Source organism: Molossus molossus, unplaced genomic scaffold (genome assembly GCF_014108415.1).
Source record: "Molossus molossus isolate mMolMol1 unplaced genomic scaffold, mMolMol1.p scaffold_m16_p_23, whole genome shotgun sequence".
Taxonomy (NCBI): Eukaryota; Metazoa; Chordata; class Mammalia; order Chiroptera; family Molossidae; genus Molossus; species Molossus molossus.
This window is the reverse complement of record NW_023425359.1, coordinates 4,134,179-4,206,267: the sequence shown is the minus strand read 5'-3', so window position 1 is coordinate 4,206,267 and position 72,089 is coordinate 4,134,179.

Here is a 72,089-nt window from a genome sequence, read left to right as displayed (position 1 = left end):
GTAGGGCTCTTAGCTGGTTAACTGTGGAAGACGCATGAGAGAGAAGATCTCTTTGGAGTCGGTTTAAGGGAAAATGGGAAGAGAGACACCAGCCCAGTGAATACAAACAGCTCCTCTGGTTGGGCTGCTAACTAGAGCAAAGAAATTAGACTATAGCCTTTGGGGAAGTGAATCAGACAAAGGTTTTGTTTGTTTTTTTCTTTCTGTTTCTTTTACATAAGAAGATAGACTTAGTAAATATTAATGTAAGAGAGAGAATAGAGACTTCCTAAAGGATGTCCTGGAATAGGTGAGTGGAAATGAAGTGGTGTGGGCAACTGGGGGGCGTGGCTTATTGCTTTGGGTCCAGGGATCTTAATCTGTACACTCCTGTGTGCGTGTGTGCGTGTGTGTGCATGCACGTGCGCACACGCTTGGCTTGTGCAGTCCATGGATCTCATGTAGCTCCATAAATGCCTCTGGACTCTTTATCATGAATAATTTCTAATGCATATAATACATTCCCATAGGATTATAAAAACATTATATGACTATATAATTATAGTCATCAAAATGTTTAAAAATTGCAATATATTATTATTTATTAGTTCATTAAGATAAAACAATATAATACAGACAAATTAAACTTATACTTATTATGTTAATGCCATGTCAATATGAAGATTACTGTTGCTTAGTTTGAAAGATGGGTAAATAACTTTGCTTGATAGTGATAGGGTTAAAAGACATTCTAATTGTCTCAGTCTGTTTGCGTGGCTATAACGAAACACCATAGACTTAGTGAGTTACAAACAACAAAAATGTATCTCTCACAGTTTGGAGGCTGGGAAATGCAATGTCAAGGCCCAGGCGAGCCCGTGTCAAGTGAGAATCCCCTTCCTTGTTGATGGACAGCCTATTTTTCTCTGTGATCTTTTATGGCAGAAGGGGCAGGGATTTTTGTGGGGTCTTTTTTCCAAAAGCACTAATGTCATTCATAAGGGCCCCGTACTCATGACCTGAGCATCTTCCACAGGCCCCACATCCAAACATTATCATACTGGGATTCTGTTTGACATAGGCATTTTGGAGACACAATAATGATGTTTAATACAATAAATGTTGTATGCAATAATGATGATGATGACAATAATGACAATGACACGATGCCCTGCCCATGATGGCTGGTGTGTTGCTGGCAGCGGCATCGTGTCCTCTGCCTCTCCACAGTGACAGCATCACGGGGTGACGGTGGGGTCTGTTGCTGCCCCATCAGACAAAGAGCCTGGCTGCTCCTTTGCTGTGGTTTTCTGGGCCTTTCTATGAATTGTACTGATACATGGAGCCATAAATACACTGAATGCTATTTAAGAAAGCATAGGATCCCAACACAGAAAGAATATTTTCTGCATTTCCAGCTTTCTTTTTTCTTCGTGTAGTTATCTTTATCCAAAGTACAAAATTTAGAAACACTTTCTGTCAGCACCCAAGGATTAAGATTTTCCAAATTGTTCCCCCACAATGTCTTTAATCCCAAAATTTAAAATTTTGATGTACCTTAAAATTTTATGTTTCTCTTTTATCTGTGTGTGTATTACAAAGTTATTCTGTTTTAAGAAAAATTGTCCTACTTTCAAGTTTGTTCTTAGCCAAGTTTTAAAATAAACTCTTGGGAGCTAAAGTCTAGATAAAAATACATGCTCATCAGTTGAATACATACACAATCATATTAATCTATTATTGAATCATACATTTAATAACATATTAAAGCCTCTTCACTCCATGCTTATTTAGTAAATATACTGGAAACTGGTGGTTTTAGAAAGAATTTTAAAAATCACTCTTTTAGAACATTACACTAAAATAAAAATGGCATTTTTCTGGTGCTGTATAGATTATAATTTTCTTATTTTGTTTTAAAAGTAGACAGGCTTGTGCTATCAAGATAAATATGCAATAAAAGAAAAACACATAGGTTTTTGAAGATCATAGGGGTTGAAACTCTTACCTTTTCAATCATTTTTTGTTTTCATAACTGCAGTGACAGAAAGTCAAAAGACGGGTTAAGTAAATTTCAAAGTAGTTCATATACACCCACATGGATTAATTAATGGAATGCTTCTGTTTACATATTTAGATTAAATATCGGATGGTCCACAGACAGAGGCCACCAGCTACTGTTTTCAGTCAAAGCAGTTGCACTTCACGAAACAGCACAAGCCACTTGTATAGCAATATCGATTTAGTTCTGATTGGCTTAGCATAGTTTAAGGAAATGCATACAATATATTTTAAAATAAAGGATCACTGCGTAAAATAAGTTTATAAGTCTGAAATTATTCAGCATTACACACATGTTCTAGGCAATTGTGTTATCTTCCTATTAAGATCTAATCTTAATTTAATTGATGTATTTTCCCTTATTACAGTTTTTTTTTTTTTTTAATATATGTTTACTGGGAACCTACAATATGTTGGACTGTACTAAGAACTCATGGAAAATACAATTTAGTAAGTAAGTAAAATATGATCAAGTAAGCAAGAAATGAGTACATAGTTTCCAGTTGTGAACAGTACCAGAAGAAACCTACACCAGGCTCTGAAAACAAAGGAGACCTCTCCTGGTTACAAACTTCAAGGGGGCAGGTTAAACATGTAAAGAGGTGGAAGACAGATCTGGGACCTCTAGGCCATGGCATGTTGCTGGATTTGATCTTGACTGGCAGGCACCGAAGGGTGAGGTCCAGGCCACGCTGCCAAGTGACCAAAGCAACAGCTAAACGCCATCCAGACCAGTTTCCCATGCTATTGATGAAACCTACAGAGATGTGATGCTCATTTCAGGGCAAGGAACCTGTCTCCATCTCGAATACCCAGAAATCAGGGGAAATTATGAGACACACAAAGAAACAGTAAAACCCAACTGATGGCCAAAAGAAGAAAGTCGTGTGACGCAAACCCGACATGGTGCAGCTGGACGGGAACTATCCCCAAAGAACGTCGTCATGGTTCCGGAGGAAAAGGTGGGCGATATGCAAAACTAAAATAATGAGGTTTAACTCATAGGCAAGTAGTGGAGATGACAGGAAATAAAATAAACAGTCAAAATAATCCAAAGGAAGGCAAGTAGAGAAGGGACATCAAACAACACCTGGAAGAGACAGACAGTAGCCAGGTGTTTATACCAGACATACCAACCAGTGGTCAAATACTCCACTGAAGACAAAGACATTGTTAGATTTGGTTGCAATATGTCTATAAGAAACTGACATTAAGTATAATCCAGGTAAGCTCACAGCAGAGGGATGGACAGACATCTAACAGAGAAAACGGGTTGCCGCACTGATGTCAGGTCAGGGTCTGCAGAGCTCCGGGCAAATTCAGCAGCAAGGCAAGACTGCCCTGAATGAACACCTCACAACGGGCAGCAAGATTCACGAAGCTCAACCTGGTTGCACTGAAGTGAGAAATAAAACAAAACATCCAAAGCTCAAACCTGGAGGCGACCATGCTCTTCTCTCGGGAATTGATGGAACAAGTAGAGGAAATGAACAAGGTTGTTGGAGACCAGCACACCAGCCGTCCAAGTGACCCAGCTGAAATTCATCCCGTCGTTTATTCATAAAGGGCAGAATCAATCACTTTTTTTCTTAGTGTTCTTTATTTCAATTCAAAGACATTTTTCTGAGTTTGAAATTAATATATGTTCTTTGTAGAAAATTAGGAAAATACAAGAAATATATAAAGGAAAACATTTAAAACCTTTAGTTCTTTCTGAGAAACAATTATTACTTTTATTTTGGTATAAGTACTATTAAAGAAAAAATATTCCACGACACTTGGCACTTGGTAATGATGGTGAGGCAGCCTGTAGTCTGGCCTACCTTCATGGGTTTTACAGGCGGGTAGAGAGATTGGGCTCAACACGGCTCAGGTATGGGGGTTTATGGTCAAGGAGCAGGATGGGAGTCAGTGGGTGAAAATTACTAAGAGGAGAGACGTCAGGAATAAAGTGATTCTTGCTAAACCAACCTAACTTTTTGGGAAGTTTTTTTTTTTTTTTATCCTCACCCGAGGACATTTTTCCAATTTTTGTACAGATAGAGTGGGAGGGAGAGAGAGAGAGAGAAACATCAACGTGAAAGGGACACATCGAGTGGCTGCCACCCGCACGACCAACCAGGGCCGGGGACAAACTGCAACCGAGGTACGTGCCCTTAGCGGGAACCGAACCCGGGTCTCTCCGGACCGCAGGCCGACGCTCTAACCGCTGAGCCAAACCGGCCAGGGCGGGAAGTTTTTAATTATGAATTTATTTTCTGAATAATTATTGAGCTATGTAAATCGACATTTCATATTTGGTGAGTTGTGGTAGTTTGTGTTATTTAAATAATTGGTTCATTTGCTACGTTGTCAAATATATGCATTTGAAGATGGTCTTAGTATTGTGTTATCCTGTGGGTGTTTGCAGGGTCTGTGGTGAAATCCCATTTCCTTTCCGATACTGGTTATTTGTGTCTTCTCTCCTTATTTTGTTGTCAGTGTTGCTAAAACTTTGATCATTTCATTGATATTTTCAAAGATCCAGAAAACATATTTAAAATTGCACAAGGAACCCTGGCTGGTTTGGCTCAGCAATTAGAGTGTCGGCCAATGGACCAGAGAGGCCCTGGTTCGGTTCCCGCTAAGGGCGTGTGCCTTGGTTGCAGTTTGTCCCCGGCCCTGGTTAGGGTCATGTAGGTGGCAGCTGGTTGATGTATCTCTCTCACATTGATGTTTCTCTCTCTTCCCCCCTCCCCACTCTACCTGAAGATAAATACAAAAACAAATTGCACAAAGAAAAGGCTCCAGAAGGGCAGGGTTTCACAGCAAAGGTTCTCCCAGGGATGTGCTCTCAGAAGCCTGCGTTTCTGAAAACTGCTCACCCAGCACAGAAGAACCTCAGAGGGGTTGGCACCATGGAAGAAAAGTTGAACACAAATGTGAAATTATATCAAAGTTGCAAAAATTACCGGCTGATTTAAAAACTCGTGGGTTCCTTCAATCCAGAGACCAAGTGAGTGGCCAAACTTCATGCTTGAGTTTGAAATGGAATCAATCCATGTCAACAAAGAAAAGAATGAGTCCCAGGGGTCTCAGGCTGGATTTGGGTAGTATATTTCTCATGGGAAACAATTTTTCCAAGGTTGGAAAGCATTTCTTACGAGAGCACATTTGTTATAACGTTATACTTAATGACTATCACCACAAACCATGCAAAAAAATTAACCTGAAAAGGATAGTAAACGTAAGTGTAAGAGCTAAAACTACAGCTTTTATAGAAGAAAACATGAAAGAGTATTTCCTAATTAGGACGCACACATAAACACCAATCATAAGAACAAAAAAATGACAAATGAGGCTTTGTTAAAATTAAAATCTTATTTCTGAAAGATGCTAATTAAAATGAATGGACAGACCACAAACTAAGAGAAAACATTTGCAAAACCTATTTTCTGCCATACTTGTATGTGGGCTGTATAAGGGACTCTCACAACTCAACAAGGGACAACCCGCTTTAAAACAGGAGGAAAAGATTTGCCCTGACACTTCATTAAAACAAATGTTAAATGGCCATAAGCATAGGAAAAGGCTCTTAACATTATTAATCATCAGGAAATGCAAATTAAAACCACAATATTCTAACTCTGCATACTCAGTAAAATGGCAGAAAATACTAAGGAGACCATGTTCTGGCAAGAATGTGGAGAACAGAACCTCACGTATCGCCAGCAGGATGTGAAATGGATTAAAATCCAATTTCTTGGCAAGTTAGATGCTCACCTACCGCACTATCTAACAATCACATTTTTAGATATGATACGGGAAACCACCTGAAATAAAAGTGAGGAACTACTGGCAAAGGCGGCAGCGTGAATGCATCTCAAATGACTGATTCTCGTGGAAGAAGCCAGGAGCAAAGCACTGCATCACGGGCGATACACATATGTGACTCCTGTCCCGGGAGGGAAACCGGTTGGCGGGGGCACAGCCCGGTTTGGGAGGAGGAAGCTGATTGCCAACTGCCATGAAGGAGTTGAAGGAGCTGAGGAAATATTCTGTGTCTTGATTATTTGGGTAGTCACCTGACTGTACATATTTCTCCAAAGTCACGGAACCGTCTACTTCAATGAGTGAATTTCATCGTGTCTAAATTACACCTGAAGATAACTCACTTAAACAATCTATCCTTCTATTGCACTGCAGTCTACCTTGAAAGTAGCCACTTAAACTAGAAGCCATCCTAATTCCTGCTGTCTCGGGTTCATTTCCTAATGGTTTTGGGGGTTTGAGGGTAGGGGTTAGGGGCCAACAATGTGAGTAAAAATTTGTTGATTAGGAGGTTTTAATTAAAGTAACATTCCAAAATGCTTTCTACTTCACTGGATTGTAATCCTCATTAAGAGAAAAACTTTTTCTTATTGTTTTTGGCTTTTGGGGGGGGGGCGGGTCCTTTTTTGTGTTTCGACAGACAAATAGAGTAGCAGGTGCTTAGTGAATATTTTTTAAGTGAACAAAAAATGGGAATGAATTTAAAAATTATAATCACAGATTAACCAAGACCCTTAGAAATAAACTTCTCGAAGACGGATGCGCTAGACGTCCACTGGGACACGTTAGTGACTGGCGTGTAGTCGTTGTCAGTTGCTGGTCTGCAGGGAGGTGGCTGTCCTGTGCTCACAGACACATGCCGATGTCTGAGGGCGTCGTAGGTTGTAACAGTGACGACAGAGCGCCACTGCCACGGGGTGGACATGGGCCAGGCCTGGGCCTTCCTGCGGGGCCTGGACAGTTCCGCGCAATTAAATATCACCTTGTGTCTTACTTAATTTGAGAATGTCCTGGAAGTGAAACACTTCTTTATAAGGATCTGAGTTTAAAAATAAGGCTGCTTTTCACATAAACAGAAGAAGCTTGTGCACAGTTTACTGGACTCCGAACATGTTAAGAAGGAAAATGGAAACACGTGTCAATTAAGAGAAGAATGTCCTTTGTTTCATTAGAAATTGACTGAGAAGTCTTCACCACTTAGAGAAGTGATGTAATGCCCTGAGAGGTGTTTGACTCCCCAGGGAAACATCTCTGTAAGAGCCCGTTGACGGTTCTCTGAGCGCAAGCATCGGCGACCTCAGTGTGATTCTCTTATAGCCTTGTCCAGCATTTCCATATTGAGAACACAGTCCTATCAATTATTTTATTTTTTATACTACAATTTTGGCATTATATTGAATTTCTTAAAATTACATATATAGGTAAGTTTTATTCTGTACACATTTTCCTTCAGCCTAAGGAGCATTCCATCTGATGGAGCTGAGGACAACTTACTTGTGATCACTGTAAGTCGGATGTTTCACCTTGGTGTATATATGACACATTTCCAATCATCCCACATTTTACCCTCCTATTTTAGTTCTATCGTGCTTTTTAAATATTTTCCAGCTTTATTGAGGTATAATTGACAAACACAATTGTAAGTTATTTAAAATGTACACAATGATATATATACTTTGTGAAAAGACTCCCTCCAGCAAATTAAGGAACACATCCATCATATCACACATTTCCTTTTCCGTGTGTGAGAACATTTTAGTTTTATTCTCTTAGCAAAAAAAAAAAAAAAAAAAAATTTAATTAAACATGACAGTATTACCAACTACAGTACCCTCTCGTACATTCAGTCCTTAGACCGTATTCATCCTATAACTGTCTCCTTTAATTCAAAACCGTCTCCATCCAGATCAAACATTTTATTTGTCATATTTAACTATAAAAATGCTAAGTAGCAAGAAGACTAATTACTATGTATAATTCATATGACCTGAGAGATATAAAAATATTTCATTTTTTAAGTTCAACAGTAAAAATGTCATTTGAGCTATGGAATAAATTAAAAAATAGTAACAAAAGAAAACTATGAGCGAAAGATTGGGTGTAGATGAAATTGAATAGGTTAATATTGGCCTACTTGACAGAGATGCTAAATAATAGAGGAATACCTAAGGTAAAATTTAAACTTCCTACCATGAAATAAAAGTCCTTATTTAGTTATTTTCTTTTTCTTTCCAATAGTTTTTGTTATTTGTTATGGGCTGAACTGTATCCTTCCGAAAATTCATTCCTAACATACATACACACACACACACACACACACACACTCATCTGTGTTAGAGCCTTAGGGAAGTAATTCAAGTTAAATGAGATCTTAGGATGGGTCCCACTCCAAAAGGTCTAGTACCTTAAAGGCGGAAGAGACTTCGAAGACTGCCCTCCGCACACGGAGGATTGGCCAGGTGACGACGTCAAGGAGGCACCTGTTGGTAAGTGAGGAGCCAGTCCCCCTGGAAAACCCATTTCCCAGCCCCTTGGTCTTCCCGTGCAGCCTCCGGAGCTGCTGCGCCGCCACTAGTGGGCAGCACTCTGTTCGGGCCGCCCCCGCAGACGGTCCACTACCGGCTGCCCCGCCTCGTTTACTCCCACCAGAGCGCGTTGTCCCGGCTACCGAGCCCTGTATTCCCAGGTCTGCCCTGCACACTGGGGACTGTTGGGGTGGGGGTGGGGGATAGAGCTGTGCATTCGATGTAGAAATTCTCACTTCATGGGACTTACACTGTAGAAGTAAAGATAAAAAGAAATAGATAATTTCACAATATAACATCACTGAAATGCTAGGACAATGATGAGACAAAAAAAAGAGAGAGAGAGAGGAAAATGGCAGGAGGCCTTGGCGTATGAAGTCAGGCCGGCTGCGGAGGGCCAGCCTGGCAGAACCACGGCGGGAGGAGGAGCAGGGGTCTAGGGGCGCGGGGTGGCAGAGCGATCAGCAGCAAGTCCAAGGCCCGGCGGCGGTAATGTGCTGGGCACAGGGGGACGCACCAGAGGCTGCAGCCCTGGGCTCTGGGGACAGCTGAGAGAAACGAGAAGCCAGGTGGCAGCAGAGAACTTGGAGGCAGAGTCGGGAAGACATGGGGCCCTGATCTGACAGAGCTCTGAGGGCTACTGGGCACCAGTTTGAATAATTGAATTTAAATTGGCAAGGGGGGCATGAAAGACAAGAACCCGTGTATTATAATACAGGAAGCAGTTGTCTTTTACTTTCTCTTTTATTCTTCAACACTCGCCAGTGGGTTTCACCCCTCACACATTGCAGTTGTAGAATAAGAAGAAAATGAAACAGTATGAATTAATTAATTCCTAAAGGTATCATTAACTGTTTTCAAAGAGTCAGATAAAGTGAATTGCTCCATAAACCAATTTACTATAATCCCTCAAAATTTAGTGAGGCCAGAATAAAAAGTTTAATGAAATTAAATTCTTGTTCTATTGGGAAATTGTGGTTCTGGAATTAGTAGTTGCACATGTCAATCTGAAAAATACAGACACGTTTTTAACAGGCTTTTTTTTTTTTCTTTCTTTTCAGAAAAAGCCAATTCTATAAGGTCACTAGCAGTTTTTCAGTCGTATGAAGTAAGATCAACCGAGTCATGCCCAGCTTCAAGAAAGAAATTTGTTCTTAAAAAGTAAATGAAATAGTATTTTATTCTTCAAACAACTAGGAGGAAATATCTCTGATTCACCATAAAATAAAAATTGAGTGTGTGTGTGTGTGTTTAGGGGAATTGCTTTCATATATGAAAAGAAATGTCTGCCTTCATGTTGCCTAGAATACACCTTCTGAAATAGCAGCTAGGCAATAAAATACCATGAATCATAGTCACTTTTTAATGGTTGTATTGCATTAAGTGATTAAACAATGAAATGTCTAACTGACATAGTCACACCAATATCTCCAAAACCAAGTTCATTGCCCTTCCTTAAAAACAAACAGCAAACTTCCAATCACGGCGGTAGGTAAATGTGGTACTTGCCTCCCCCCACAACCACATCAAAATCACAACTGAACTACAGAACAACCATCATTCAGAACCACCTGACATTGAACTGAATGGAAGTCCTACAGCTTGAAATTAAAGCAGCAGCAACCTGGAGACTGGTAGGAGGGGCAGAGGTGGATGGGCTGGTCCCACACCCACGTGTGGCGGATAAAATCAGGAGGACACCTCGGCTGGGAAGGTCCTCCCTGAGGAGTGAGGGGTCCCCGTCCCACAACACGCACCCAGCTCAGGATTCCAGTGCCAGGAAGAAAATCCTCATCACTTCTGGCTGGAAAAACCAGTGGGAACTGAGGCTCAGGGAGGCTGAGGCTGCTGGAGCCCCAGGCGACTCCTCTTAAAGGGCCTGCGCACGGACACACTCCCTCTAAGCTCGGAGGGGAAGCAGCTTGAAAGGGATTAGAGACATATAGGGAAGAACAGCCTGGGGTCCAAGGCTGCCTTTGCTCCTTTGGTGAGCCACTCCAGCAACGTGGCTCACACTGTTTGCCCCACCCTGGTGATTCCCTGAGGCCCCGCCCCACCCAACTTCCGGGCCCACCCAAGCTGTTTCCAAAGCCTTTACCATTGGATTGGCCTGTCTTGGCTCCTGCTTCAGAGTTTCCTAAAATCTCTCAAACCAGCAGCATCTGGTCTCAGCGAGCCCCATACCTCTTGATAAGTGGTCCCAGGCCTGGCACTAGAAGCAGCCAGCCTTGGTTCACAACTTGGCTTTTCCTGGGCACCTTCAAGCCCAGCACAAGCAGCAGCCATCTGAAGATCACTTTGTAGCTTATGCTGGTGGCCCCAGATAGAACACAGGCAGTGACTGACCTTGCCCCAGAGCCAGCACACCGAGTGGACAGTTTCAGACCATATTGAAGCACCACCACCCAGCCACTTCCACAAGTGACACACTCAAGGAGTGGATTCAGTGGGTACCAGAGTGCTACTGAAGTAAGTCTTGCTCTGTGTGGTGGACCCTACACAGCTGATCCTCCAAGGTAGTCAGAGGTGGGTGGTCAGTGGGCACAGCCAGTCCTTGCAGCTGATCAGCTTGAGTACATTCCTCCCATTGACATTCCAATAGCAGTCACGACTCAATTACAACAGAAGGGTGTGTAGTCCACACTAGGGGTGCACCTCAAGGGCCCAGCTGGAGTGATCAGGAAGGCTGTGCCACTGGATCCTACAGGACACCTACTATAATAGGCCACCCTAGGAAGCCTAGGAGACCTAGCAACTCTACCTAATACACAGAAACAATCGCAAGGAGGCAGCCAAAATGAGGAAACCAAGAAACATGTCCCAAATGAAAGAAAAAACAAAACTCCAGGTAAAGATTTAAACAAAATGGAGATAAGTAATCAATCAGATGCAGAGTTCAAAGCACAGGTTATAAGGTTGCTCAAGGAACTTGGTGAGACATTCAAGGAACTTAGAGAGATCTCCAAGGAACTTAAGGAGACCTCCAACGAACTTAGTGAGAACATCAACAACATAAAAAAGGACCAGTCAGAAATGAAGGATGCAGTAACTGAAATAAAGAATAATTTACAGGAAATCAATAGTAAAGGAGGTAAAGCCTAGAAAAAAACCATTGATTTTGAAGATGAAACAAAAAACACTCAATCAGAACAGCAAAAAGAAAAAGGAATCCAAAAAAATGAGGATAGTATAAGGAGCCTCTGGGACAACTTCAAGCGTGCCAACATTCACATCTTGGGAATGCCAGAAGGAGAAGAGAGAGAACAAGAAATTTAAAACCTATCTGAAAAAATAATGACAGAAAATTTACCTAACTTAGTGAAGGAAACAGATACACAAGTCCAGGAAGCACAGAGAGTCCCAAACAAGATGAACCCAAAAAGGTCCACACCAAGACACATTATCATCAAAATGTCAAAGGTTAAAGACAAAGAATTCTAAAAGCAGCAAGAGAAAAGCAGTTAGTTACATACAACACAGCTCCCAGAAGACTGTCAGCTGATTTTCAAAAGAAACTTTGCAGGCCAGAAAGGAGTGGCAAGAGATATTCAAGGCGATGAAAAGCAACGACCTACAACCAAGACTACTCTATCCTGAAAAGCTATCGTTTAGAATTGATGGACATATCAAGAGTTTACCAGACAAGAAAAAGCTAAAGGAGTTCATCACCACCAAACCAGTATTATATGAAATGTTGAAGGGTCTTCTTTAAGGATAAGAAGAACTAAAATATGAAAGATAAAACGGCAAGTAATACGTATCTATCAACAATTGAATCTACAAACAAAATGATCAAGCAGAACAGAAACAGACTCATAGATACAGAGAATTTTTTGTTGGTTGCCAGATGGGTGGGGCCTGGAGGGCTGGGTGAAAAAGATGAAGGAATTAAGAAGTACAAATTGGTTGTTAGACTGATGAACCTCAAAGGGAAGGGGGGAGGGGGCGGGATGAGATAAACTGAAGAACTTCTATGCATATCTGCATAACCAATGCACACTGACAATAGTGTGAGGAAGGCAGGAGGGGGCGGGACTGGGGAGGAGGGGGGTCAATGGGGAAAAAAGGGGGGACATCTGTAATACATTCAACAATAAAGATGAGTTTTTTTTAAAAAAAGAACAACAAACAGCAAGAACAATAACAAAAAAACACCTGCTTCACTAATTTCTTTACAGCTCCTATTTAACAGGCCAAATGTCATGAGAGATACAATATCTTATTACTAACAATAGTCAATATTCTTTTTGGCTTTGCTTGATTCTGTCAAACTCTTGAATTATTTCTGCACTGTGCAATGAGCCCTGCAGGTGTTGCTCACACACGCTGACGACCATGAGTAACGCAACGTGTTTTCTCTTCCCTGTCGGCAACATCACACGCACTTTTGTTGTTTCTGATGCAAACTCTCCCTTCATTATCCAGTGGGTTTCAACAGTGTCTTCCTGCCCATCAAACCTCATGAGACCTTAGTTCAGTCCCTCGGTGTTGCCAGTGGCCAAGCAGGATCTTAAAGACCATGGTGATTGGATGCTTTTCTTCCCAGGGCTTTGTATGTTTGGGGGAAAGTTGGGCCAGTGTACCCTCCAGATAATTCTCACTGTGTTGTAATCAAATGCACACTACCCCCCTGAGGCTTAACTGGGGACCTCAGGCCCTGCTTGCACACATCAGTGCTGCCAGAATAAAGTCTTTACCATGAACATCCTCACCTTCATATCTCCAAGTGAGTCAAATGCTTCAGTCTCAAAATCTTCATCATCCGAACGTATAAACCTGAGATTCCAGGTCACTGAGATCAACTCAGACCCACAAGTGAGTGGCTCAGGATACAACAAAATTCTGAACAGTAAGACATGAGGATAGAGCTAAGGAGGGGCTACATTCAACGGGCAAAATTAGTCACCCTATGTTTTTATTTCCTAAAATGAGCTCACTACACATGAATGATACATACATTCATATCAATATTTAGTTTTTTGCAAGTCAATATATGGTTGAGGTTTAACGTGGTTTTTTTTTTTCCCAGATGATGGTGATTTGCAAATCAATTAGCAAAAATATAATTAGTAAGCTCAGAGTCAGCTGTCCCTCGATAGTTAAATCAGATTTCAGTGGTAATATCCTACCTGGCATCTGTGCAGAAATTCTTGGCATGGAAGCGAAAGCTGCCAAAGCAATCTCAGCCACTTCCCCCGTGTTCTCCGAGACCTGGCGCCGCTCTCATTTTCTGCCATCACCCCGGTGAGAAATTCAGAGAAATTGCCAGATGGCTCATCTGTGAAGCACTCTGTGTAATCAGGAAGAATTTGCAATAAAGCACGCCTTGGCAGAAACCAGTTAGCAGAACTCCTTATTGCTGCTGTAAGAAGACCCGCCGTCCTGTTCTCAAGGAGAAGACGCAGTCGCTGGACACCCAGATTTCTAGAGCTGGACACCATACGTTCCTTTGCTCTTATGGGAAACTTTACTAATTGTCCCCTTTGTGTTTGTCCTTAACATACAGAACAGAAAATCCAGTTCTAACCAAAGAAAAAAAGGTTTCAAATTACTTCTATGTTCGATATTTGATTTGGTTATGAAAAGAATCACCAGAAAATATGATAATTGAATATTCTCTACAATTTAGGGTTTAAGAACCTTAAGATAGAGACTAAGTCTTCCATATGTAATGATATACAATGTTGTAACACATTAACTATATCATTTTTGTTGGAAAGTATAAAGAGAAAAACATGAACAGTGCTGTTAAAACAGACATCTCAATTCTTAAATGAATAAACTGTTCTGCACAGATATTTACTATCATTTGTCAAATTAATCTTAATTATAAATATTAGTTTTCTTTGTATCATTTTTATATGTATGGACCCATATTTTGTCTAATTATTTACCAAGTCAAATGCAAACTCTGGAACTTGGGATCACTTCTTATTTCATATTTATCTTTGTTTCAACTCCGAACACACCCCAAGGCTGCTGTGAATTCAGTAAGAGCATCTTTATCTCCATCACCATCTTATCCCCAGACTTGGAAGATGCTTTCTCCATAATGCTCAAATCCTAAGCTTTCTTAGTAATTAATGTTTTCACTATGTCTTTCAAATCCACAGGCACCAAAAACGACTGCTTCTTTACTCTGAATTCCTTAACATAAGTGTTTATATGCTGCTCATCATTTGCTTATATTCTACCTCAAAACAATCCTTAACAATTTTTAAACACAGCACAAGACCCATGGGCTTCCCCATGCTAGTCTCACCCTTGTTTACATTTATTCTCTCACCCAAACATCCACATCAGTAACAATCCTGAAACAACTCACACTGTGGCTCGCTCTTGCTCCAAATAATTCCATTACTCTGCAGCGCCTATAGAAATAACTCCACACGTCCATGTTTTTTATTTATTTATTTATTCATTTATTTATTTATTTATTATTTTTTCAGTTTCCACCCGAGGATATTTTTCCATTTATCTTCTGATAGAGTGTGTGTGTGTGTGTGGGGTGGGGGTGGGGTGGCAAAGAAGCATCGATGTGAGAGACATATTTCTTGGCTGCCTCCTGCACGACCCTGACCAGGGCCGGGAACTGAACCACAAGCAAGGTACATGCCCTTGACCAGAATCGAACCCTTGACTCTTTGGTCCATGGGCTGGTGCTCCAACCGCTGAGCCAAACCGTCCAGGGCTTGTTACTTTTTTTTTTTTATCTCCTCCTGTAGTGTCTCTATATGTTAGTGTTCCTCAAGGCTTGTCCTCTGTTCCTGTGCTTTTATTCTAAAGACTCTTTCAGGGTCATTGAAATCATCGCCATTTCCTCTTACGTTTTGTTTTATGCATCTTCTTGTGTTTTCAGTTGCCACTTACACTCTAATGAATCCCAAGTCCAAATCTCCAACCAAAACCCTCTTGCAAGCAAGCTACAGACCTGTGTATCCACCTGCCTATGCAGGGCCTCACTTAGATGTCTCACACAGGCCTCAGATCTCAAAAACGCTTTGAATGGATTTCACTCTCTTGAAACTTTGCCCTGAAATTGGTACATCCATCACCTATTGTTCATATCACAACGAGGACGTTATTAACCTCATTCATCCTTCATCTAACTCCCTAATGCATGATCAATGAAGTGTTTGTCGTTTCTGCATGTAGTTCCACATCCTAAGCATCTACTCAGGCTGGTACAGTTCCAGCACAAGGCAGTGCTGACTCCAGCCTGCCTACTGAATCCATCGCCTGATTGGACCCCTGCAGTTTGATCCTGTCCCTGTCCATCAGTATTTTACCTGTTCACTTCCTGTAGCTCTATATACTACTCTTCAAAGGTCTCAGATCCAGGAGGGGAACTTAGTTTTTAGGATCTTCATTTTATATCAGGCCCTTCTAATTTATGCTTCCAAGTAAACTTTATCTTTCTTAGCATACTTGTTCCTTAGAATTACTGGTCTAATGTCTGTTTTCCTACCCGAATCATAAGATTCGTGAGTGAAAAACTGTGTAGGCAGAATAATAGTCTCCCCAAAATTACTCATTCAAACCTGATTTCAATGATTTATATACTGAAAGTTTGGGATTTCGAGTTGATGATACTTAGAGGAGATTTTGGGTGTGGTAAATCTATTTTGCTTGGGAAGTGATGTGGAACTTGAGGGGCCTGAGGGTAGAGGGTAGTTGGCAGAATAATGACCCCCTAAAGATGCCCACATCTTAATCCCCACAAACCTGTTCCATGACACAGCCAAAAGCCAAAGGGGTTTTGCAAATGTAATTAAAGTTATGGGCCTTACAGTAGGAGATTATCCTGGATTATCAAAGGGGGTGCAAGCACACCACATGAGCCATCAGAAGCAGAGGACATCTGCAGGACATAAATGTTCAACGCCTTTGTGCAAGGAGTTGAGAAAACCAAGAAGTGGATGCTTGGGTCATTTGGCAGGAATATGTTTGTTTTGAAAGAAACCACCAAGCTGCCTTCTAAAATGTTCCATTTTGGATTCCTACCAGCAATGAACAACAGTTCTTTCTGCTCCACGTCTTCGCTGGCGTTAGGTGTTGTCCTTGTTCCGGAGCCTGATCGTTCACATGGGTGGGTGGTGGTATCTCATGGTTTTACTGGTTTTGTACTTTAAAAACATTTGTTTAATTGATTTTAGAAAGAAGAAGGGAGAGAGAGAGAAACCGCCTCCCAAACGTGCCCAGACCTGGGGATTTAACCACTCCCCAGGTATGTGCCTCTGACCAGGAATCAAACCCGAGACCCTTTGCTGTGTAGGCTGACACTCTCACCACTGAGCCACACTGGCCAGGGCCAGCATGTAACTTTTTAATAAAAAACTGTTTAAAGGTTGTAAGTTTGTTTATAGGGCCATCACCTTTCCAACTTCTCCCCACTCCGCTTGAGCAGTTGTATGAGTACAGATTTTCCTTTAGATCTTAGAAGAACTGCTATTTTTTTCCCTTCTTCTAGAACCACGGTCAGAAGTATGATGAAAATGTATTCTCTTTTGGTTTTTTTAATCCTCACCCTGGGATATTTTTCTATTTATCTTCAGATAGAGTGGGAGGGAGGGAAGGAGAGAGAGAGACAAACATTGATGTGAAAGAGACACATTGATTGGTTGCCTTGCACAGGACCCCGGACGGAGGAACTGCAACTGAGGTACACGCCCTTCACCAGATTAGAACCCACAACACATTGGTCCAAAGGCCGACGCTCTAACTGCCAAGCCAGGGCTATTCTCTTTCTTTCATGGTCAAGTTCAAAGTGTTTGGGACTCAGAATTACGGCAGGAGATTGTTGTCATCATGATCATCCCCGTTTTTTTCATGCTTTCTCCCCAGACGCGGTGGATCCGCACTGGTCTCAGACACATTTCGACTCTGCTCTGCGAAGGCCCATCTCTCCTCGCTCCTTGGGGAGGAAATGTGACCCTTTAGACCCATTTATGTGTCTTAACTTTCATCTCATATTTTCCATGTCCCATTTCTTTAGTGTTCATCCCTTGTTTTATTCATTTTTAAATGTACCTTCCTTTTTATTTACTGAGGTTTGGTTTGTTTATTGCAAGTTGATTTTGAATTTTCAAAAATCTCCAGTTGGTTCTAATTGGTTTTATTTCATAACATACGATTGTTTTTTAATGTAAATGCATCATGTACATAATTATATAAAATCCCCCTCAACATAGCATAGTACAATTTATAATATAGTAATATAATACAATGAATTTTATTATTTTTTACAGATTTTCATTTTTGTCTAAAGAACTTGGTTTGGTTGTCTTTGTACATTCAATGTCTCGTGTGTCTGTGATGATGTGTTTCTCAGCCACACCCCCTGCACGGCCACAGAGCTGTGGGCAGGGAGCTAGAGGGGTTTCTGCATATGGTATGTATTCTGAGCACAGCATTTCTCTCTCTTTCTGAAATGTGTAATTACCTGGGAAACTGGTCAGACTCTGGTTTCAGTGCCCCATTCAGGGGGGAGGCAAAGGGCAGCCGGGCTGCGGGGCGTTCTGCTGCACCCTCCCTGGACCGCACCTCCTTGGCACACTGTGCCCGTCTTCTCTTGGATATGTTGCCTGGTCTTCCCTCAGCCTTGTTTCTGTGTTGATCTTATCCTGTCTCCTTTAGGACTTCCAGGAACTTCTCAAATGTCAACTATGTTTATGGTTCCACTTCAAATCAATGTTGTTCTGATGGAATTTTTAAATTTTTATAATATATTCTGTAATTTTATTCAAATTTGTGTTGAAGATAGTAGACACATGTATTAAAATATTCCCCTTCCAGCAAATAATATTAGATTAATTGGAAATCCACAAAGAAAAGTCACCCTGACCCCCTACCTCTTAAAATAAAATCTTCACCAGATAGACCATAAACATAATCTCCTACAGACAGATAAAACAACAAAGCCCATAAAGATAACAACAGGTTTCTTTATTTCTTTGATATAGTCCAGGTTTTCTCCAATAGAAAACATTCAGGTATTGATCATAAAGAAAAAGACTGCCTGGCTGGTGTGGCTCATCATACTGGGCGTCGTCCCGTGGACTGAGAGGTCCTGGTTAGATTCCTGGTCAGGGCACATGCCCGGATTTCCAGCTCTATCCCCAGTGGGGGGTGTGCAGGAGGCAGCCAGTTGATGTTTCTCTTTCATGTCGATGTTTCTGTCTCTCTCTCCCTTTCTCTCTCTCAACAACAACAACAACAAAAATCAATAAAAACATTTAAAAAGTAAAATAAATGATTGAGTGAAAGATAGAGTGAGAGATATTCACAATAATTTGGACAAGCAATTCATGTCAGAAAACAAAATTCTGACACTAAATTAATTTTTAATAACAATTCTTACTTCCTTTATAGTGTAGAAGATGAAATTACTAGAGCATGAAATATACTAAATAACTAAAGAGTGGCGTGCATTTCCCAAGGTGCACTTCCAAGTCAACTGAGTAGTCAGGCTGAAAATTAACTCTAACCAAATAACTCAAATGTAGAAAAATGCTCATAGTAATAGTACTTAATATTTTTAAAAGGTGAAATGTTGTCAAATTAAGAAATTGGTAAATAAATAGTGGCCATTGATAGTGGGATGGATAGCGTAGTCTCTCTAACTGATGCTTAGGAAGACTGCAAAGAAATAAAGAAAGTGTTTTAATTAAATGTTTATTTTTTAAATGAAGATATAATATGAAGCATATTCAAATATATAAGATAGTTTCAATATTTTGAAATAATTTAAGAAGATATGAAAGAGTCCAGCTGGTGTGGCTCAGTGGTTGATGATCAACCCATGCACTAAGAGGTCGCTGGTTCGATTCCTGGTCAGGGCACATGCCCAGGTTGTAGGCCCGATCCCCAGTAGGGGGCATGCAGGAGGCGGCCAATTGATGTTCTCTCTCATCAATGTTTCTATCTTTCTCTGCCTCTCCCTTCCTCTCTCTCTAAAATCAATAAAAGAATAAAAACTTTGTTAAAAAAGATATAAAAGAGAACTGTACCAACATATTTTATTGTTAGCTACATTAGTAATAACTTTTCTCTATTTGTTTCTCCTATGTAATTATTATTTTATACTTAAATTATAGTATATAGCCCGATATTTTCATTGGAAACGATAGTATCTGGAAATCATTTGATTAAGGGTAACAGTGTGTTTCCATCTGTTTTTAATTGTCAAGATATTTGCCAGGAGACCAAACAGAGAGGCTTGGTAGGTGCTATGCGGCTTCTCCAAGCTGCATATGGTTTCAGTATAAAATACACTTGGCAGTTCTGGTAAACTTTTTTAAAGCTTCATAATTTTGGTAAGCTTTTAAAAACAAATAGTTTTGTATCAAATATATACACACGATGCAGTTTAAGGCAGGACCCTCCCTGCACTGGTTTCGCCTGCAGTGTTCGTGCGATCGCTGTTCCTTCCCAAACCACGCGTGGAGGCGCTTGCTCAGGGCAGAATTTACCGGGGGCACTTTCGGAACTGATTCCAGGACCTCCTGAGCACCTGGGCTTGATAAAGGAGCTAAAAATAACTTAGAGTTGAACACGATGGAGGGGCTTAGAAGAGCTTTTTGCAGAACATATACTTGCCAGACTAAGTCTGCCCACAGGAAAGGATGGTGAGGCTCCTGCCTCCTTCATGTCAACCCAGCAAGAGCACAGCGCCAAGGTCTTCAAATCTGCGGGCCCTGGAAGACACAATAGTAGTGACTGACTCATCGGGTGGAGATAACACTGCACCTGGTGGAAGGTCACAAGTGTCTGCCCTGGGAACCACCTCCAGACTGGGGTCATTGAGGCCAAGAGAGAGTGCTGCGTTGGAGTAGTTCCTGGCAACATGGGGGAGCAAGACACTGTGGGTCATATCAAAACTTGTCTTTTAATGTCTTTAAGCGGGACAAAGAATCAACCCATCAGCAAAGCCAGGGAGGAATGCGGTCCCCAGTGATTATATGAAATACCGCAAACGAACACCCTGGAGAGAAGGGCGCCCCCCAAGGCCAGTGCTTGTGTTGTTGTTGAGAGAGGAGAGAAAGGGAGAGAGAGAAACATCGACGTGAAAGAGAAACATCAATTGGCTGCCTCCTGCCAAATCACCCATAAGCTTGATAACTCTCACTTAGTTATCCTGTTCGGGAATATTAAATTTTCCAAATCCAATTTTTGATTTGTCGATTTTTTCCCTTCAGTTCTCACTGTTTCTATTCTTTTGAAGTTAGTTATCAGGTACACATATACATATTTAGAATTGTTTTGTCTTCAACATGAATTAACACTTCATCATTTGGAAAACTTTATTTATATCCCTGGCGATGCTATTCTTGTAAAGACTATTTTTTTCTGAAATTAACATAGAAACTGGAATGTTTTAATTTTTTAATGGTATTTCTTATTTCATAATATTACTGTATCCTTATATTTAAAGTGAGTTTCTTATAGCCATCTTACAAATGGGTCTTAGGTCTTCATACAGTCTAATATTCTCTATGTTTTTAGTGCCTAGGATATTTACATGTAATAACATTACTGATATTAAAGGCTAAAATCTACCAACATGCTATTTATCTTTGTCATCCCTTATTTGTTCTTCCTCTTTTGCTAAATTTTTAGAATTATATTGAGTTTATAATTTTATTTTTATCTCTTCTTTTGGTTTATTGTTATAACTTTTGCTTGAAATTTTTAGTCACTACATATAGAAGAGGTTGACAATTTCGGCTTTGAGGTGGCAGTTTGGTTTGTAAATTAAGTTTTAATGGAACACAGGTAAACCCCTTCATTTGGGTATTGTGTACGTAATCATTATGTAATTATTGAAGGACGTTTTGTGTTACATTGTCCTAGTTGAGTGGGTAAGACAGAGAATGAATGTAAGCCTAAACATTTACGACCTAGCCCTTTAAGGGAAAGTTGGCAATAAGTTTTTCAATATGCATTCTTGATTTATCGTTCTCTTCACAACGTTCTATCCGTTCAAATGCAATGTAACAGCATGTCAGCTGTGTACTTGCTAGACTGTTCTTTGTGCTGCTTTCTCAGATATTTTCCTTCTTTATGTTCCTAACCTCACAGTGCATTGCTATTGATACAGGCATACCTTGGAGTTGTGGTTACGTTCCAGACTGTGATAAAGCAAACATGGCACAGGATATTTTTCGTTTCTCAGTTATGTGTTACCTATATTATACTCTAGTAAGTGTACAATAGGATTATGTCTAAAAAACAATGTACATACATTAATTTAAAGACACTTTATTGCTAGAAAATGCCAACCACAGTCTGAGCCTTTAGTGAGTCATGATCTTCTTGCTGGTGATGGTCAAATGCTTCCTTGTCATTCCAACTTCCTTCTCATACTTTCACTCGGAGTGGAGGCCATCTGCAGAAAGTACTTTCTTTGCTCATCCTTAAGAAACAACTTTTCACCAGTGAAAGTTTGATCGTGAGATTACAGCAATCCAGTCCCATCTTCAGGCTCCACTTCTAATCCGAGTTCTGTTGCTGTTCCGACCACATCGGCAGTTACTTCCTCCGCTGAGGTCTTCAGCCCCTCAAAGTCAGCCACAAGGGTTGGAATCAACCTCTTCCAATCACCCGTGGATGTGGACATTTTGACCTCTTCCCGTGAATCATGAATGTTAATAGCATCTAGAATGGTGCATCCCTTTCGGTTTACTTTGCCCAGATCCATCAGAAAGATCACTAACTCTTACATGACAAGACTTGAAGGTGGATGCCGAGTTAGCAGTCATGGAAACAACACTAATCTCATTGTACATGTCCACGAGAGCGCTTGGGTGCGCAGGTGCGTTGTCAGTGAGCAGTAATAATTTGAAAGGAATCTTTTTTTCTAAGCAGTAGGTCTCAACAGTGGGCTTAAAATATTCAGAACGCATGTTGTCAACAGCTGTGCTGTCATCCAGACTTTGCGGTTCCATTTATAGAGCACAGGCAGAGGAGACTGAGCATAATTCTTAAAAATTGTATTAATATATTATTATGTGAAAAAACATTCAATCTGTCTAAAATTAAAGAAAAAATGGAATCTCACAAAAGAAGACACATTTTCTTATCAAATCGACATTTTTTTGAAATGTATAACCTATTACACTTTTTTCCCTTTTTTTTTTAGTTACAGGTGATATTCAATATCATTTTATATTAGTTTCAGGGGTACAGCATAATAGTTAGACAGGTACATATTTCAAGTACTCCCCTGGTACCATACATAGTTACTAAAATATTATTGGCTATATTTCCTATGCTGAAATGTACATCCCTGTGACTATATTGTAACTACCAATTTTTACTCCTTAATACTCTCACCTTTTTCACCCAGCCCCCCAAGCTCCTCCCATCTGGCAACCATCAGTCTGTTCTCTGTCTAATCATCCATTTCTGTTTTTTTCATGCATTTTGTTCTTTACATTCCACATCTATGTGAAATCATATGATATTTGTCTTACTCTGACATATTTCACTTAACATTATATCCTCTAGGCACATCCATCTTGTTGCAAATGGTAAAATTTCATTATTATTATTTTTTTATGGTCAAGTAAAATTTCATTGTATATATGTATTATTGCTTCTTTATTCACTCAACTAATGATGGACACTTGGGTTACTTCCATATCTTGGCTATTGTAAATAACAATGCAATAAACATAGGTTTGCATAGATCTTTTTGAATTAGTGTTTTGGATTTCTTTGGATATATACCCTGCAGTGGAATTTCTGGGTCATAGGGCAGTTCTAGTTTTAATTTTTTGAGGAAACTCCATACTGTTTTCCATGATGGCTGCACTAATTTATAATCCCACCATCAGTGCATAAGGGTCCTCTTTTCTCCATATTCTTGCCAACATTTGTTTGTTGATTTATTGATGATGGCCATTCTGACAGGTGTGAGGCAATACCTTATTGTAGTTTTAATATGCATATCTCTGATGATTAGTGACAGTGAGCATCTTTTCATATGTCTGTTGGCCATCTGTGTGTCCTCTTTGGAGAACTGTCTATTCAAGTCCTCTGCCTATGTCCTTTGGTATTGAGTTGTGAGTTCTTTATAAATTTAGAATATCAAGTCCTTGTTGGTTGTATCATTTCTTCCTTTCAGTAGGTTGTATTTTTGTTTTGTTGATCATTTCCTTTGCTGTGCAAAACTTCTTAGTTTGATATAGTATGATTTGTTTATTCATTTATTTTTTGTTTCCTTTGCCCAAGGAGATGTATCAGGAGGAATATTACTAAAAGCAATAACAGACTTTATTGCCTATGTTTTTTTCCTAGAAGTTTTATGGTTGCAGGCCTTACATTTGAGTCTTTAATCCATTTTGAGTTTATTATTGTATGGTGGGAAAATGTGACTTAGTTTTATTTTATTTTATTTTTTGTATGTATCTGTCCAATATCCCCAACAGCATTGATTGAATAAACTGCTTTCACCCCATTATATGTTCTTTCCTCCATTGTCAAATATTAATTCATATAGGCATTGGTTTATTTTTGGGCTCTTTATTCTGTTCCATTGGTCTATTTGACTTTGCTTTTTTTAAAATTTTTTTTTTATGTCAGTACTGAGTTGCTTTGATTACTATAGTCTTGTACCATAGTTTGAGATCAGGTAGCATGATACAACTTTGTTCTTCTTTCTCAAGACTGCTATGGGTATGTGGAGTCTTTGTAGTTCCATATACATTTTTGGACTATTTGTTCAAGTTCTGTGAAAAACATCATTAGTATTTTGATAGGATTTGTGTTAAAGCTACAGATTGCTTTAGCTAGTATGGATATTTTAATGATGTCAATTCTTCCTATCCATTATGTCCAAATATGATTAAATTTATTACATCTTCTTCACTTTTTTTCTAATGTCTTTTAATTTTTCTAGTACAGGTCTTTTACTTCCTTAGTTAAATTTATTTCTAGGTTTTTTGGGGGGGATTTTTTGCATGCAGTTGTAAATGGGATTTTCTTAGTTTCTCTTTTTTATAATTCACTATTGGTGTATAAAAATGCAACAGATTTCTGAACATTAATTTTATAATCTGCTACTTTACTGAATTTATTTATCAGTTCCAATAGTTTTTTGGTGGAATCTTTAGGGTTCTCTATATACAGTATCATGCCACCTGCAAATAACAAAGGTTTTACTTCTTCCTTTCCAATTTGAACGCATTTAATTTCTTCTTCTTGTCTGATTGCTCTGGCTACGTCTTTCAATACTATGGTGAATACAAGCAATGGAAGTGGACATCCCTGTTTTGTTCTTGATCTTAATGAAGATGTTTTAGGTTTTCCTCATTGAGTGTGATATTAGTTTTGGGTTTGTCATGTATGGCCTTTATTATGTTGAGATATGAACCCTCTATTCCCATTTTTCTGAGAGTCTTTATCATAAATGGGTGCTGGCCCTGGCTGGTTTGGCTTAGCAGTTAGAGCATCGGCCCGTGGACCAAAGGGTCCCACATTCAGTTTCCGCTAGGGGCACGTACCTAGGTTGTGGTTTGTCCCCTGCCCCGGTTGGGGTCATGTGGGTGGCAACCACTTGATGTGTCTGTCTCATCATCGATATTTCATTCTCTCTCTTCCTTCTTCTCTCTCCCACTCTATCTGAAGATAAATGCAAAAAAATAAAATAAAAAAATAAATGGGTGCTGGACTTTCTCAAATGCTTTTTTGCATCTGTTGATGTGATCACATGGTTTTAATCTTATATTTTGCTTATGTGGTGTATCATGTTAGTCAATTTGCAGATATAAAACCAATATTGCAACAAATCCAACTTGATCATGGCGTATGATTTTTTAACGTACTACTGAATTTGGTTTGCTAATAATATTTTGTGAGGATTTTGGCATCAGGGAGATCGGTTTATAATTTTCTTTCTTCATTGTATATTTATCTGGTTTTAGAATCAGGGTAACAATGGCCTCATAAACTGTGCTTGGTAATCTTCCTTCCTCTTGAATTTTTCAGTGGTTTGAGAAGGATAATTATTTATTCTTCTTTGAACTTTTGGTAAAATTCACCTTTTAAGCTCTCTGGTATAAAACTGTGTTTGCTGGGAGGGGTGTGTGTGTGTGTGTGTGTGTGTGTGTGTGTGTTTTACTGCTTTGATTTTGTTGATGGTAATTTGCCTGTTCAAATTTTCTGTTTATGTTACTGATTCAACTTTGGAAGATAGTATGTTTCTAACAATTTATCTTTTTCTTCCAAATTGTCCAATTTGTTGGTATATAATTGAAGAATTTCTTTATAATCTTTTGTAGTTTTCTAAATTATTATTATTTTTTAATCCTCACTCAAGGATATGTTTTTATTGATTTTAGAGAGAAAGAATGGGAGATGGAGAGAGAGAGAGAGAGAGAGAGAGAAATACAGAGAGAGAGACACAGAGAAACATTGATGTGAGACAGAAACATCCATCAGTTGCACAGAGATCGAATCCACAACCTGGTTACGTGCCCTGATCAGGAATTGAACCCACATCCTTTTGGTGTAAAGGACAATGCTCCAACCACCTGCTGAGCCAAACTGGCCAGGGCAGTGCATCCACAGTTATTAGTTATCTCAGCTAGATACTATGGATATCTTGCTGCAGCTTCTACATCAACACGTGCTGCTCCGTCTTCCATTTTTATGTTATAGAGTCTACTCCTTCCCTTAACCTCAGGAACCAGTCTGCCAGCTTCCTCGTCTCTTTCAGCTTTTGCAGAACTGAAGAAGGTTATGGCATTGCTCTGGACTAGGCTTTGGCTTAAGGGAATGTGGAGGCTGCTTTGGTCTTCTACCCAAACCACTAAAACTTTCTCCATGTCAGCAATAAGCCTGTTTAACTTTCTTATCATTCGTGTGCTCACTGGCATAGCGGTTCCCTTCAAGAACTCTGCCTTTGCGTTCACTGTTTGGCTAAGGGCACAGACGCCTAGCTTGCTCTGTCTCGCCTCTCAACATGCCTTTCCTCTGAGCTTCACCATTCTGGCTTTTGATTTAAAGTGAGAGGTGTGAAACTCTTACTTTATTTTTTTGTTAATCCTCACCCAAGGATATTTTTTATTGAGTTTTTTAGATAGACTGGAAGGGAGAAAGGGAGGGAGAGAGAAAGAAACATTGACGTGAGAGACGCACATCAATATGTTGCCTCCTGCATGACCCCTACTGGGACTGGGGATCAAACCTGCAACCCAGGTACACGTCCTTGACCAGGATCAAACCCTTGACCTTTCAGTCCATGGGCTGACACTCCAACTGCTGAGCAAAACTAGCCAGGATGAAACTCTAACTTTTACTTGAATACTTAGAAGCTATTGTAAGATTATAAATTGGCTTAGTTTCCATATTTTTTGCCTCAGGGAATTGGGAGTTCTGAGGAGAGGGAGGGACACGGGAAGGCAGTCAGAACATACACAACATCTATCAACTAAGTTTGCCATCTTACATGGGCACAGTTTGCAGCACTACAAAACAATCACAATAGTAACATCAAAGATCACGATTGCAGATCGCCATAAACATGTAATAACAGCATATATGTTTGAAATATTGTATTACTAAAATACATACATGGAAACATAAAATGAGCAAATACTTTGGGAAAATGAAGCCAAAAGAATTGCTTGACCCATGATTGCCACAGACCTTCAATTTGTAAGAAACACAGTATCCGCAAAGCACAGGAAGAGAAAGTAAATGTATAGTACAGTACGTATTCACTGAAAAGAAATTCACATAGAAGTGGACCCACATATTTCAAACCCATGTTGTTCAAGGGTCAACCGTAATACCTAATATAATCAGGTAGATGTTATGTAAATAGATGTTATACTATAGAGCTTAAGGAATAATGACAAGAAAAAAAGTCTGTACATGTTCAGTGCAGACAAAACCACTATAAGCCTAATTAAATAGCATATGTCAGCAGTAACATAACATTTTCTTTTGAATATTTTCAATGCATGGTTGGTTGAATGTGTGATACAAAACCCATGAATACAGAGAGCTTACAGTATCACATTATAACTGTTGAACTATGTTATTTTGTTTTTTTAATGTGCATACTTAACCTGGTTTTTCCTCACCGTGTCTAATTTCATTTTAATGCTATTTATTAGTCTGTGGGCTCCCTCATGTTTGCAAACTTTTGCCTCTGTGTTTAACTTGCTATTGTGATTAATGTGTTGTTTGTTCTTCTTGAAGCAATTTTTGTGGGTCTAGGTCAATAGAGTTTTGTGGTTTTTTTTAATCTCAGAGCAAAATTTTAAACTTCATTGTTCAAAAAGTAGCTACTGAAGTATTTACATTAAAAGCATGTGTTTATTTTAATGGGAATATGTTATTGATTTATAGTCTTCATAGTCCTACAAAGCATGATGGATACGATACAAGACATGCTTGAACTGATGTCCATCTTTTTACCTTCCTATTGTCTGACTAACTTACGGAACAGCTTGTCCAGATGACCGTGGAGAGCTTCCCTTCTGGGGGACGGGGTGCAGGTGCAGTGTTTACGTCGGTCCCCTCCAGCCTACGCTTCTGTGCACAGCACACGTTTCTCAGACTCCCCAGCAACGCACATGTATGCACATGACTCCTCCCATTTAAATCTTCTGCATAAAGTACGACCAAAAATTTTGATAGAGACAGAGACTATATGTCCAGCTTATTCCGCTGTTTCTGATTATACTTACTGTTGTTGATATGGTTATTTTTTTCTGCAGTGATTATTATTATTTTTTATCCTCACCCAAGGATATTTTTTCTTTCTCCAGTTTTTGTTCAGATAGAGTAGGAGGGAGAGAGAGGAAGAGAGAGGGAGAGAAACATCGACGTGAAAGGGACACATCGAGTGGCTGCCACCCACAGAACCCAACCAGGGCCGGGGACAAACTGCAACAGAGGTACGTGCCCTTAGTGGGAACCGAACCCGGGTCTCTCCAGACCGCAGGCCGACGTTCTAACCACTGAGCCAAACCGGCCAGGGCTCTGCAGTGCTTATTGATCGTGACATTTTATTGATCACAGGTGAGACAATGGTTTCCTCAACACCCTGGTTCTGCCTTGCGCCTCTCAAGTCTTTCCTGACGTCTCAAACCGGAGGTTGTTCTTCAGCTTTTCACTAGTGTCTGCAAGACATTTACTGCCCTTTCATAAGTCTTTTTCTCCTTAAATAAGCGATTGCCTTATTTCTTTACCCTAAGTAAACCCTTTGCAGATTTATCATCTCACAGTGTGTAAAATAATACTTAATTCTGAACAGACTAAGAATTAAAATTTATATTTATGGTGAAACATTAATACCAGTAACTTAGAGACATTTACTCTACATATAGTAACACTTCTCCTGAATTTGTTTTATTTTTTCCACATGCCTATACAGTTGACCCCGCAACATTTATCAAAAGGACTTTCATTTCCCTACTTCCCGCTCATGTTGTCAAAAATAAAATCTAATGTCTGTGTTTGTGCAGCTGTGTTTTTGAATTCTCTAGTCTGATTTGTCTATATTTGTCCAATATCACACATACTAATTAATGCCATTGGTAATAAATTATAACACCTGGTAAAATAGGTCCCCAACTTTAAAAAACAACAACACTTCTTTAGTGTTGTTTAGGTTGAATCTGGCCCTTTAAATTTTAATAACAAAACAATATAATTAGCTTATACATTTTTTTTTTTTACAAATCCTGCTATGATTTTGATTGGGGTCATACTGAATCCATAGATCAATTTGAGGAGACTTGATATTTCTGCAATAAGTTGGACACGGAGGAGTTTTAGGGTAGTGAAAATATTCTGTATGATATTATAGTGATAGGTACAGGGCTTTCCACATATGTCCAGATGCACAGAAGGAACACGAACCATCAAGTGTGAACTGTAATGTAAACTGCGAGCTGTGGAGGATCATGACAAGGATGTGACAATGCAGGTTTACTGAGTGTAGCACAGTCCCTTGTGGTGGGGGTGCTGACAGTGAGGGAGGCTGGATGCCGGGGGAGCAGGCAAGGGCTTCCCTGTGAGCATATTCCTGAACCCGGCTGGGACTGGGCTGCGTCTGATGTTCTCGTTGGTACCAGGGGCTTCATTTTCTCCCAGGGTCCTTGTTTCCGCCTCCCCTCGTGGCTTTGTGGATTCCACGCCTGCTGCTCCACGGACGTCTGCACCTGGCCCGTGCCAGCTGCGACCCCAGGCCCGGGTGGAGGCTGGTGCTGGCAGCGGGGGGAGGAGCGGGAGCGCCGCAGTCCGCTGACCAGCTCAGTGGTCCGTGGGGCTGCGTCCTGGGGCGTTTCTGTCCCTTCTGCTGGAGTGTCACCTCTTCCAGGTCTCCATCCCCTTCGTTCATTAGTGCAGGCTAGGCCCTGTCGTGACAGCGGCCTGACGGTCACCGGGTGAGCGTGTCAGCCCCTGCGAGTCCGCGCTGTCTAACCGCCGTCCACCCTGGGTTTACGACGCGGGTCGGTAATCCGTGCTCCCTACACAGTTCTGACTTAGGAAATGAAATAATAAATGTGTCCGATGACTTCGATGTTAAATTACTGGGCACACGCTATCTGGTATTGACTGAATTAATGTTTTCATTTTACATGAATTACATTCTGAACTTAAGAAACATGCTTGTGAAAACATCTTAAGGAGAAGTCTGTTTCCGAGCACCCGGGGAGGAACACAGGCTCCGTAGGAAGCGTCTCACTCAGCAGCCAGGACCGTGCCCGGGGCTGCGGACACCCGGGCTGCGGACACCCGGGCTGCGGACACCCGGGCTGGGGACACCCGGGCTGCGGACACCCGGGCTGCGGACACCCGGGCTGGGGACACCCGGGCTGCGGACACCCGGGCTGGGGACACCCGGGCCGCGGACACCCGGGCTGGGGACACCCGGGCTGCGGACACCCGGGCTGCGGACACCCGACCCGCCGCGCCGCCCACGCCGGTGACTCGCTCGCGCCAGAAGACTGCATTTATTGATCTTTCCTAGACTAACATCCAATACTTGGGTTTTTCTATAAAAAATCCAATAACAGTGGGTTTTATACTTTTCAGATATTTTCATGTGAATTGAAGTTTTAGCGCATGGGAAGAAAAATAATCTTTTTACTCCTAACCTTGAAACAAGATAGTGAAATGTTCACGAAGACTGTTTTATTAACAAGGCATTCGTCTGAGCTGTGATATCAGCCACCTCCTGACCAAGCCGGGGAGTGACAGTCAGAGTACACAGGCTCCGGGGCCTCGCTTCCAGAACACAGAGCAAATCAATCAAACCAAATGAAGTAAAGAGAGAAACAAACTTGTTCTATTAATCGATCTGCAGGGATAATTCAATGCAGATACTTTTCTACTCTTGATTAATTCAACAGGCAAATCTTTCAGATGCATGAAAAGGATATTTAATCTCCTTTTCTAAAATATTACCTCTGTAGTCCTTTAAATAAATTTCTGACAGTTACAGCTCTGGTGTAGAGCATGTTGTCAGGAGAGCTTGTTTATAGAAGCAGTAGATGCTCTCTCAGTAATGTTGTGACAGATTGAAGAATGGCCCCGCTCCGGCAGGGGAGGCTCAGTGGACTGAGCATCGTCCCACGGACTGAGGGGTCCCGGTTCGTTTCCTGGTCAGAGCACATGCCTGGGTTCTGGGCTCCATCCCCAGTAGGGGGCGTGCAGGAGGCCACCGATAGATGTTTCTCACATCGAGGGTTCTCTCTCTCTTCCTTCCTCTCTCTCTAAAAAATCAAGAAAAACATATTTAAAAAAAGAATAGCCCCACTGCTTTTGGTTTAGGAGCAACAACACCGTTGGGAGCAGGTGCCCAGCAGCCGCTGTCCCTGCCTCTTGCCCCTGCCGTCGCTCTCAGAACCAGCCCTGGAAATCCAGGGGCTTCCCACGCAGGGGGCATGAGAGGCTCCTGCTGAGGTGCCTTTCCCAGCAGCAGAAGCACCTCCTCCCGCGGAGTGAGAAACTAGCACTGAGTGATTACAAATACTGTCCGTTCCGGGAAATGTTTCCGTGGAAGGGAGAGACCTGCCAGGAAGACCGTCACAGCGCTGTTACTGGTTTTACTTGGCCGCTAATGAGCTAACTTGGTCAGTTTTGCAGAAATAGCGAGTCTCTCCAGTACTGCTCAGTAGCACTGTACACAAAGGCAGAACACACCGTGGAAAAATGTAAGTAGGTTTCCTTTCTCTGATGCAAGAGGCAAACCTTCCACAGAGGTTCTGGGAATACGTAGGAAAGGCAGATTAAAAGCCAACCTGCCAATATTTCAAAATAGAAAGTGATAGAAAATATTGATGTTACCATGTTTCAAACGGTAAATAATGTTTCATGAAACAAAAGTTATTTCCTTCTTCTGCATTAAAATGCGTTTGCAATGCATAGTTAAATAATCCGTATTAATTAAAAGACTGACATTCTTGTGCCTTGAGCTATGCAGGCAAACTCGATCTTCTCCAAAGCTGTAGGGCCTAAAATCCCCTGGCTTATTATCAGCAGCAACAGGAATCGAATAACAATATCTAACAGTTCCTTAGTGGTTACTTTGTCCCAGAAAATGTGATGAGGGTTTTGTGGGGTTTTTTTTTACATTTTTTTTCTTTATTGATTTTAGAGAGAAAGGAAGGGAGAGGAGAGGGAAAGAGAGGTTGAGCTAGAAAAATTGATGAGAAAACATCGATTGGCCACCTCCTGCATGCCCTGCACTAGGGATTTGGCCCATAACCTAGGCAAGTGCCCTGACTGGAGATCAAACTGGCGACCTCTTGGTCTGCAGGCTGATGCTCTAACTGCTGCACCGAACCAGCCAGGGCTGTTACAGCTCTTTTAAAGTTCGTCTCTCCTCTCTCTCTCTCTCTCTCTCTCTCTCTCTCTCTTCCTCCCTCCCTCCCACTTTTTCTGAAAATAAATGGAAAAATGTCCTCAGGTGAGCACATTTTTAAAAAGATCCACCTGCAGCAATTCACATAGTTGATAGAGTCAAAATCAAAAACAGATGTGGCTAATTTCAGAACCTAGTTCTGTGTTTATGTGACATAATGAGCATGGACATTTACTCTGGTAAAATCAGATGACATCTAAAAGTCTTATGAGTCTAAAAGGGAGCAAATTATGCACAGCGGGGTTTTAGTGGTAAGTGGCTTGTTCTGTATCTCACTTACTTACAAATACTGGTTATTTTTTCCATGCATAACCACCTACAATTTGTGGTAGAATTTGTCATTTTTACTATGTGTAACTGAATCACTTTCTTTATTATGTTGTTGCTATTTGGGTGCATTTTTCTCTTCAAAGACTGTTATGGCAAAGACTTTAAGACTCATTATTTTGTTATGCGTATTGCCAAGCATAGTGCCTCACAAAGAGTGAACCCTCCATATTTATTTTACATTAATGAATAAGTAGTGGACTGTGTATTAGAGTAGTAAGTTCCTGGTCAAGATTATGGCTCAGGCATTCCAATCAACGTCCATTGATAAGAAGATTGAACATCCATCCCACTTGTATTCGATTTGAAAATGTTTGTGTGCACAAAACAGTTGAAGATCTCGACAATGACCTATAGGTACAATGGGAAAACACTACCTTATTTTTTAAGTTAAGAGAGGGTTCATTGTTTGTGGAAGTGTAAGCCAATTACTTAAGCTTAAGGATTTTCTCACTCTCCAGTGAAAACGTTAGTCTGATATGAAGAACTGGGTAACAAATTTTCTAATACTACACTTTCACTTTTTTTAAAAAAAATCCTCACCTGAGGACATTTTTCCATTTATTTTCAGACACAGTGGGAGGGAGGGAGAGAGAGAGAAAGAAACATTGATGTGAGAGAGACACATTGACTGGTTGCCTCCTGCATGACCCCATTCAGGGCCAGGGACGAACCACAACCAAGGCACGTGCTCTTGACATGACCGGAACTGAACCCACAACTCTTTGGTCCACTGGCGGTTGCTCCAACCACTGAGTGAAACTGGCCAAGGCTACATTTTCACTTTTAACATGTTTATGTACATTTTTATTTGAAATTATAGAATTATTTCAAATTTTAAATATAATCATGTTCCCTTATTTTTTGTTCCTCTTTAATTGTTTTTTAGAGATAGAGGAATGGAGAGGGAAAGAGAGATAGACACATCGATGAGAGAGAACATTGATTGGTCACTTTTAGCATGCCCCCCAACTGGAGATTTGACCCACAACCTGGGCATGGGCCCTGACTGGGAATTGAACCAGTGACCTCTTGGTGCATGGGTCGATGCTCAGCCACTGAGCCACACAGGCTGGGCAATCATGTATTCTTGTTTTAAAAGATTAAGTTATCAATGCTTGTGAAAATTAGAAAGAATTTGATGTTGCCTTGTGAATACATTTATAATGATAAAGTAAAAACAACAAGAAAACACACAATGTGCTTAAAAACTGGATGATGTTTATAGGTATTCTTAATGGCAAATATACTATACATTACACTGTTTATAATTATGATCACTATTTAAATTTTTTTCTTTATTGATTTTAGAGAGAGAAGAAGGGAGAGAGAGAGAGAGATAGAAACATCAGTGAGAGAGAACATTGTCAGCTGCCTTCTGCATGCCCCCCACTCATAATTGGCCCATGACCTGGGCATGTGCCCTGACTGGGAATTAAATCAGCGATGCTCAACCACTGAGCCACACCAGCCGGACATGATCACTATTTACAACCATTCATTGTGTGCATTTTTCTTCCCAGAACATTTATAGTTAATTAAATGGGACACATGAGTAAACTAAAAATTAAGTTTGTATTGATTGATTTGGGCATACTTGAAAATAATGTCTAATAAGCTTCACATTTTAATATGATTAGATATACTTCAAAGAGCATTAATTTTATATTCAGTGCTGAAGTATTAACGAAGTTTTGAAAAGTGCCTATTGAGACTGCTGAGGTATACTGAGAGATAATTTACTATTATTTCCATTGAAAATCATCCCATTATAATCATCCCACTGCACATAAAATAGTAAATGTATTTTTAATTTATTAATTAAATTAATTAATTAAAAACCCAACTTATATTCTTGGAGCTGACTTTTCACACTGAGGCAGCTATCGGGGTTCATCTTGTTGATATGCAATTCCATGAAGATGCTCCCACACCTATCACCTGAATGTAAGGACATGCATCACTTTTTTAAAAAGGTCAGTAATACCTCTTGATTCCAAACTTTCCTCAAACGAGTCTATTTTGGTCTGCCCTATTTTTTCCCCATTTTTCCATAAAATTCTATGGAACTTGCTATTTACATTCCTGTCCTCAATTTGTTCACTTGCCTAAGCACTTTTAAATGTTCTAAATACTATTTCAATGTAATGTTGAAGTGGAGTTTATGGCAATTAACATTTAATTATAAACTGATCATTCTTTCAGGAAGAATGTAGTTTAAACATTCCCTTGTGATGTTTTAATTGATCCTTCACTCTTCCAGAAGGGCAGTTGTCAAGAACTACTGTAATTTTTAATGCATATTTGTGTCTATAAATGAATATATTCTGTTCTACGTATTATGCTTCCTATCTTGTACTGTTACTGCACATACATCCTCCTCCATAAGCCCAAAGCAAAGATTTAAAACAGGAGATCAGCTAATTCATCTATTTTTTTTTTCATTGATTTTTAGATAGAGTGGGAGGGGAAAGTGGGGGGAGAGAGAGAGAGATCAATGTGAGAGAGACACATCGATGGGTTGTCTCCTACATAACCCCGACCAGGGCTGGGGATTGAACCTGAAACCAAGGTACGTGCCTTTTATCAGTAATTAAACCCATGACTCTTCCGGTCTGCAGGCTGATCCTCTAACCACTGAGCAACGGCCATGACTAATTAATCTATTTTTTTTTTTTTTATCCTCACCCGAGGATATTTTTCCATTTTTTGTACAGATAGAGTGGGAGGGAGAGAGAGGAAGGGAGAGAGAGAGAGAAACATCGACGTGAAGGGACACATCAAGTGGCTGCCACCCGCACGACCAACCAGGGCCGGGGACAAACTGCAACCGAAGTATGTGCCCTTAGCGGGAACCGAACCCGGGTGTCTCTGTACCGCAGGCCGACGCTCCATCCGCTGAGCCAAACTGGCCAGGGCTAATTAATCTATTTTTAATTGCTATAACCATTTCAAGTAATCTCCCCATGATTTGTATTTCACAATATTAAACAATATTATAGATGAGCTTGATATACAGTGTTGACAATCTATATAAATGTTGAAGAAAGATGTTAGGAGAACAATTGGCAGATATCAAGAATTTCAAAATTAAGACAATTCTTAAAACTGATAATTGGTGCAGCAATTGATAAAAAAATATAATGGATTATTAGATGTTTTATTTGTGCATGTAAGTGAAGATCACTAGGATCCAGAATGTATTCCTTAGGGATAAATACTCCAGAATTTGCTCAGTTTTCAGGTATGGACTTTGGAACCACGACTCCATTTTTTATATAATGACTGCTGATTTAGTAGTGTTTGTTGGATTTCTCATTGGAATACATTCTAATGTCTTTCTTACAACATGTTTCACAGATTTAATAGATTTCCCTGAATTGGTTCTCCTGTAAACTTCTTTATGATATTGATAAATAGATTAATATCAACATGCAGGTATATGACAAAGAACATTGTCTTTGACCTTATGCTATTCAATGACTCTTAATGGATAATCAGTTAGACAACATGAGCAGAAAACATAGCAGCAAGGGGACATTCCTAGGAAAGGAAAAAACAATGGAAAGAGAAGAAATATACACAAAAATGGTCACATCAGACCTGAACATACCACCTTAATATTCCTCAGCCTTTAAAATTTTAGCATGTTTGGAATAAATTTTGTGAGTCTCTTCTTGCATCTATTAATCATGTCAGTTCATTATTATTCATAGGAAACCTTTTACTGCCACAGAGCACCCTTTTGCTTAAAAGTGTGGAAAGATGTATTACATAATATGTCATTCCTGTGGACAGTTCCTCCTAAACATTATACACAATGTTGCACTTAACTTTAAAATATAGCAACATTCACAAGAATTGCAAAACTGAAACACTGTCTCGCTCCACTGCGAGTTCGAACCAGCGCTGACTGCTGACGGAGCCCCTGCCTAACCCGGACGCAGCCACTGCTCATTGACTGACATTTACATGTCCTGGGACCGTAATGTGCAGAACTGTGAAGAACTTGCAAACTGTTCTTAAAATATGTAAAATATAACAAAAATGGCAATATGTTGCTGTGTGTTTACATGACTTAACATTGCACAGCAAGGAAAATGTAATAATTAAAATGACATGGAAACAATAGGAAAGAACCTTAGAAATGTAACATGCATAAGAGTAGAGCATGAGAATGTCTCACGTAGTTAGGTGGTTGTGTATGAAGTTACAAGTGAAGCAGAGTGAACAATGCCTTTGGCGCATACCTGAGGAAGTGACAACAGTCCCCCCCCCCCCCCCCAGCACTGAGAGGGTCACCTGTTGGCTCACTGCCCAGGATCTGAACTTGGGAAGGTACTTACCCCAGGTTATAACCTCTCTCCAGGGCAACCCAACCCAAGGACTGATTGACAAGGAGATGAAAGGCCCATCCCCCTGGGGATCCCAACTTGCCATTAACAGGAAGACAAATTTCAACTGTCTTAATTATAAAGAAACTATATTAGGCCATTTAATTAGTTTTAGACATTGTCTGTCGATATTCAAACACTTCCCTTTAGACTCCGTCGTAACCGCAGGGTCTGTTCACAATACATACAAACTGATAAATGCAGAGCGTGACACCCCCATCTAGTGATAACATGATGGAGTGACAGCGCCCCCAGAGTTCCCAAGGTCTCCCCCACTCTGAGAAAGGAGTCAGGGGAGACTGAAAGCTTGCTTACAAGGCCTTCTCTGGGGCCTCCTGGTCGCTGTGCTCCCCAGGAGGGATGAAGGAAGAAGGGGCCCCGCTGACCCGGGCCCCTGGTTTCAGGGAGGGTGAGGGGCCTGGAGCGCGGGTTCTCTACACAACTGCAGGCTGGAGCGGAACTCTCACGCCGTGATCCTTCGAGATGTTTGCCAGTCACCGACTAATCATTTTGTACGAAGGACTGCAGTGTTTGGGCGGGGAACTCAAGTTTGACTTGTTCTGTGTGAATAACAACCATCCCAGTCCTGTTGACCAAGATTGTACGAGAATCATGCCTTTCCATCCATTTCCGTACCAGAGACAGGTCACACCGAGAGCCCACGAACGAAAGGGAGGCTACGCCCCCACAAGAAGAAACCTGTGCCCTGGCCGGTTGTTCAGTGGTTAGAGCGTCGGCCTGGGACCACAGAGTCACGGGTTTGATGCCTGTCAAGGGCACGTACCTTGGTTGTACTTTGGTTGCCAACTAAATGGAAAAATATTCTCCAATGAGGATAAAAAAAAGAAAAGAGAAAGGAAGGAAGGAAGGAAGGAAGGAAGGAAGGAAGGAAGGAAGGAAGGAAGGAAGGAAGAAAGAAAGAAAGAAAGAAAGAAAGAAAGAAAGAAAGAAAGAAAGAAAGAAAGAAAGAAAGAAAGTCCTGCAACACACCCCAGGCTGTCAGACTCGGCATTTCCCTGGGCTCCCCCTGAATGGACGAGGAAAATATTCTAGCATCGGTCAAAATTTGGGGAATGTACTGGGTACTGATGCTGACATGCAGGACACGTACGAGTTTCATTCGGAACATTTCACAGCTGGACCAGCTTTAGTTATGTTCATAGATCCCAAATTTATACTTTGGAAGTTTGAATAGAAATACTGAGAAAAAAAAGGAGAGAAAAACATCTCTACAGTAGTTCCCTAACTAGAGAACTGGAGTTATTATCACAGGATAAAATAAGAGGAAAGACCCTTTCCCCCCTCCCCCACCCCTCTATAACAGTGTATGCTGCTCACACCCCATTTAATTCATGTGTTCACTGATGTGGCCCCGGGAGGACCGGTAGTGAGTGTGCCTGCAGCTGACATTGCAAACAGGACTTCCTGTGAGGCCGGAGGAGACAGCCCTGGCACCCGCGGGCACGATCTGGCCCTCTCTTTTTCTGTGTTACTAACCAAGATCATTAGAAGCTCACTTGAGCCCTGCCTGGTTTGGCTCAGCGGTTGGAGCGTTGCCCTGTGGACCAGAGAGTTCCAGGTTCGGTTCCCTCTAGGGGCACGTACCAAAAAAAAAAAGAAGCTCACTTGATTAACCAAGATCACTTGATTTTATGGTCAGTGACAGCAATAATATCATCCTGTCTTCCCTCAGGATGATATTGCTGTCCCAGGGAACACTGCTGGCCCACCACTTTGATGATATTATGCTAACTCAGTCCGGTGAGTGGGATTGGCCAGAATGCTAGATGCCTAAAGAGAACACGCCTACCATCGCGGGAAACTAGCCTCATGAAGAAAGAGGGTCTCCCTCATCAGACAAATTTAGGACTCTATTGACTTGAAACTTATTTCCAAAATACCTGGACAGGTTACTTTGTAATTTTATTTCCAAGAAAAATAAAGAGTGCTTGATGAGCCTTATTGGATTCTGGGTATAACAGACACCACGTTTAATTATCTGTGACCGACCACCTTCAGCTATCAATAAAAAATTTCTGATTTATAAAGTCAAACGTATGTGGGCATACAGGAACAATCCATCCTTACATTTAAGGAAGTAGAGAAGATAAGGTTTAGTTCATAAAATTAAAACAACATATATGTATATGTAAATATACACAAGCATATATATCCTTTTATGTGTGTATATGTACACATACATATGCAGGGCACTTTGTCAATCAACTATTTTACTTATTGGGAACACATTTACTACTATATGTAAGAGTTACTAATAATTATTTCTTAGTTTGATTTGTTAAAGATTTCTAGTATTCTCTATTTCTCATACAAAAGCATTTATTCATTTATTTATCTCATCATTTAAATAAACTTTTTCAGGAATTGTATAAAGTCCTGGGACACATAAAATGAAAAAGAACCCTAATTTCCTCTTCAAAATTGAGTTGCCTGACATCATAGATATATTGTGACACTGAATCTATTGCTGCTAATCTGGATGTACCTTTCCTAGTTTATTATTTAACTTTGAAATACATGAGGTTTATGCAATTACCACATTTTAAAGCTCCGTTGTATCTTATTTATCCAGTGGGTTTTGTCCTCTGAGAGTAGAAATGATGGCCAGTCTTGATGGGAAGCAAGACCTTCCAAACTAGATGAACTGATTAGAGTTAAAAAGTTAATACATGACTCAATCACCCTCCTTTAAACATTTTATGAAAAAAAAAGAAAAAGAAAACACATTGAACACTTTAAATCTGAAATATCAATTTTACATTAAAGTAGGTGTTTAAGATACACTTTTTTTTTTTTTTTGAAACTAGACTCTTATGAGGGAATCCTAGCAAATATATCTAAATTTGCAAAGAAAGTGTAGATCAAAATATTTGGTATTAATAATGCATGACATAAAGAAAGCTCATTTTTTCTTTTTTTAATCCTCACCCTAGGATATTTTTCTATTTTTCTTCAGATAGAGTGGGAGGGAGAGGAGGAGAGAAACATCAATGTGAGAGGGACACATTGACTGGTTGCCTCTTGCATGCCCCTGACCAGGTCCAGGGATGAACAGCAACGAAGGTACATGCCCTTGTCCAGAATAGAACCTGAGACTCATTGGTCCGTCGTGGGACACTTTAACCTCTGAGCCAAACTGGACAGGGCAAAAGTTCATTTTTGTTGGTAGATGTTGCCCCGAACCAATGCAGGGGTGGATTGTGAAGTCTTTCTCAGTCCATGAAACTTGGTAGGTGGGACAGAAGAGGATAGTGTTATTTGCATTTTTAGTTTGGCATACTCTATTGATGATTGTGAATAGAGTTATCCAACAGCAAAACAATGTCATGAACTGTGTTCAAAGTTCAATGAACTCTCCTGACAATACATTATTCTGTTTGAAAATTATTTTAGGGGACTCATTTTTTTTTTTTTTTTATCCTCACCCGAGGACATTTTTCCATTTTTTGTTCAGGTAGAGTGGGAGGGAGTGAGAGGAACAGAGAGAGAGAGAGAGAAACATCGATGCGAAAGGAACACATCGAGTGGCTGCCACCCGCACAACCGACCAGGGCCGGGGACAAACTGCAACCGAGGTACGTGCCCTTAGCGGGAACCGAACCCGGGTCTCTCAGGACCGCAGGCTGACGCTCTAACCACTGATCCAAACTGGCCAGGGCTAGGGGACTCATTTTTAATGCAAAATTAGATGCAATTAAAGTTAACTTCAAACTTGTGACATTACTATAGTATTAGGTATTAGTTTTAGTCCCTGGGGCATTTGGTTTTATTTGGACTATCTCTCCTGGAGATTTGCATTAGTTTACTGCCTAGTATTAATCCGCATTCCCTGCTTTGGGTGTTCCCTGCCTGTGGCCACCAAGCTAGTAGAAGTCAAACATTCGCCTTCCCAGCCTTGAAGCTACGTCGTGGGCACCTGCACCGGATGGCCTGTGTCTATCATGTGTTCTCACTCCACACTGAATTTCTCTGATGCGGCAGCTACTTTGGGGTCCTGGGGGTGGGAGTGACAGACAGCAGCCATGTCAGTGGTGTCTGCTGTGACCTCGGTGGCATCTCTGCCCTAAGGCAGTGCACGCGGTGTTCACACAGGACAAAGTCTGCAGAATAAAACGGAGCTCATTCCTGCTTTTATTTTCGGATACATGTCTCGGACTGCTGTTCTCAGTGGTCCTGCACTCGATGGAGCAGTCAGGGAGGAACTAAGCCTCTGAGCAGCGCCGGGCACTGGCAGTCAGGGATGGCACTGCCCTGCTCACAGAATTCAACACCGGGGACTCGGGAAGGAAAACCTACTGCTCCTCTCCCTCCCTCCACCGCTAACAAGGACTTCTTTTCTTTTCTTAATATGTTTTTGTTGATTTTTTTTAGAGATAAAGGGAGAGAGAGAGATGGAAACATGATGTGAGAGAGACACATGGACCGGCTGCCTCCTGCACGCCCCCTACTGGGGGTCAAGCCCACAGCCGAGCATGTGCTGTGTCTGGGAATCCAACCAGGACCTCAGTCCACCGGAGGGTGCTCACTCCACGGAGCCACACTGGCGGGGACAAGGACTTCTTTTTCTCTAATGTGCTGCCGTCCCTTCATCATTGTTCAATACACTAACTTTCACCTTCTTCCTCATTGACAAATAATTGAGTGAAAAGGATTTAGCTGGGAGATTCCACAACCCTAAACTGTCAGGTTGATGAAGATAATTTATATTATAAAGTGCGTTACTCACAGAATGCATTTGTTTTCTGAAGTTTATATTGGATTGTATATAGGAGGGCTTATTAGAATATATTACATATACACTATTGTGGAAATAGCATTGCAAACATCCTATTATTTAATCCACATGAAGGAACTGTGATGTAAGGAACAAGAACTAGGTGATTACTTAAACTGAGGGAAAAGTGATAAGAAATTCAATAACATTATATCATATATTCTTCTAAATTATCAGTTACTCTGCATCAGTAGAACCATGTAAAATCAGCAAGTTGTTTAGGAATTTAGAAGAAGAAAGAAAATGATTTTCCCCTGAGCAGCATGATACAGAAGATGGTTTCCAATGATTAAAGAAACCCAAACAGCAATTACATAGATGGCTTGCACCTCATACTCCTCTGGAAGCCGCTATTTATAATGATCTTACAGATCACTTCGCTTCACACGTTGCCCATTCTTCAGCAAGAGTAATTGTAATAAAGAGGAAAATGATTTATAATTAAGGGAAAAGCAAATGTTTGATATTTTAATAAAGTAATAAATTTCTTAAAGCATGTACCTACTTATATTCTCAAGCTACAGGACCATATGCTTACATTTTGGGGTTTCAAATAGTAATTTAAAATAGTGTTTACCATTTATATATTTAACTAATTTAAATTATGTCAGTCATTAAATTATATTTTAAATGAGAGCAACTTAATTGTATTTAAATTATTCTAGAAAGAACAACAACATAGCTATTTGAAAAGACAGAGTTCTACTTTCTGTAATGGCAAAAACCTTATTTCAGAAATAGTTATACATTTGGGGAAAATATAACAAATAACTTTTTGAAGACATTTGAAAGAGTAAAAGAAGGTGAGAACTGGAGGTAATACCATCCCTGGAAGAAGAGAAGCATTCTGAGTAAACCCTGCATTGAATTGGCTGTCTCACTGAGTACACTCCCAAATTTGGCCACAGAGAGAGGGCACTCTATTTGTAAAAATGAGCCATATAATTCGCCTGAGGAGTTAGAGTTTGGGGCTGCCTTGGAGATTGGCTACTAAAATGGGGGATCCTGGAATACTTATAGATAAATGTGTGGAAACTAAAATTATGTAAAAAATGCCACCACATTCTTAGAAGAATGCAATGTACACATGAGCCAGCCAACGCTCCCAAGTAACAGGTAAAAAAGTCTAGAACACTGTTTCCCTCTGTTGTGTTTTCTAGTTCACCCATTGAAACCATCCCCCTCCTGAAATCATAGCTTTTATACAAGATTCTCAGAGTTGAGCTTCCAGACCCCAGTCATCCGACTTCGTCCCCTGTAGCTCAGGCTGGTGTAAAATCATGGTTTCTACTCCACCTAAGGTTTAGCGGGCAATCTCGGGGCTCCATGCTGTTTGCCTTTCTGAAGGCTGCCTCCCCTCCTCCCTTCCTCTTCTTTTGTCTCTAAGAGTATCTTCTATTTATTTCAGTTAAATCATCCATTTAAAAAGTTAACATCATTTATATCTAGAAATATTGTTCAGTAGGAGAGCCATCTCTGACTAATTGACCTGCCATATTTCTTGAAAGAGAAGCTCATTGCAGTTTTAGCACAGCATTCAGAAGTTGATTTTGCCACACAACTCAGTCAAAGGGTTCGCGATTCCATAATTAAGGTTTTTTTCTGTCTTAGCAAAATGCTCATCAAAGGGATTTCACTGTGAAGAAAATTGACTGATGAAGTTACTTATTATATAACTAAAGTTTTAACGTTTTTACCACATGCAAAGGAGCCTCAAGCAATCAACCCTCTTCATCTACCGCTCAAACGGAACCCTCCTTGCTCTGCTGCGTCAGGTGCAATGAAGGGTGAATTTGCAAAACCATGATCAAGCTCTGCTAAATTCTGTGTCAGAGTAAGTTATCACAGTTGTTTGCTGTTTCTTCTTAAAAATCTCCACAACAATAAATAGGTTAGTCACTAATTTTTACAGACTCCATCATTTTTACAACATTGACGTTTCCCACATTGTGGAAACCTGAAGTGAACGCCTGGGGTCAGCTGCGGCCCCGCTGGAGAGGAGCTGTTTGCCCTGCGGACGACGCTGCTGGAACCTGCTGCCTCCTGTCACTCCAGGGAGCGGGCAGGGCCGCCTTATTCCAGCCGGGACTCACAACTGACATTGTCTGAAGTGTGTGAATCATCACCTTTCCAATCAAGCACTGTGTATAAAATATATCTTCAGCCCTGGCCGGTTTGGCTCAGCGGATAGAGCATCGGCCCGTGGACCAGAGAGACCCGGGTTCGGTTCCCACTAAGGGCATGTACTTGGTTGCAGTTTGTCCCTGTCCCTGGTTGGGGTCATGTGGGTGGCAACTACTCGATGTGTCTCTCTCACGTCGATGTTTCTCTCTCTCCTCCTCCCGCTCTGTCTCAAGATAAAGGCAAAAAAAAAAATAGAAAAAAAAAAATATATATCTTCAGCCCTGGCCGGTTTGGCTCAGCAGTTAGAGCGTCAGCCTGCAGTCCAGAGAGACCTGGGTTCAGTTGCAGTTTGTCCCCAGCACTGGTTGGTCGTGCGAAAGGCAGCCACTCAATGTGTCCCTTTCATGTCGATGTCTCTCTCTCTCTCTCTCTCTCTCTCTCTCTCTCTCTCTCTTCCTCTCTCTCCCTCCCATTCTACCTGAACAAAAACAAAGAAAAAGGAAAAATGTCCTCGGGTGAGGATAAAATATATATATATATTCATTAAAGACCTATAAAATGATCTAATCATTAGTATTTTTATAAAATACAGTGTAAAAAGTTATTCTTTATTAAATAACTAGTTATTTAACTGTGCCTTAGGAGTTTATTAAAAAGCATTTTGATAGCATTAGACATTGCATATATAACATATATGTATATATAAATAGAGAGAGAGAGAGAGATTTGGAAATCTTTCTTTTGATTCATATTCAGTTAAACCATTTCTATAATGCACAGTTTCACTAACTGTATTTTTGTTTGTTTGTTTTTTGTTGTTGCTACTCAGCCAAGGATATTTTCCCACTGATTTTAGACAGAGTGGAAGGGAGGAAGGGAGAGAGAGAGAAACATCAGTGTGAGAGAGACTCCTTCACGACCCGCACCAGGGCCAGGGATCGAACCTGCAATCCAGGTGCAAGCCCTTGACCAGGAATCAAACCTGTGACCCCTCAGTCCCAGGGCTGACGCTCTGACTGCGGAGCCAAACTAGCCAGGGCCACTAGCTGCTTTTTATTGTGGTAACATTATCTGCCAGGATGCTTTTATAACTCATCTTGAAGGAAATAACAAACATACATATTCATATTTTGTGCTCCTTGTATTATTGGTAATTCTTTTTAGCTAGAAGAAAATTGTATGCAAAAGCAAATTTTCATGCTTCATTGAAAATTTTGATGTTGAGTAACATTTAAATGCTTAAAAAAGGATTAGACAGGACTGGACTGAGGGGTGTAAAATTAAAAATGGCTTTCCATATCATCCTCAGTGACATTCTTCTCAAGGTAACCACTTTTAGAAATTATTGTTTTAACAATCATGGTGAAATGTACCATATGTGCATATATGTCAATTTCCTAATTTCAGATAATATTAGCTAACCAATTTTCCAGTGACAAGAAAATTAACTCATGGAAACTATTTTTATCCCTTCATTTACTGCTCCCAAATTTTGTGTGTTCCGATATTATTTTTATGTATATAGTATATTTACAAACTATTTCTTATTCTGTTATCATTAGAAATGATACTATAATGTCTTATTAAGCATGACAATGGGCCCTGGTCAGTTTGGCTCAGCGGTTAGAGCGTCGGCCTGTGGACAAGAGAGTCCCGGGTTGGTTCCCGCTAAGGGCACGTACCTCAGTTGCAGTTTGTCCCCGAACCTGGTTGGGGTTGTGCGGGTGGCAGGCACTCAATGTGTCTCTCTCACATCGATGTTTCTCTCTCTTCCTTCTTCTCTCCCTCCCACTCTATCTGAAGAAGGAAATAAGCGTGACAATGGATGTTTATGCCTATGGTTTCCACTTCCTCTGCACCTCTTCTTCATTTACTAGCGATTGTTTCAATATTATTTCAACAACATTAAATGTATTATTTATAACTTTATATTCTGATCATTAAGTATAATTAAAATTTCTCTGTTATTTCTATTGGTTCCTTCTAAAGGGAAAACTAATAATGGCATTTTCACTAATATCTATATTAATTTATGCACAAAATATAAGATTAAAAGAGTAGAAAAGGAATATTTAGCCAAAATCCACTAGATCCGCTACTCTAAGTCAATGCCAAGGGGCACAAACAATTATTTTTTTATTTTTTAAATTAAATTAAATTTTCCCATCACCATTTGTCTCCTCTTCCTCTTCCACCCCCACGATCCCCACACTGTTCTGTCCATTAGTTTTCCCTTCTTCCCTTTCACTCCGTCCCTCCACCTCTCCAACCCACCCCCAGAGCTGTCTGCCCTGCTCTCTGTCTGGGAGTCTCTCTTAAATGCATTTTATCTTGCATTCTTCCCAATTGTAAAGTTACACCATAGCTTACTTTGATTTAGAATTGAGAGATTATTTAATATAAAATTTATTTTTTGGATTTTCCATTTGCCTTTCTAATGTGCTTTCGACTGAGGACGCTATGACATCATCTGATCACTCAGAGTGTCTCGTTTCCTCCTCAGATATTTTATTACCCAATCCACTTTCCCCAGGGAGCTCGCGGCCTTCTCCGGTTTCAGCGCATGGAACGTGTGCAGACACTGCTGCCCAGCAGTGCCCAAGGGCCCTTCATCTTCCACTGTCGGGGAAAGCTTTGGCTCTTCCATCTAATGTCTCTATCACTTTGTGCGCCTTTATTCTTTTGAGGAAATATACCCCTGAGCATTTTTTTATAAAGTTTGGACGCGCCCTCAGAAACCTGGGGATATAGATGTTTCCCATTAGTACTGGTGATGTGCTATTTGATTGATTCTCGTGACACCAACATCTCGTTAGGGTTCTGTTCTGCATCTTTTGAAGCATTTAGTGGCCTCCTGTTGCATTACCTCCCACGCTCAAGTTTCAGTTCAGTAATCTTTTAAGGTGCAATTCAAAAGATTCACCATTTTGTTTTGTAGTAGGTAAGTGAAATTTCTGCCTTGAAATAGTATAGGGCAAAGTGACAATTTTGTAAAGTCAGTCGTTAACATTACAGAAAATATACTTGCTTAGTTTTTCTTTTCACCATAAGCCAAAAAAGTGCTAAATATTTAGATTTGAAGAATTACATATTCAGGTGTCAGACTTCAGGGTTTGTAGTATAAGTGGAATCAGAGTTCATTTTTATTGAAATACATATTTTATGTAAGCATTTGAGTCCTTTTTTTTTTTTTACCAGATGTCTTGGTATAATTGATTGACACTTTTACATTCCTTATCAAAATCTTTGGGGATTACATCAGGAACTACTCCATGTTTGTTATAATCTTTATTATTTTGCATCTTTTTAATATTCGAAATTACCCTATGCATGTTCACTAGCTTCAAGCTTATGTTTCAGTTTTATGACTTTAAGACATTTGAGAAACAAAATAAACTAAAAACCAGTAATATTTAATTATCAAAATGAAGACATTACATTTTGATTAATTTACTTATGTCCATGTGTGACAAAGTGTTTTGGGGAATACAAAAATTCAAAATGTTTTCTCTGAATATTTGACAGAAATCCATTTTCCAGGGCAAGTACCCACACTCAGTGTTCCGTCTCCGGTTTTATGTAAAAGGACATAGTTCCAGGTGCCCCCCTGAGAAGCTGGGAAACAGATGAACCAGAGGGTCATGGAGCAAGAGCACCCCAACTCCCGCGCACCTCTCTTTCTGACACTGGGATCGCAGAACCACTTCCTTTGAGGTCCATCATAGAAAAAGCAACAGCTCAGGGATGTGTCTATCACTGTTCTTTATTGTATGATCAGGGCATCTTGCCAGAGGCAATTCTGTAAATGCTATTGTATTAGGAGGCAATAAAATTATGTGGTCTAGGCTTCCCGTACACTTACACTATGGATTAATTTATGGATCGCTATTAGAGCATTTAGAGATATAAGTGCACTGCTTACCACTCAGGAACATTTCCATAAATATTGTATCACTCAAGTACGCTTCTCATAAATATTGAGCAGTAGCACATTTGGGGCTACAGACCCTGACAAGTGATTGGACTGCATCCCTTTCGTGTTGACGGCTCAGTACAGAAGGGCATTTGTTGACGGCTGGTCTGGGGAAAAAAATAAAAGTGACTTGCGAAAGCTCAGGCACCTGAGAGGAAAGTATTCCATGATTAAAAAGAAAAACACTCTAACACTGCAGATGTTGTTTAGGCAAAAAATGAAGAGCAGGTACAGTTCTCTAAAGAAAAAACAAATCATTTTCAAGATTTAATGATCATACCAAGATCACAATGACAACAAAATATATGCCTTGTAACAAGTATATTTTACATTTTTTATGCTGGCATACTGTTTGGCGGATAAAATTGATATTTAAAATGAGAAAATTCCACAAAAAACATCACAGATTTCTAGTTTCCTTAGCACTGGCTTCATGGTCCTCCATGACAACATTTGGCGGGAGCTACACAGACAGCAGCTCACTTGGGAGGCGGTGTTACATCACTGGCCCATGTAGATACTGGTTTTCATGACCCTTATCAAAAACATGGCCTCATGAATGTAAACCAGAAAGATTTTTTTTTTATCCTCACCTGAGGACATTTTTGCATTTATCTTCAGATAGAGAGGGAGGGAGAGAGGGAGGAAGAGAGAGAGAGAGAAACATCGACATGAGAGAGAAACATCGAGTGGTTGCCACCCACATGACTCCAACTGGGGCCGGGGACAAACTGCAACCAAGGCACATGCCCTTAGTGGGAACCGAACCCAGGGCTCTCTGGACTGCGGGCAAATGTTCTAACTGCTGAGCCAAACCGGGCAGGGACCAGGAAGATTTTTAATGTTTTATGTATAACACACATATAATAAATTGCACTTAAACAGCATGAATCTGTAGCCCAGTACCTTTTACAAGATGAAGAAAGCAATGCAACCATATAGAACATTTTGATGCCCCAGAAGCTACTTGTGCCCTTCACAGTTAACTTATCCACACACATAAACAATGTTCTAAACACTAACATCAGTTTTAACTGCTTGAATTTTATATAAATTGGATTATAAGGCTCATACTCAATATTATTATTCAGTAGAAGTAGTGTTTATCCTTTTTTATTGACATTTAGCATTTTGTTTTATGATTATACTAAAATATATTCATTTTACTGTTGATATATTTTAATGGATCCCAGGTTTTGTCTCTAGATAATAAAGCCACTATGAACATTAATGTACATGTCTGTTTTGATGACTTATGTCTTCATTTCTGTTGGTAGATCCAAAGTGAAATTGATGTCATGGGATGTGTCTCCATTCAGCTTAGCAGATGCTCCACTTTCCAAAGCAGTTTGCCCCACTTTGTACTTTGGCCAGAAATGTTTAGGAGTTTCAGTCTCGCCTAGCTGGTGTGGCTCAGTGGTTGAGCATCGACCCATGCACCTAGAGGTCGTGGGTTCGATTCCTGGTCAGGGCACATGTCCAGGTTGTACGCTAAATTCCCACTGGGGGGCACGCAGGAGGTGGCCAGTCGATGTTCTCTCATCGATGTTTCTGTCTTTCTCTCCCTCTCCTTTCCTCTCTCTCTAAAATCAATAAAAAAAAAAAAAAATTTGTATTAAAAAAAAGAGTTTCAGTTGCTCATATGTTACTCTCAATATATTTTTATATTTATTTTTAATATGTTCTGATAAGTATGTAAGTGTATCTCATTTTGATTGTATTGTAAAATCACTAAAAAATAATGCAAACTACTTTTTCATATTATAATTAGGTCTTATCTTTAGTGAATTGCCTGTTCAAGACTACTGAACACTTTTTAGAGAGTCTTCTCTGTTTTTCTTATGAATGCAAAGATATTTTTTATATTTCAGATGGAAGTCCACTGTTTGATACATGGAAATTATTTCTGGCTGAGTCTGTAAGGTGTCTTTGGACAAGGTCAGCCTTCGAACCAGTAGACTAAGTAAAGAAGACACGGCAGGCATCATGCAATCCCCTGGGTGCTTGAGTAGAACAAAAACGTGGAAAAAGGGTGAATTCGCTCTTTCCTGGAGCTGAGACAGCCATCTTCTCCTGCCTCAGACATCTGTGCTCCTGGTCCCCAAGCCTTTGGAATCTCAGGTAGGACTTCCACCATCAGCCTCCCTGGTTCTCACCCAAACTGGTCCTCCTGGCTCTTCAGCTTGCCAATGGCAGACTTCTCAGCTCCATAATTATATGAGTCAATTTCTGAAATACATCTTCTCTTACCTATGTCTTTGTCTGTGTCCATGTCTGTCAATATCTGTATCTAAATCTCTGTCTCTGTCTATAGCTATGTCTAAACTACAGTTGTATCTAAATCTATAACTGTATTTATATCTATATTTAAATCTCTATGTCTATGTTCTCTATATTGTTTATATCATCCTTATGTTTATCTATATTTACAAGGGTGTGGCAAAAGTAGGTTTACAGTAGTGAATATGCAAAACAGTTCATTCTAGTGTCATTTATTAATTATTGTATTATTTTCCACATAACAACTGTAAACCTACTTTTGCCCTACCTTGTACAACATTTACCTCTTTCTATATCCTATTGATTTCACTTCTCTGGAGAACACCGACTAATATAGTTGTCTCTCTATTTTTTTTTAATGAATTGAATGTTTTCTAATTTTTTAAAGATTTTCTCTTGGCTACCTAAAATACAATCTTTCTACACAAATCAAGTAAAAAATGACTTACCAATTGAGGATATACTACTCTAAAATAGAATTAAAAACACGAGTTTCTAATGTTAAATTTAAGGCTTGTGTCAAGGTAAAGTAACAGCAAGAGGTATGTGGCAATGGGCTTCCCTTTGGCATTAGGGAGGCTATGACTCACCTGTGTTTATAACCCACAGGTGATTGATTTGCACTGTGCCTCTGAATTTTCCCTCCTCCTGACAAGTAAAGGGAAGAGTAGGCAGAGCTAATAAAGCTTCAGTAAACGCATCTGCCGGGGAATGGCGGTAGATTTATGCCTTGTCACATGGCCGGCAGCACAATTATATTTCACTATTAAGGGAGCAGCTTCCAGTGAGAAATGTCTACCTTGCAGCCCGTGGAATTATGTGTGTGATATTAACAAGTCTGTGTGTGTGTGTGTGTGTGTGTGTGTAGCTTAAATTGCAGAATAGCATTCATTACTCTCCTTAACCGCGATCAGAATAGTGAGAACTAGTCATTGCTCAGGTAAGAAGTGCGTTTTCAGGAGCTGAAATCCATGCATATACATCCCTTGCAGCCATCAACTACCCCCCCCCCCACACACACACTCCTTGCTTAGCCTGCGTCCCCTGTCCACCTCTGCACACTTTTCTCTGAAGGTCATCCCTTAGATTTACAGCCGTCCCTCGTTCATCACGGTTAATCCGCTCCAGACTCGAGTGGTTGCACCATTGAAGGATTCTTGGGGTGCTCGAGTACATAGGCCTACAGTGCATACGTGCAGTGATTTTAATTTTAATCGTCATACAGGGTGTATAATTGACTCAGACAATTAAGCGCGCGCTGTATCATTTTCACTGTCTCGATCAACTTTTTAATGAATATATTTGAAAAACCCGTGACAGAGTGAAGCCGCGCAAGTCGAAGCGCGAAGTGGGGGGACGGCTGTACTGTCTATTCTCACGTTTGTTTTCCGTCGCACAAACGTCATGGGAGCCTCCGAGCCCCGCGAGGTCCTCGCCTTCCCCGTTGTGAGATCCCGATGGCGCGTACTCTCAGTGAAAGTCAGCTGTCACAGGTTTAGGCCAATATTAGCATAAAATTTCCATTTATTAGGCAGCCCTGTAGCAGCTTTTTAAACTAGTTTTTTTGTTGTTATGTATGATTTCATTTCATTAGAACTGTTCGAAAATATAGGCATTAACCAAATGGCGATGACACGTAATCGAGCGCCTCGGGGCAGTGAAGTCCGTCCAGGCAGCAAGGGCTGGAATCAGTAGGCGCCTTCATAACCCAGCGGGCGCCATGGGGTCCCCATGCGGTCCCCGGGGCTTGACAAAATGCACAGGTGGGCGGGGCTGATTTGCTGTCTCAGGAGGAATGTCCTGAAAGGACAGAGGTGACAGTCCCCGGCTCCACCACAGGACCAGGAACTGTGCCTGTTCCCATGAGCCAGACTGGAAATCCTGACAATCGACCAGACACCTGTTTTACCTAAAACATCATAAAAGCAACCCCAGAAAGAATCACTATTTCCAAGTAACTTAACGACACTGCCGAATAAAGGTTATATTGCTAAGAATATAAAACATCCAGCACATTGATAAGGTAAAATTTACACTGTCTGGCATCCAGCAAAACATTGTCAGACATACAAGAAAGAAGGAAAGAAAAAGCAATAATGAGGAAAGAAGTTCATCAATGAAATCCAGTGTAGAATTAGAACAGACATTGGGATTAACAGTGAAAGGACATTACAACAATCATTAGAAACATTTTCTACTTCTGGTTTCCAGTCCAACATGCAGAGACTTTGAAAGTCATTATCCTTAGGACACATAGAAGTGAAACAAACTATCAGTGGTCTTTTTTAACTGATGGAGAATTGAAGTAGCAGGATAAACAACCACCCCAAATTCTGGAGAGTCGGGCAGACAGGAACATAACCCGGTTCATCTTACCTTGACTGGAGAAGGAACAGCTAAGTGATAATTTTGACAAATTCCTGCTGACCTAACATAAGAGTGAGAAACTCTTAGGGGCTGACGTCTTGGGGGACCATCACACTTTTTGGATGTTATCTCAGGTGAAACATAATTTCTCACTGGTAAAAGCCAAGAAAAACAGTTTGCTAGTGGCTCTGGCAGGTGAGGGGAAAGTAACCATCTTGAATTATTCCCAGAGTGTTGTCCTGAACAAAAGCTTCCTCTCCGTGGAGAACACTTCACCGGAACCTTGACCCACCAAGCAGACAGTGTTTCACCATTTGCAGCCCCTCTGGCCTTCCCAGCTCATTGAGAAGGTTACAAACTACGGACACATGACGTCTAAAGACCGAGACCTACACAGAGGATCGTAGGATGCTCCGCTTCCCCACCGTTGGCACCTCAGCCCAGACTTTCTGTATAACAGTCATGGATTATGGACAGAAGAAAAATTATACCAGACCAAGATACTGATCTATGCAAAGCAATGAATAGCATCAGAAATGATAACTACATGCACGATTTTATTCTTATTTAAATTAACTCTTTCAAAGAACCATGGAATATGGAATGCACAACATATGTAAAAAATATCAGATAGGGCAATAACAGTACATAAGTGTGGATGGGAGAAATGAAAGTGTACTACTTATTTTGTTTCTCTTTTTAAAAATTTTATTTTCAGATAGAGTGGGAGGGAGGGGTAGAGAGAGACAGAGAGAGAGAGAGAACACCACCGATGTGAAAGAGGCACATCGATTGGCTGCCTCCCGCATGACCCTGACCAGGGCCAGGGACGAACCACAACCAAGGCACGTGCCCTTCACCAGAATTGCACCTGTGACTTTTGGGCCAACACTCTAACCTCTGAGCCAAACTGGCCAGGGTGAAAATGTACTATTTAAAGACGCTCATGATATGGATGAAGTGTGCTATCACTTGACGGTAGACCGATAAGTTAAATGTGTATACTGTAAACCACAGAGCGAGGACTGAAAACTAGAGCTACAGCTAACGAAAGATCTCACATGAAAAAATGAAACAATATTCATTTAGTCCAGAAGACTGCAGAAACGAGGACCAAAACGATATGAAGCAAATGAAGAATATATAACAACATGATACCTTTGAACTTAATCATGGCAATGAGCACCTTAAAAATAAGTTGTTAATTAAAAAATCAAGATTTTTAGATTTGATAAAAGTACAAAGCCAAGTTACGTGCTGCTTATGAAAAAAATCATTTAAAATAAAAGAAATAGTTTGCAAATAAAAGATTTCCAAAGACTTTAAGTTGATGAAATTTACCTGCAATGCCAGGTTCCTTTCCCTTTACTACATTTAGAATTCTGTGTGTTTAATTCTAAGCTGCACTAGTCTGTGTGGGACTGTACACATTTTATTTGCCTCATTTGGCTTCATTTGGCTTCTGTTTCTATTGAGAAGTTCCCTGAAAGTTTCTACCGGTGCCATCGTCTCGGCACACTGTTGTTATTGCTGGTCTTTGTACTACACCCTGACCCCGGCCAGGAAAACCGTCCTGGGAAACGTGGCGGAAGGACCAGGCAGTCACTCTGTTCTCAGGGGACTCAGGAGACCTGGCCAGGGGGAAAGCAGTTAAGAAAAACAGTTACTTACACTGAAGAAACATTAAACAGTTGGATCCTGTATATGAGTGTTGCTTGTTGTGATGTAAAACTAGAAAATAAAATTCAAAGGTCACCTTAGTTTTATGTCCAAATTACCTGTGTCTTCGTGGCCAACACTTCTGAATAGGGAAGCAGAGACCAAAAGTATCCAACAAAAGTGCATAAAAATGAACATGAGAATAAGTTATTAAGGGGAAAAAAGTTATCTAAAGTCCACCAGTTCAGGAAGAAGATGAAAGTTGAAAAAAGTATTTAGAACTTTCTATGCATTGAACATACAAAGAGGAAAATATTGGATAAAATACAAAAATAAAAACTGAAGACTATGAATTTGGGCATTTACAGGACACAGACTTGACAGTATGTATGAAGGGAGTGAGAAATAATCTTTTCTGTAATGTTTTATAGAGACAAAGTTTTGCTCATTTTCACTAAGGCTGTTGGCTATGTTCCATCATGGGTGGTGTGAAAAGACCACGGCTGGTGTAGGAAGACCACGGCTACTATAGAGAGACCACGGCTGGTGTAGGGAGACCACGGCTACTATAGAGAGACCACGGCTGGTGTAGGGAGATCACGGCTACTATAGAGAGACCACACTGGTGTAGGGAGACTACGGCTACTATAGGGAGACCACGGCTGGTGTAGGGAGACCACACTGATGTAGGGAGACCACGGCTACTATAGGGAGACCACGGCTGGTGTAGGGAGACCACACTGATGTAGGGAGACCACGGCTACTATAGGGAGACCACGGCTGGTGTAGGGAGACCACGGATGGTGTAGGGAGACCACACTGGTGTAGGGAGACCACGGCTACTATAGGGAGACCACACTGGTGTAGGGAGACCACGGCTACTATAGGGAGACCACACTGGTGTAGGGAGACCACAGCTACTATAGGGAGACCATGGCTGGTGTAGGGAGACCACACTGATGTAGGGAGACCACGGCTGGTGTAGGGAGACCACGGCTGGTGTAGGGAGACCATACTGGTGTCGGGAGACCACGGCTGGTGTCGGGAGACCACGGCTGGTGTAGGGAGACCACCCTGGTGTCGGGAGACCACGGCTGGTGTCGGGAGACCACCCTGGTGTCGGGAGACCACCCTGGTGTCAGGAGACCGAGGCTGGTGTCTGGAGACCGTGGTTAGTGTCGGGAGACCACACTGGTGTCGGGAGACCACGGCTGGTGTCGGGAGACCACGGCTGCTGTCAGGAGACCACGGCTGCTGTGTGACCACGGCAGCTGTACCGCCTCCCTGCTCTTTATGCGGGTTCGAAGGCCCAGCAGTCTCAGAAACTAGGGAAGATGCGCAATGTCCCACCTGCCGTGCTTGTTTGGACATTTGTTTGTGTTCGTTTATGAGCTTTGCCCTTGAAGTGCCTGCTGCTGGAAAGTTTGCTTCCAGAGCCCGGCTTCTGCACCTGGCGGTGACGTCAGCGACAGGAACGATCAAACATGCAGGTCGTTTTTAGGGGGTCTGGGTGATGAGTGCAGGAAACATAAAGGGGCTATAGTACTGCTGTAAGAACCACCTCAGACAAGGGGTAATTTCCAATATATAGAGAGTGCTCATACAACTCGGCAAAAGGAAGACAAAGAGCCCAATTAAAAAATGGGCAGAGGACCTAAAGAGACACCTCTCCAAACAGGACATACAAATGGCCAAGAGACATGTGAAGAAATGCTCAACATCACTAATCATCAGAGAGATGCAAATTAAAACAACAACGAGGTATCACCTCACACCTGTCAGAATGACTGCCATCAACAAATCATCAAACAACAAGTGCTGGCAAGGGTGTGGAAAGGGGACTCTAGTACACTGCTGGTGGGAATGCAGACTGGTGCAGCCACTATGGAAAACATTATGGTGTTTCCTCAAAACGTTAAAAATTGAACTTCCATTTGACCCAGTGATCCCACTTCTAGGAATATAGCCTAAGAAGCCTGATGGGGACAGGGCGGGGATGGAGAGGGTGGAGGGTGTCAAAGGGGGGAAAAGAAACATCTGTAACAAAAATAAATGAAAAGAAGGAAGGAAGGAAGGAAGGAAGGAAGGAAGGAAGGAAGGAAGGAAGGAAGAGAAGGAAGGAAGGAAGGAAGGAAGGAAGGAAGGAAGGAAGGAAGGAAGGAAGGAAGGAAGGAAGGAAGGAAGAAAAGGAAGGAAGGAAGGAAGAAAAGGAAGGAAGGAAGGAAGGAAGGAAGGAAGGAAGGAAGGAAGGAAGGAAGAAAGAAAGAAAGAAAGAAAGAAAGAAAGAAAGAAAGAAAGAAAGAAAGAAAAGGAAGGAAGGAAGGAAGGAAGGAAGGAAGGAAGGAAGGAAGGAAGGAAGGAAGAAAGAAAGTCTGGACAGAGTAATTCTGTTAAGTTAGAGCTGTCGGACTAAAGGAACTGTCCAACAAATGAATACCGGTTGCAAACAAAACATGAATTAACAAATCAATTTCACCAATATCTTTGATATTTTTAATAGAGCTATCACTTTCCACTTGTGACAAAATATTATACAAAGTTAGTAAAGCAGAGAGGACAATATATTTGATGCAAAACCTCAGAGAGAAAAGCCCCCTTTCTATATAATTCATTTCTACAGATATAAGATTTACCTTTTCATATTTATTTTGGCATCATCAGAATACATCAGAAATTTTATTCACCTGGGTTTTCAAATATGTAATCAATGCATTTTGATTTGTACTTAGATATTGATGGTTAGCATTTTTATAACCAAATCTCATCCATCTTTGCTTTGCAAGGTACATGGTTCTGCTTTGAGAACTTTCTCACGTATATTTCCCCTGGGGTGTCAGGATGATAAAATTGAGTCAAAGATGATATGTGAGGAGAGGGACCTAAAACATTAATGTACAAAATTGAACATCCTAATTTGGTTTGGCCCTACCTTAAGTAAAACTTTATTTTTATTTTTGCTTTATTGATTTTAGAGAGAGAGGAAGGGAGAGGGGAAGAGAGAGAGAAACATCGGAGATTTGAACCAGTGACCTCTTGGTGCATGGGTCGATGCTCAACCACTGAGTCACACTGGTTGAGCAGGTAAAACTTTATATAGACCACAGTTTCTTTACTCATGATATATATATATATATATATTTTTTTATCCTCACCCGAGGGTATTTTTCCATTTTTTGTACAGATAGAGTGGGAGGGAGAGAGAGGAAGGGAGAGAGAGAGAGAAACATCGACGTGAAGGGACACATTGAGAGGCTGCCACCCGCACGACCAACCAGGGCCGGGAACAAAGTGCAACTGAGGTACATGCCCTTAGCGGGAACCGAACCCGGGTCTCTCCAGACCGCAGGCCGACGCTCTAACCGCTGAGCCAAACTGGCCAGGGCTACTCATAATATATTTTGCTTCTCCATACGTGCCCTTCTGTGTTTGAACAACTAAAGCTATAAGTAGTCACATAATCAAATCCTGCTCTTAGAAATGACCTGATATCAACCATTCACTAAATGAATGTTTAATTAAATGTCATCTTTCTCAGTAATATTTGCAGTTTGGCTTTTCTTAGAAATGTAAACCCTGTAACCAAAGACCCTGGAGAAGCAACAATAGCAGCATCATTACTCTGCAAGGACAAATGTAATGCTTAGAATTTCTTGTTCTTATCTTTTCCACCTCCTACTCCTAGCTTTCTCTGAACCATGCGTTCGTCACAAAAACTTCAAATTATCACCTGTATGATATCAAAGGAATAAATGGCTTCACTAAAATAAGCTGACAACTGGCTGTAGATCCCAAGTGATAGAGAGACACGCAAGACCCATTTCAAGGGAAGGGAAGGACGCTCAGCGCTGACCTGCCAGCGGGGATTGCTCAGCGGCACCGGGCTCCTGCATCTCCCCGAGTTCCTCTCTGCCTGCGATTCTGCACAAGCAACAGGGAAAGTATCTGCCTTCTCCCTCGGCCACTCTCCACTTCAGTGATTCTTCCTTGATTTCTGACCAATGCAAAAGGCAGATCCATCCCTCCACTCCAGACCGTCCAATATTAAGATTTGAAGTACGTCTGGCCAAGAACGAATATCTAAATCTGAGCCTTCACACACCCCCCACGCTGGGCCACCCAAAGAGAACACGGAGGTGCTGGCTTCGGCTCTTGTGCAGTTTGGCAATTAGTAAGGCTCTGCTGGGACCAAATTTGGAAATAAAATATCTATTCAGAAAAAGAGAAAGTAAAAGGAAGCAAACCAACACGAGGTATTAACCTGGAGACAATGGTCGGCTCAGCTTTTAGGATTATAGACTTTCAGTTCAATCTGATAATAAAATATAAATAAAGAAATACACTAATACAAGGAGTTGAGGTTTCTTACGTTCTGCCTCCCCGATGCTCACCTGAGGATAAAGCTAATCCCTCGGCCGCCACACAGGCACGAACGGAATGCAAGACCAAAGTAACTCACACAGAGTGGATATTAATTTTCTTTTCTATAGCGTGTGAGACTTCCCACCACTCATGCAAACCACAAATCTCGATTGATTTTTCACAATCACCATACAACATTTTGTCCTGTTTTCTTACCCCTGGGTATTTTGTCTAAAGACCTGCATAGTGGACCTTATGAATTTCAGAACTCACTGTGGATATAAATTTTAGTTTTGGTATTAACTGCATGGAGTTAAAAGACCAACCTTCTCTGTTGTTCTGAACACTGTATTTTTATTGATTAAAATTTTATATAATCACAAAGAAAAATGAAATATTATCCAATTTACTTTGTAATCTTTAATTCATACTGTACAAAGTAATAAAAAATCATGTAGTAGACCAGTCACAGTAATGTGACAGTATTAGAACACTGAATCTGTAAGAATAATAAAAGACTATCACACTATGAAAAAGAAGTGTTTTCCAGAAATATTAGGGTCATTTACCAATAAAATTATGTTCAGTATAACACACAAATAAGACAGAAGAACACTCTACACAGAGTTTTGACTAGTTCGATGTCCCTTCTCAAATAGTGCAGTAGGGATGCTATCAGCTTTCAAATAAATTGATGAAAAGACAGAATTTCTAGTAAAAAGCTGCAAGAGCCCTGGCCAGTTTGACTCAGTGGTAGGTCGTTGGCCCATGGTCCAAAGAGTCTCAGGTTCAATTCCGGTCAAGGGCATCTACCTCAGTTGCAGTTCAGTCCCTGGCCCTGTTTGGGGTCATGCAGAAGGCAACCAGTTGATGTGTCTCTCTCACATGGATGTTTCTCTCTTCCTCTCTCTCCCTCCCTCCAACTCTATCTGAAGACAGGTGAGGATTTAAAAAAGAGAAAAAAAAAGCTGCAAGTGATCATCCAGTTTCTGACTTGAACTGGGAAAGTACTTATTTAGTCAACAGGGCTTCTGATGTCTATGAAGAACTCTAGAAGCATTGATGTGTTAAAGCCAAGGAACAAACTAAAAACAGTCATTTTGGAGCTCACCTGTTTCTGGAAAGAAGGGGACCAACAGCAGCAAGCGTATTCATAAGTTTATTTTGTAATGTGTAGCTGAAGGTGCAGAACCCCATCTCTTGCATAATACAAACAACCTGAAAAGTACAGCACGTCCCAACAAGCAGGGAGCAGAGAAAGTCCATCGTATGCTGTTCCCTTCTCTTTAAAGAAAATTACAAATCTGAGCAGCACATTTAGAAATAAACATGTTTGCTGAAGACTTACCTCTGCAAGAGCAGTGATAGCTACAGTTGGATTGAATCATAAAGGGCGATGTCTCATTTGGGTGCAGGGGTTCATCCCCTTTGGTCTTTGCTTATCTAAATGAATCTTCTCCCTTGTTTGAGGGGCAGTCGGTTAGTTTCTCTGCCTACCACTCCTCAATCTTCTGTGCCTGGGGGAGGCAATTCGTCATCAGTAAGGTGTGGAGCTCATGGCCAGGTGACATCTATCTCAGCAATTAATTTTAAATAACTTCTGTCCTTCACCAGTTTTTCTTCGCTGAGTCTCCTAATGTTATGCCTGTTCTCGCTACAGACTCCAACCACAACAGACATGGTTTATAAGTGCACAGGGCCCTTTGAAATAGAGTAATGTGTCTGAATCACCTTGAGATCTACTTCTGAGTAATGAAAGATACTTTATCCCTGAGGAGATAAATACCGCTCACATACTAAGAAAAAAAAAATCTTCACAATGATATGAAGTCCTTGGATGATATTTATCAATTCAGGCACATTTTAAATGTATAAAATGAGTCAAATATGATTTTAATCCAGCCTATTTCTTTCAATTCTCCTTTATAAATCCACTCATATGACACTTAGGACTGTGAAGATCATTATTACTGTTCCTCTGTTCCTTCTGCCTCTCACAACAGACTAGCGGGCCCTGCAGAGAAAAATGGTAACAGTGACATTTACTGAGATAGAATGTGAGCTTGGTTGAATTCTACTTTTTCAAAAAGATAAATTTTGCTTTAATTGTAAGGTGCTAAGACAAAGTAAATATATTATAGTTTTATATACTTTATCAACTCTACACGCTTGCTTATGGGATTAATGTATACAAGTCTACCGGGTGGTTTGTCACAATAGCTATATTAAAATCTTCTCATTTAAAAATCAACTAAAGTTTTAGGGCCTCCCTAGATAACTTCAAGTTAAAGGACAACGTTTCTGGTGTCAGAAGACAGACCTAGGTCCCACAACGCTGTTTCCTGCTCACGTCTGCGACACACTGCAGACAGTAACGTCCTCGGGAACTAACGTCAGTTTAGTATTAGTAGCATCTCACTCGGACATTAGTAGCTGTAAAGAGTAAATGAGATTGTGTTTATAATGCATTTGACATAGTATCTGATGCCTACTCAGTAATAAATAAATATTGACTCTTATTTCTTCGGAAGGCATTATTACGGATGTTTCGTTCATTCTGCAAATATTTTCCAAACGCCTGCCCCAGCCCAGTCGCTGCTCCGGCCCCGCGGTTTCAGCGGGAAGACAGCCAGGTCCTGTGCTCTCGTGAGCTTGCGGCCAGCAGGCAAACAGGTGAAGAAGCGATGACAGTGTGAGCTGGAGAGTGAGCAGCACTGAAGACAAAGATGCGGCGAAGAAGGGGAGGAGAGAGGGTGCATGTCGGGGGCGAAGATTTCCCTAAGGCAGGAAACCAAGTCCACACTGGAAAAATATCCAATACATGTGAGTTCGTCCTGCGTAAACAGACCACTTGGGGTTGAGGGACAAGGGCAGGAGGCCTGAGGCGGGCAGAGGACCGGCCAGCGTGGCTACGTGACTAAGGGCACAGTGTGAACATCAGAAAACTGTTCTTCATCTCAAGATCCAGGAACACGGTGGTTCCCCAGTTCTTCTGAGACCCCTGGATGGCCACACGGATCTGAGTGGTTGGGCTGGTCCGGAAATTCTTGGGGGCTGAAGAGCCCTGAGACCCGATGGCCGGGTTCTTCCCAGCCTCTGGTGCGGTGACTGCACGTGGCGTCACCTGTGTCTCAGCATTCACGCTCCCCTTCCGTCTGTTATAACTCAGTGCCATTGACCCAAACTCCCAGAGGCCTTCACGACAACCAAAGGGGTTGTCAGTTTACTCATTTACTGAAGAACATTCTTCACTAACTAATCCCTAAGTAATCGCTAACCCTGGGGTAATAACTAACCCTTGAGTAATCCTGGGGTCGGCGCCAGGGATAATCTATTGAAAACATCTTGACCTTTGAGATGTCTGGGAAACTGAGTAACAGGTAATTAACTAACTGCTAAATTCCGCTTCTGTAACATGCTTGCTTACATGTAGCAACCCCCCTTACAAAATCCTATAAAAAGGAGCCATTTTAGCTCTCCGAGGCCGCAGTTACTCCTGTGTGGGACATACTGCAGGTGCCTGCGGACTTAGCTCAATAAACTCCTTTTGTTAAACCCCATTTCGGCGTCTGAGTTTGGTCGATCTCCTGGGTTAAAACACGTCGGCGACAGGTCTGACCTGTGTCTCATGGGTGTCGGCAGAGCTGAGTCCTTTTCTGGAGATTCTCAGACAGAATCCATTTCCTTGCCTTTTCCAGCTTCCAGAGGCCACTCCATTCCCTGACCAGTGGTCACGTTTGTCCATTGGCAAAGCCGGCTAGGGTGGAGGGGACAGCGCTTCTCATGTGCACCCCACTCTCCTTTGGTCATCGGCCTCTCTGACCACCGCCGGGACACAGTCTCTGCCTCGAAGACTCTTGTGATTAAATTTCCCCAAGGTCACCTAGGACAAACTATTCATTCAAGACACTTTTGACATTAATCATATCTGCAAAGTCACATCCCCCAGGTGAGGCCCCCACAGGTTGTAGGGATTAGGACATGAACATTTTTTTTTATCCTTATCCGAGGACATTTTTCTATTTTTTATTTAGATAGAGCAGGAGGGAAAGAGAGAGAGAAACATTGACATGAAAGGGAAACATCGAGTGGCCACCACCCACACGACCCAGCCAGGGCCGGGGTCAAACTGCAGCCGAGGTACATGCCCTTAGCGGGAACCGAACCCAGGTCTCTGTGGACCGCACACAGGCCGATGCTTGGGTTATCCCCCATAATTTCTAATGTATTTCTTTTCAGACTAGAAGCAAGGGATTAGACTTGATTCAATCTTTCTGGGTGATAATAAAGCACAGAGTTGTGAATCAATGTGGACCATCGATATTCGAGTTCCCCGGACTTTAATGTATCTGAGAACCCCCGCCCCCACCTCTCAATACTAATGCACACTTAGATTCCCAAGCCCGGTGTGGAGCTGCTCCCCACCCCGTGTAGCCATGGAGCAGCTGTCCTAGGAACTTGTCCACACTGCAAAACACAGACCTACTAAGTCAGAATCTGCATTTCACCAATTCTCCAGGTGACTGGAGAAACATTCAAGGTTGAGAAGCATTGTCCCATGTGTAAGTTTCAAGTAATAACAGGAAACCTCCAAGCAAGACCAGCTCACCAGGAGCCATTCACCTTAAAGCTGCCTTAGTCTGACCTTATCTGATGGTTTGATTCACAGTCCGTGGTTTTTCAGGGAAGATTACAGGTATGGTTCTCCAACATCTCTTTTCCAATTGGAAATACTTTCCACCTTGATGACAGAGCTATAAAACAACTTGCTCTTAGTAGTTTAGTGTGGGGTTGGGGGGTTGGAAGATGGACATTTTTCAACCTTGTGTTAAACACTCTCAACCTTGTGTTAATGCATTCTCAGAATCCTAGCCTGAGTTGGGGGGGGGGGGGGTGGCCCAAGCAGGTGTGTTGGGCTCTTCATTTGCATGTGAATAAGGGTATTTGCATGTGAATAAGGGTTTGTTATCTTTTGGCTTCAAGGTCTCTTCCCGTAAAAAGCAAGAGACAAAGCTAGGGTGTATGCAGTAATGCCATCTCAAGGGTATAATTTACTTAAGTCCACTTGTGGCCTGGGGGTACCAGCCTACGAATAAATGGGACCACGTCCAGAGATCTGGAGATTTTGCTCTCTTGCAAAGCTCCCTCTCACGCCAACCAGCGTGTGGTTGTAGGCTCACTGTGCTGCACCGATCCCGGCAGGCCGAGAGACGGCAATTTAGGGCAGTAGGACTCCCCCCCCCCCCCAATCTGATGGTCAAAGCAAAGTCGCCCCAGTTGCAGACCTCTCCTAGCCATGGAGCCGGCGTGTGGTGGCCACTTCAGTAGTCCCACAGGCTGTGATGGACACAGAACGAATGTGATCCTGGTGTGGGAGCTGATGGCTTCGAACGGCCTTCCCTTGACCCTCCTTCCCTTTCTTCCCTGTGTGCAGTTCTGTTACAGGAAGCTCCTGGCATGGAAATGTCCGGTGAATCGCTCACAAGGTTGCATATCCGTTGCCGTAAGGCTGACATTCTCCCTTCAGAAGAAATCATTTCAAATCACCTTGAAGCAGCCGGTCAGGTCACAGGCTGCGGGGGGGTGGTTTCCCCCAGAGTTGCATTTTCAGTGGGCAGAACTTTATACTCTAGGGGCTAATCTCCCACTTGCATTTCTGTACAGGGATTATTATCCAGTCTCTATCTAAAGCACTTACAACATGACGTTGATATAAAGGCACAGAAAAGCGTTTGGATTTCAGCCAGATCTCCACGCACCACGCAGTGACGGCGGCTGGGCTTTCCACCCACCGGTGGGGGTGCACTCACGTGTGTTCTCATGGGGAGGCTGACTATGGCGAGGCTGCCTCACGTGGGCAGAACGGACATTATTGATTAAATCAGCCCCTCAGGAGAACATCTGCATCCCTAAAACATTGTCCTGCTAACACGTAACTGATACACAGCTGCTGCTGAGGAGTGTTGCAGTTTAGTTTATGAGACAGCGCTGTGGAATCGGCCGCCTTGTACCGTCAGCGCATCTCAGCTCCAGCCAGGCTCCGAGCTGTCAGGCCTCACGTGTTGTTAGTGTTCGTAGCAGGCCTCGCAGGAGCTAACATTCAGAAGTTCCTTCTCGGGAATATTGATGGGGGAAAGAATGTCAAGTATTCCTTCTGCTTTTCAGAACAGTTTCAAGTTTATGCTTCCTGTGTTCTGGTAAGTTTTTTGTTTGCTAATCTTCACCTGAGGACATTTTTTTCCATTGATTTTTCGAGAGAATGTAAGGGCTGGAGGGAGAAGGAGAAAAAGAGACAGAGAGAGAAAGAGGGAGAGAGAGAGAAACATCAGTGTGAGAGAGACACATTGATTGGCTGCCTCCCGGACATGCCCTACCGGGCCAGGGATTGAACCTGCAACCCAGGTATGTGCCCCTGACTGGGAGTCAAACCCATGACCCTTTGGTGTGCTGGGCAATGCTCTAACCATTGAGCACACCCGCCAGGACGGTGCTCTGGTGTTTTTATCAAGCTGTACCTCCCTGGGTGCACAGATAGCCTGGGTCTGAGGGACAATGATCCCCGCCCCACCTGCACCCCCAGTCTATACTGTGAATGGACAATGAGAATCCCATTACACAATTATTTTTACTGGCTGGGGTCTCCCCTAATGAAACCTAAGTAAGTCCATCAGTCAGAAATAATTGACAAAAAGAGAAAGAAAATAGAGTAAATGGCAAAAATGTCAGTGGTGTGGGCACCATTTCTCATACTGTGAGAGGGAGCTAATGGTACCGAGGGGACCTGTGGACCAACGATGGACTGGCCACCTGGGGAGAGGTGAACCAAAGAACTCACATGATACATGCATAACCAACGGACACAAACAACCGTGCAGTGAAGGCGGGGGGGTTGAGATGGGGAAAGGAGGGACATCTGTAATAAAAATTAATCAAATAAAAAACTATCAATGCCCTGGCCAGTTTGCTCAGTGGTTAGAGAGTTGACCTGAGAACCAGAGAGTCCCGGGTTCATTTCCCGCTAAGGGCATGTACCTTGGTTGCAGTTTTTCCCCAGCCCAGGTTGGGGCACATGTGGGTGGCAACCAGTCGAAGTGTCTCTCTCACATTGATGTTTCTCTCTCTTCCTCCCTCTCTCCCTCCCACTCTATCAGATGATAAATGCAAAAAAAAAAAAAAAAAAAAAAAAGTCCTTGGGTGAGGATACAAAAAAAAACTATCAATATTATTTGATAACCTTAAAGCTGAACTTTCAATGTATGTGCATTTGTATGTGTGTGCACACACATGCTGTGTGAACTCTCCTATCTCAAAACAATTATGTTTCATCCCAGAAAGAGACATCTTTGTTTAAATGAATGATGAAAGTTCTCTCTCTATATAAAAAATATCTATTTTATTGGTGGTATTAGCAGCAGTGGTGGTAACTATGCAAATATCCAAGTTTTAACATTTATAAAAGTCTTTCATACAAGCATTTTGCTCAATTTTAATAATAAATACTTGTTTTAGAATTAGTGAATGTTAATTAGAATTACTGTGGTGATTATTCCCCAATATATACAAATATTAAATCATTCTGTTGCACACCTAAAACTAATATAATGGTATATAAATATATCTCAATTTTAAAAAGAATTATGTTTTAATTGACTATTCATTAGCATAGTGTCACTGATTAGTATTTAACCTTACTACAGAAATTATTAATATAAGTTATTTTTTACCTAAATATTCTCCCAACTTAAATTTTGTATTAGACCTATGAGAATTTGTCTTGACTCAAATATAGAAAAAGAATATCTTTAATTCTGAATTCAAACCAGGCTTCCATGAGCACAATCTTTCCTAGTATTGGTAGCAGAAATGTTACTTGCTTGCAATTTAAGGCAACATTACTATGCAAATAAATGTCAACAACACCTTTGTGTGTATCAAAGTCAATCAATATCACATCATTTCATTATCAGGGTGTCAGGAAGATTGCTGTTTCATTAAAGTAACACTTCACCTGGTCTTGTGCAGATGTATATGTAAATACTGAATTACAATGTGATTGGATTTCTTCCCCTTCTGGTAGGAGACAAACGACAAGTATGTCTGATTAAAATTAATGATGATATATTGAACAAGTAAAGGTTACAAAATTACAATTCTAGTTTAAACAATGACTAAGCTACCTAATCAACTATTTTGTACCTTTTTCTTAAAAGATGATTGCTCTGTATTACGGCTTTACCCACTCAGCGGTCAGTGACAATCATTTCCAAAGTTCAGCCCATTGAGAGAATGTTTTTGTCCTGACAACATTAGAGTTCTGATCCCTTGAACCATAAAGTGTCTCATTGCAAACCTAGATGACAATTAATTTGTAGGATTATAAAATCAATTCATAAACTTCCTCACACAACTTTCTCCTGTAGTGAAAGAGTTGGAAACAGAAGGTAAAGGAAAGATATAAGAAAAAAATCCCAAACATCTCCCATTCTCATCCCAGGCCTTGAAAGACGTGCAGTTTGCAGGATAGAAGAGCTCGTGTTGTTTCTGGGAGGGCGTGGGTCATGTCTACAGCGGGGGTGCGATCATAAACCCAAGATGAGTATGCTTTTATTTTTGTACCTAGAAAGAAAGAACACTGAGGATTAATTACTGTCAAATGATGAGCCCGATTTTATTGTATTTATTTACACTGAGAGTGATAACTGCCAAAGAAGTTGGCATAGTAATGTCAGCTAATCAGCATGCTCACCATTTAATAGAAAAGTCTACTTGGGAGACAAAATTAATGTGAGAAAAATAGGACTTGGACTTGAATGCTCTTACGTTTTGTTGTTTTTTTATCCTCACTGGAGGACATTTTTGCATTTATCTTTAGAGAGAGTGGGAGGGGGGGAGGGAGGAGAGAGGGAGGGAGGGAAGAGAGAGATACATTAACTGGCTGCCCCAACCAAGGCGGGGACCAACTGCAACCGAGGTACATGCCCTTAGTGGGAACCGAACCCAGAACTCTCTGGTCCGCAGGCCGACGCTGTAACCACTGAGCCAACCCAGCCAGGGCTTGAATGCTCTTATGGAATGGTGTTAAAAGTAATAATAGTTTGATCAATGTCTGCCATAAAGACTTAAGTGCCAGACTGATAACTTGTGTTGTTAGCAATCATGACTTCAACTCTCTTCAGTCGTTAGAAACACTGTTATCTGACTTTGCTAATTGTATACAAAAATTTATTGTATATGAAAATATTGATGGCTATTTTTAACTTATTAGTAATGAAAGATTTTGTTACTTTACATTGCACATGTTAATGTTAAAATATCCCACCATTTAAAAATATTATACATCTATCTAATACCATTGTAAATCACATGGTTATTAATTAACAGGGAAGGACCAAAGAGAAAGCACATGTTATAGGCATGCTCAGTAACATCTGGATGACTTAGGGAAGGTACTTGCCTGTCAGTCACACTGGGAACAGATCATTGGCCAGAGTAGGCGTGGCCACTGAAAGTTCAGGAAGATTTAAGACACTTAAGCTCCTGAACAAAGGAGTTTTCTCTTGCTCTTGCATACCGGGCTCCTGGCTTTCTTGTTGCAGGGGGCGCTCTCCCTGCATTTGCCCATGTAGCCCACAGCCATGTGGACCCCACACAATGGACCGATGGACTGGAACTAGCTTGATGCTGTGCCAGTCCCAACTCCACCACGGAACGGAAACTTTCCACTGGCTTTGTTTCTAGCTCTGCTGAATCCCCAGCTGCATGTCTTCAGGACTCATTTGAGGGAAATGGGACTTTAGAAATGCAAGGATGTGATTCCACACAAATAAAAATCACTTCATCCTCTTGTGCAAGTTTTAAAAAATTATTTTTATCAAGATAGCCTAAGAAACTGACCCCCAGCACCCAGTGGGGAAAGGGATCTCCCACTTTTACTGATGGACACCCCGTCTTCCTAAATACTAATATTTTTAAAGAAAATCATTATCTTCAGCTATATTGATGATTCACTACTTTACACTGTCTCTTTGGAAGAAATTTGCTAAGAGTTATTTTTCATTCACTTTATATTTACTTTGCTCAATTTCAGAATGTGGCATTTCTGGCCTAGCTCTACATTTTGGGGTTCCAACCTTGTGGGGCACTGCTTTATCCAACAATATGACAACTAAGAAAGTCAAGGAGAACTTAACCCAGTTGTAAGAAACTCTCTGAGTTGACTGTAGCTTCCATTTCACGCCATTCTTTCCATCTGAACAAAAACAAAAACAAAAACAAATAAAGCTCATTCAAAAGAAATAAGAACATTAAGTTCTTGCATATTCTTCCAAAAATATTCATTCTATTTAGCTTATACGTTTACTTCACTAAGGGATCACATTGAAGTCAGAAACTAGAAACGGAATCAGAATTGTAGAGCAGGAGGTTACTGTGGAACTCGAAATGCCAGGGGGTCTAGGAGTCAGACATGAAGCTCGTTGTGTAGGCAAGTCCATGATTTAAGACAACTGCTTTGGGAATGCAGATCTCTTCTGACCAGTTTGTGGTTATATTTTCAACACTTCTCCTCACTTCACTTGGAGTATGAGTAGTTATATGGCAAAATGAAACTCCAAATTTGACTGATGACTCTATGCTATCAGTGAACTGTAGCGAAGATCTGTTGGCAACATGACAAGTGGGACTCGCTGACAGTGGAGGGAAGGAGAGGTGATGTGGGTCACTGCCAGGTCAGCCACAGAGCCTGTTTCCTGCTCCCGGGCTGCATGGCTTGTGCTAGGTGCAGTGGTCCCCCTTACCAGGGCTTTTCTCTGCCTGGCTTCAGTTGCCCGTGGAGGACCACAGTCTGAGAATTTCAAATGGAAAAGTAGGGAAATAAATAATTCTTAAGTTTTAAAGTATGCACCAGCCCTGGCTGGTGTGGCTCAGGTGGGCGGACCGTCGTCCAGTGCACGGAAGGTTGCGGTTTGGATTACCGGTCAGGACCCGTGCCTCGGTTTCAGATTCAACTCCTGATGGGGCAGGCCTGGAGGCGACTGATCGGTGCTTCTCTCATACATTGATGTTTCTCTCCCTGTCTCTCTCTGCCCCTTACCCTCTCTCTAAAATCAGTAAAATGTATTGTCAGAGACCAGGAGTTACAGGGGAGATAGTGGCGGTGAGATACCCAAGGTAAAGGAAGCAGCTGGAGCCGACATCAGGAGGGATCGACAGCAGCAGCAGCAGCAGCAGCTTTATTAGCAGCAGCAGCAGCAGCAGCAGCAGCAGCACTCAAGACCTCTGACACTTTATAGACTCGTGCAATGGGATGATCTGCACCGGGGGCCCGAGGGGCATGCATCCCGGGCTTGTGCTGTGTCATGCTTATGTAAGAAAGCAGGGCCTGCGCCTGCGCAGCAGTTCCGGGCTCATATCCTGAACCACCGCCTATCGATAGCAGGCCGAGTTCCCAGGCCCCAACACATATCCTCGGGTGAGGATTTATAATGAAAATATAACGTGGGCACCATTCTGAGTAGCATGATGAATTCTCAAATGTCCCTCGCATCAGCCTGGACAGAGTGAGTCATTCATTTGCTTCGTGTTCCAGGCTGTAGGTGCCCCTCCCGTTGGTCTCGTAGGTGATTAGATGCACTGCCCCAGTTTCACAGTGCTTGTGTTCAAGTCACCCTATTTTACTTAACACTGGCCCCAAAGCCATTCACAGGACTGTCTTTAAGTTTTATTTTTCAATTACAGTGGACATTCTGTATTACTTTGACTCAGTTTCAGGTGCATAGCATAGTGGTCAGACAACCACATACATTACAAAGTTGGCTCCCAGATATTTCAAGGACCCACCTGGTATTACTGTATGTAATTATGAGTTTCATTTTATTACTAGTTATTGCTGTTACTCCCTTACTGTGCCCAATTTATAAGTTAAACTTTATTACAGGATGGAAATATAGGAAAAACTTACTGTGTGTGGGGCTTGGAACTATCCACGGTTTCAGGCGTCCACCAGGGCTGTTGGAATGTGTCCTCTGTGGACAGGGTGGACAACTGTATCTGCTTCCTTCAAAACTCAGTTTCATGATTGTACAACGGGTATCTTATACACTTAAGTTTAAATGTTTGATGTATTGCTCTATGTTTGGCGCAAAGTAGGTCTTCAAACAATAGGGTTTTCTTTTCTCCACAAAGAAGGAAAAAAGATCACGTGTCCTCACATTTTTACAGATATTTATCGATATTGAGAACCCGGTGGAACATTTCTTCTCCCTGAATTTAGTGGTGAAAGAATCACAATGAAAACTACCAAGGTATCTAAGTTAATTAATAAATCCAGTGATTAAATTTGAGATATTTTAATATTAAATGTTATGTTTTCTAGTCAATATAACCCCTTTATGACATGGGAACTAAAATTAGAAAACAAGTTATGCATCTTTCTTTATTTCTTCAGTGGTGCAAGTACAAAGAGATAAACATTGAGACATCTCATACCATTTCTTAGGTGTTAGCAATGAGCCATAGGGTAGTGAGAACCCTGTGAAGTTTCCAATCATGGGCTCCACTATGAGTTTCTAAACTATACAAAAACCAGTCTCCTTTAATTTGTTAAATAAATGTGCTATTAAATGAGCTACAATTTGTATCCCTCTTTATAGGCCACTAATTGTCTTTGACAGGTCCATGTATTCTACTTTTTATCCCCAATGTTATCATTGCCTCTCCTTTAGAACAGATTATGTGGAGCACCTGAAAAAGTGAAAGCTGTCCTTATTTATTACCATAAATAAGCTCCCAGTTGAGTAGTTTGGGTCTGTTCAGCATCAAACACATTTTTACAAACTGAACAATATTAGTTAATATGCCTGAATGTAGACTGAAACAAGGCATAAGAAATCAACAGCCATAACGTAAGACCCACCCATCCTGTTGACCTACTAAAGGAAAACACCGTGTCCCCCACTACCTTCCTCCCCATTGAATAGCCCAGTGTCCCCAGCGATCACACCTGATGAAAACAAACGGTACCTGACAGTGGAGTATCACACCCTTCACACCCCCCTTCCCTCTTTAAAGCTCCTGTACTCACTATTGAAATTGCTGGTTCCATACAATCATCACCTAGAAAATATTTTGCTACTATAGATTTGGATAATATGTTTCATTCAGTGCTTATTTTGATAGTTTCTCAGTAGCAGTTTGCATTTACCTTCAAATTTACATGGTCGCCCATATGGCTTCCCAACAACATTGCCATCTCACAGTCTTGCAGGTACAGTTTCTCTCGCACGCAGCTGTCTCCAGGATCCTGGGAGTGACCTCACACCGATGACACCTGTTCTAAGGAGACTCACTTGACACACTCAAGGCACAAATATCCACAAAACAGCCCGTAAAGGGACAGGCCACCACCCCCAACAGTGCAGGTCTACCTCTCAGTTAAATTCCGGGGCATCATTTGGTCTGTCAAGTTCTGCGTCATCCCTGACATTGTCACAAAACAACACTGACCCTGCAATAGTAGAACCTGCAACAGTAACACAAGCCCAGCATCTGT